The 72,089-nt window shown below is 39.0% G+C and overlaps 3 protein-coding genes across 6 annotated transcripts; 1 reads left to right on the top strand and 2 right to left on the bottom strand.

Annotated features, from left to right (window-relative positions):
* Positions 1–13,644: 13,644 nt before the first annotated feature.
* LOC144709799 (mitotic-spindle organizing protein 1A-like) lies at positions 13,645–15,451 on the top strand. 2 transcript variants are annotated; one of them, XM_078583446.1, is made up of 2 exons: positions 13,645–13,999; positions 14,092–14,227. In XM_078583446.1, exon 1 carries the CDS (start codon positions 13,696–13,698, stop codon positions 13,942–13,944), a length of 249 nt encoding a protein of 82 aa, XP_078439572.1. In that variant the 5' UTR covers positions 13,645–13,695; the 3' UTR covers positions 13,945–13,999; positions 14,092–14,227. The 2 variants fall into 2 exon arrangements, with proteins under 2 accessions (XP_078439572.1, XP_078439571.1); XM_078583445.1 differs by lacking the exon at positions 14,092–14,227 and adding an exon at positions 15,266–15,451 and having other exon boundaries at positions 13,646–13,999.
* A 23,433-nt stretch (positions 15,452–38,884) lies between these two features.
* On the bottom strand, positions 38,885–42,575 carry LOC144709147 (protein TIC 55, chloroplastic-like). Its single transcript, XM_078582570.1, has 4 exons — positions 42,136–42,575; positions 41,936–42,038; positions 39,710–40,209; positions 38,885–39,623 (listed from the first exon to the last, which is right to left on the bottom strand). Exons 1-4 carry the CDS (start codon positions 42,558–42,560, stop codon positions 39,005–39,007), a joined length of 1,647 nt encoding a protein of 548 aa, XP_078438696.1. The 5' UTR covers positions 42,561–42,575; the 3' UTR covers positions 38,885–39,004.
* A 9,759-nt stretch (positions 42,576–52,334) lies between these two features.
* LOC144709343 (ubiquitin receptor RAD23b-like) lies at positions 52,335–58,617 on the bottom strand. Of its 3 annotated transcripts, none has more exons than XM_078582879.1 (13): positions 58,355–58,617; positions 57,089–57,250; positions 56,972–57,010; positions 56,815–56,891; positions 55,987–56,028; positions 55,627–55,804; positions 55,396–55,533; positions 55,253–55,318; positions 54,548–54,595; positions 54,346–54,458; positions 53,959–54,031; positions 52,629–52,747; positions 52,335–52,549 (listed from the first exon to the last, which is right to left on the bottom strand). In XM_078582879.1, exons 1-12 carry the CDS (start codon positions 58,418–58,420, stop codon positions 52,634–52,636), a joined length of 1,116 nt encoding a protein of 371 aa, XP_078439005.1. In that variant the 5' UTR covers positions 58,421–58,617; the 3' UTR covers positions 52,335–52,549; positions 52,629–52,633. The 3 variants fall into 3 exon arrangements, with proteins under 3 accessions (XP_078439005.1, XP_078439004.1, XP_078439006.1); XM_078582878.1 differs by having other exon boundaries at positions 52,335–52,539; positions 58,355–58,616; XM_078582880.1 differs by lacking the exon at positions 55,987–56,028 and having other exon boundaries at positions 52,335–52,539.
* Positions 58,618–72,089: the final 13,472 nt, after the last annotated feature.

Raw genomic sequence — 72,089 nt, 5'->3', positions numbered from 1 at the left:
ACAACCAGATCTTGAATCAGACTCAAATTTCAATGCTAATTTTATTCAAAACAACTTCTAGAGCATGTACATTTCGCCCATGCCAAGGCGTTTTAGAATCTCTCAAGAAGAAGTCTAAAATAAAAAACAGAAACTTCCAAATTTGAGTGCAGAATCAAGAACTGTCGACTTCCAAAGCAACTCATGTGTCCTTCTTGGCCAAATCCTTGGGGAGAGCTTACAAAAGTGATTTTTGCCCTTTTCCAAAACTCTATTTAAAGATCCAACCATAGGGATTGTAGAGGGAGAAAAGGCAAACATGTCCTTAAAATTTCAGCCCAATCCGACGGCTAGATCTCAAGATATCATCGTTTTACTGAGGATTAATCCTAGCCGTTGGAATTGTGCCTTACACATTTCATATCATTGTGTCATCACCATCTTATTGCTACTTTGCAATCATATTTCTAACATTACTCCCTTCTATGGCTCACTAGTGGTGTTCGCCCGTCCCGATACCGGTACCGGATGCCGGTATCGGGACGGATGCTGTACCGGATACCGGAAAGGCAATTTCCAGTATCTGGTTTTTTGATATGCGGATACCGGATATTGGTATCGGATATCGGCTGCTGCAGTGTCGATATCCGATACCGATATCCATCCCGATGTCGGCATCCGTCTCTGTCTCAAGGGGACGGATGCCGGTATTGGATATCAGATGTGGATATCGAAAACCGATATCCACATCGGATCTAACGTATTTCGTAATTTTCGTTAGGTTGATCGTGTCTTTTTTATTCAAAATTTTTGAATAAAAAATACACGTTCATTCGGTCAGAGGCTCAGCGCTTAGACGAAGGTGGACGGGGGAGGACGGTGGAGGACGGTGGAGGCGGACGGCGGACGGCGGAGGCGGGCAGTGGCAACTGATGGCGGTGGCTACAGAGGTATGTCTTCTTATCTCTCTGATTTTTAATTCTATCTTTTGATTTTCTTACTTTTCTTGTCTCTCAGATGTCGCTTTTATGGCAAATGCATGCCAATCTCTCTGATTCTTCTTCACTGTTGAGTGTTGAGTGTTGATCTTCGAAGTCTCTCTCTCTCTCTTCTCATTCTCTCGTACTCTCCACTCTCCAGTCTTCACTCTCCAGTTTCCAATTCTCCCTCGCCCCTCTCTTCTCTCTCGATCATTCTCACTTACTGGATAATTCTCCCTTTCCTTCCCCCAGTCGATGTTACAATCTAATTCTCCTCTATCCCTCATTCCTTATTTTTCTCAGTGTTATCTCGTTCACCCTCTCTCTCACTCTGTCACTCTCTCTTTCTCTCATTCCATTCCAATGGAATTCTTTCTCTAATTCTCCATCTCTGAGTTCCTTTTATCTTTTTATCTCTAATTCTGAGTCTCTCTCAGTCTCTCTTACGCTCTGATTGTTTCTCTAATTCCTTCTCTCATTTTTATCTCGTTCACCCTCTCTCTCACTCTGTCACTCTCCTAGTCTCCCATTCTCTCATTCCATTTCAGTGGAATTCTTTTTTTAGTTCTCCCTTTCTCCTTTAATTCTAAGTCAGTCTCTGATTCTTTTTATATTTTTATTTCAAACTCTTCCTTTTCTTTCCTTATTCTCTCTTACTCTCTCATTCTTTCTCTCATTTTTTCTCTCATTCACCCTCTCACTCACTCTGTCACCCTCCCTTCTCATATTCCATTTCGCTGGAATTCTTTCTCTAACTCTCCTTCTCTTCTCTCATTCTATCTCACTCTCTGTTTCTTTTTATCTTCTAATCTCTAACTCCTCCTCTCTTCTCTCATTCTCTCCTACTCCCTGATTAATTCTTTAATTCTTTCTCTCAATTTTCTTTCTTTCTCCCTTTCTCTCACTCTGTCACTCTCCCTTTCTCTCATCCCATTCCAGTGTAATTATTTCTCTAATTCTCCCTTTCTTCTCTCATTCTATCTCATTCTCTATTCCTCTTTATATTTCTATCTCTATAAGTCTCCCTCCCTTCTCTCATTCTCTCTTACTCCCTAATTATTTCTCTCAATTTTCTCTCTTCCATCCTCTCTCTCACTCTGTCATTCACCTTTTCTCTCATTCCATTCAAGTGGAATTCTTTCTCTATTTCTCCCTCTGTCCCCTAATTCTATCTCACTCTCTGATTCTTTCCATGTTTTTATCTCTAACTGTCCCTCTCTTCTCTCATTCTCTCTTACTCCCTAATTCTGTCTCTCATTTTTTACTCGTTCACCCTCTCTCTCATTCTGTCACTCTCCCTTTATCTCATTCCATTCCAGTGGAATGCTTTCTCTAATTCTCCCTCTCTACCGCGTTCGATCTCACTCTCCGGTTCTTATCTTTTTTTCTCTGACTCTCACTTTCTTCTCTCATTCTCTCTTATTCTCTGATTGTTTCCTTAATTCTTTCTCTCATTTTTCTCTGGTTCACCCTCTCGCACCAACTCTCTCACTCAACCTTTCTCTCATTCCACTTCATTTGAACTCTTTCTTTTATTCACCCTTTCCTCTCTCATTCTATCTCACACTCTTATGCTTCTATATTTTTATCTCTTACTCTCCCTATCTTCTCTCATTCTCTCTTACTCATGCATTCCTTCTCTCATTTTTATCTCGTTCACCCTCTCTCTCACTTTGTCCCTCTTCCTTTCTCTTATTCCATTTTAATGGAATTCTTTCTCTAATTCTCTCTCTTTCCTCTCATTCTCTCTCGCTCTTTGATTCTTTTTATTTTTTGTATCTGTAACTCTCCCTTTCTTCTCTCATTCTATCTTACTCTCTCATTGTTTCACCTATTCTTTCTCTCATTTCTCTCTCGTTCACCCTTTCACTCATTCTGTCTCTCTACCTTTCTCTCATCCCATTCATGTGGAATTCTTCCTCTAATTCTTCCTTCTTCATCTCATTCTATCTCACTCTCTGTTCCTCTTTATCTTTTTGTCTCTAAGTCTCCCTCCCTTGCTCTCATTCCCTCTTGCTCCCTAATTATTTCTCTAGGTTTGCTGTCAATTTTCACCCTACATCTATCTCGCTCTCTAATTAGTGGTTCTAACATATAACTCTCCCTCTCTCTTTTCTCACCCTCTATAACTCTCTACCTCTCCATTTCCCCTCTCATTCTAATTTACAGTATGATTCTCACCCTCCCTCTCTCAGCACCTCTTACATTCTGAATTTCTGATTGCCGCTTTTTATTTCCAGCACCTCTTACGTGCAACCGGCACCTGCGACAATGAGGTCGGCGTGGGATGAATTCAACCAATTCTTTACGGAGATTGTGCCTAATGAGGGTGTGTTCACTCTACTATCTTGGTGGGCCAGCATGGGGGCGAAGCGTTTCCCCTTACTTGCGGCCGTTGCGAGGGACCTATTATCCGTATGTGCGACGAGCGCCCCTGTTGAGCGCATGTTCTCGGTTGGCAATGCTATTGTCACGTACAAGCGATCGCGCTTGTCGCCAATAAGTGTCGAAACACTAATCACTGTGAAGTGTTGGCTCCGTGCAGACAACAAACGGTGGTACAATGACGTTGAGCTAGATTCCGATGGTGACGACGGAGAAGATGGTGTGGTCGCATGTGCTCGAGGTACACATCACATAAATGAACTATATTTTCTTATTTTTACGTAATGATCGTTACTTGTTTCTTATCTTCTGCAACGCAGGTGATGATCGAGTAAGCACAAATCTCTGACAGAGCCATTGGGAGATTTCTACGGGTATTGCGTGTTTTTGACAGAGCCACAGTCATATGTAGTTAGTGGATTTTTCTACAAATCTCGAGTTAATGCCGTGTATATATTCTTTTGAATATCCCTAAATTTTGATACATTTTCCAAAAATTCCTTTGAATATCCCTAAATTACTACGAAGATTCAAATGAAAGTAAAATATAAAAATTTATATCAAATTAAATAGACCCTTTCAATTCTTGTTATATATTTATATCTGTCATTACTATATTCCTCCAACTATCCAATAAATAATCTTAATATCAATCAAAAAAATTAATCCCTATAATTAAATATCATGCCAAGAAGTATACTTACTCCTCTATTACTCCTATTACTTATCCCTATAATTGAGTATATATAGCAAATATAAATTATATCATGCACCTTTATTCTCCTATACATTTGCCATGGTATGCATTTCATCCTCTCTTGTATTTTTAATTCTATACATACCTTACATTACTATAAAGATTCAGATTAAAAATTCCACTAGTATCTTACACTCTGCCCTTATTATTAAATAAGCAGTTTTATTATTCCTCTTACTAACTGTTTCACTTATCTATTAAAGATGTTCAATATATTATGTAAATTTATTTTCTTAAAATTACGTTATATTAACTTCGGTCAAAAATTATTTGTAAGTCTAAAATAACGATTCCACCAATATCGTATACTCTACCCTTACTATTAAACCCTCATCTTTATTATTCCTCTTATTAACTATTTCACTTATCTATTAAAGGTGTTAAATATATTATGTAATTTTATTTTCTTTAAATTACATTATATTAAATTCGTTCAAAATTTTTTTGTAAGTCTAAAATCACCATCCCACTAATATCTTATGCTCTACCCTTATTATTAAACCATCATATTCATTATTCCTCTTACTAACTGTTTCACTTATCTATTAAAGGTGTTCAATATATTATGTATATTTATTTTCTTAAAAATAAGTTATATTAACTTCGTTCAAAAATTATTTGTAGTTCTAAAATAACCATTCCACTAATATCTTACACTCTACCCTTATTATTAAATCGTCAGTTTTGCTATTCCTCTTTCTAACTATTTCACTTACCTATTAAAGGTGTTAAATATATTAAGTAATTTTATTTTCTTCAAATTACATTATATTAAATTCGTACAAAATTTTTTTGTAAGTCTGAAATAACCATTCCACTAATATCTTACGCTCTACCCTTATTATTAAACCCTCATATTTATTATTCCTCTTACTAACTATTTCACTTATCTATTAAAGGTGTTAAATATATTATGTAATTTTATTTTCTTAAAATTACATTATAATAAATTCGTTCAAAAATTCGTTGTCAGTCTAAAATCACCATCCCACTAATATCTTACGCTCTACCCTTATTATTAAACCATCATATTCATTATTCCTCTTACTAACTACTACTACTATCTAGTAAAGGTATTACATATTTTCTGCAATTATATTCACATAAAAATACAGTGTACTTATTTCGTTAAAACATTAGTTGTCACTTGTCAGTCATTCTCATAATCATTCCACTAATATATTACACTCTACCCTAGTACACTTATTACCCTCATATTTATTATTAAATTTATTAACTATATTACGCAATTTTATTTTCTTAAAATAACAATATATTAATTTCGTTATAACATTAGTTGTAAGTTAAAAAAAACAACTCCACAATATGCAATTGTACCCTCATTATGAAGTTTTAGAATTTTCAGATTCCATTAAATTAATTTCGGTCCAACAACAGTTCAGGCCCACAGAACTGTTGCATTTTTCACATATGAAATTCGACATAGGACAACATTATGTGAAAAGGCCAAACTTAAATTTTCATTACGTAGCATCTGTGGGCGGCGAGCCGGTGACGATGAGATTCAACTATAAGATGGCTGCGGCAAATGTAAACCCCCAAAAAAATTAGAATTTTTCCATATGGGATTTCCGAGGACTGAAAAAAATATCCAGACACCAGTTTTCGATATCCGGATATCAAAAATCGATATCCGGATATCGAAACCAGTATCCGGCATCCGATATCCGCCTCGTCCCTTCCCCTTCAATATCTGGTACCGATATCTGTCGAACCCCTGATAGACGGATATTGCCCGATATCCGATATCCGATATTCGGAAACGTCCCATTTTTTCCGGATATCGGATATCGGTTGTCTGATACCGGATATCGGATGGATATCGGGACGAGCGAACCCTACTCACTAGTTCTTATAATTGGGCTCATATAACTCTCCTATCTCCAATAATTTATAACGATCATCTTAATCTCATCACCTCCATGCCTTACATTTCCTTGTCTATCAATCCCATATTTTGTACATATCTCCCATCATCTTGTTACTCACTATTTTAAGAATTCTCATCACTAGCATTCCATGTGTAAACAATACATATTCATCACTAGCTATATTTATTTATGCTAGTGTAGGTTTAAACTCAAAAGTGCCAAGTGTAAATTAAAATCCCAATTTTTGAGTTTGACAGTCCACCTCCATCTTCCACGCCTCTAATGACGATAAAATCTGCATCAGTCACTCTGCTGTACCGCTTTTTAGAGTGTATCTGAAGCCATATGTGCCATAATCCACAACATTAAAATTCAATTCCCCTCAATCCACTCAACCCAATTCTCAATGCTTGGCGCTACAAAGATGCCAGTCAAGATAACTTAATTAGTTTTTGTTATTATTTATCATAGCATAATCCTTATTATTTATCACAAAAGCCTAATTATTTTATAAATTAGGTTAATAAGGAAAATTATTTTCTCATAATTGTACAACCTTTTTGAATAACTTTGTACTATTGGTTTAAAATTCCCTTATTCAATGGTTGCTCCTAGTGGATTCGACCCTTATTTGCTCTGTGCTTGTAAGGAAAATTATAAATATAGTTTGTATGAATCAAACGCCTTTAAAACATACATTAACTCTATTTTCTGGTTTATCAGTGGATAAGAGCCATCCATTTGGAATCCGATGATGAACCCCACACCCCCCTCTATCTATTTTAAAAGTAAAAATTCTAGTTATTCAGACCAGCTAAAATTGTACTTGGTGACACAGTTTTTATAGGCTTCTTGGTGTTTATTCCTACTAATCAGCATATTCCAAATCTTAAAATGGACCTTTCCTTATATGAGTACTAAATTTTCAATTACCTGTTATGATACATAACTTTTTGATACCAAGCAATATGTAAGTTTTTCAATCAAAACTAGAGTGATATCAGTACTAGGGTTAGCCACATTCCAGACAGATGGGATATGATGGGATGGATGATCAGCGGTACGAGACAAGGTGCAATGATTAAATCTGTCATGTATTCTAACTAGTAGAGCTGGAGGACGAAAATGAATGACACTTTTGAATGAACCGAACTGAACAGACTTCCATTCCGGTATCCGTCCGGCAGAAAATTTCTCGTCATTTTTGTCATTCGTCACCATTTCGTCATCTTTAGGAGTCCGTCCGTCATTTGTCCGTTACATCAATCGTCCATTGAAGTAAACGGAATGGAACGGACATCCCGGTGATGTAAAATACGTCCGTGACCCCTCCCCCCCCACTTCTCATGAAGACTCTTCGTTTGCGTCACTGCTCTCCCCCCCCCCCCCTCGTCTGTCTCTGCTCTCCCCCTCTTCGGCTGTCCGTTGTCGCCTCTTGCCCCCTCTTCATTTGTCGACTCTCTCCCCCTCTCTATATCTCGCATCTCTCCCTCTTTCCATTTGTCCCTTCTCTCCCCCTGTGCGGTCGTCGCCTCTCTCCCTCTCTCTGTCTCTTGGCTCTCTACCTCTTCTTGGGCCTGCGGATCTCTTCCTCTTCTTGTAAGTAATTTTTGAAGAGAAAAAATTCACTGCTTTCTAATTCTGCTTTTTCATTTTAAAGACAAACACATTGTTAAAATATTTGCTGTGATTATCCTAGAATTTCCTTTTTTTCTGAGACGCGTTGCGCTTCAGGCAAAAGGGTCCTCTTAATTTGTAGTGTGAGATTGGCACCCAGGGGGATAATTTAGATAATTCTTTGGCCAAATAATGGTTGGAGATAGTCCTCGGTTTTCGTAAGAGAAACAAGGCTTTCAATATAGTGAGAGCCCCATCATACCAACATTGGAGGGTTCAGTATGATTTTGCACTACTGTATGTCGAATCATCTGTGATGAAACCAAGATTGGACATTCTTTTAGTTTGTATGCCTTCTGGGGACCATATGATTTTAGGGCTACTATTTATCATTCTAGAAAGCATCCAACTGTGCTTCCTCTCTCCCCATTGTTCCAAAGTTAATTCTCATTAATTAACATTGAGTAGAGAAGTTAGATTTATTTAAGTAGAATTTTATTAAACCCAAGATGCATGAATTTTCTTGATGAACAGGAACATTATGACTGACTTTTTCATTCATGTTATGCGTTGACTCCAATTCTTAGGCACAACTAGTGCATATATTGCCCCATCATACATCCAATCCTATGAAAGGAACAAGGCAGACTATGATTTCTTTTTTATCAGTTCAGGCCATCCAGGCCCTCTTCCCTGTTAATAGGGAAAAAAAACCCTTGGAAACCAAACTGAAGGTTGAACACAAAGGATATTTTCCTTCTTAGCATCCAAACTGCTTTCTAAATTGGTTTATCTTCGCTTGTTGTTACTAATTTTGCTGAAATTTCTATAGAAGGTACATTGATTAAGAGATTAATTTTATGCAGGTGATTGCTGGATATTTGCTTGCTGGATCTTTGCTTGGGCCTGGAGATTTGAGATTCTATCAATTTACAAATATGTTTGACATTTTGAATACACATCGAACTATCTATCTGGTCTATCGATTTAGCAATCTGTTTCTAATTTTAAATACATGGCAAATAATTTATCTAGTCGATCAAATTATTAATCTGTTTGTCATTTTAAATACACAACAGGGTGTTTATCTGTCCTATCAATTTAACAATATGTTTGTCATTTTACATACACATCAAATATTTTATCTGGTCGATCAATTGAGAAATATGTTTGTCATTTTAAATACACAACAAGGTGTTTTATTTGGTCGATCAATTTAGAAATCTGTTTGTCATTTTAAATACACAGCAGGGTGTTTATCTGTCCTATCAACTTAACGATGTGTTTGTCATTTTAAATATAGCGCAAATATTTTATCTGGTCAATCAATTTATTAATCTGTTTGTCTTTTTAAATATATAGCAGAGTGTTTATTTGTCCTACCAATTAGAAAATCTGTTTGTCATTTTAAATACACAACATAGTGTTTATTTTCTATCAATTTACAAATCTGTTTGTCATTTTAAATACACATCAGGGCTTTTTGTTATTTTTCAGAGAAATTTGGACATTTTCCCAAGAAAAAGTATATCTTGAGTAATTTAAGAGTAGTATGGAGTCTAACGCAGACAATGTGCCACCACATACCAATGACTTTGTGCCAACGGTGGGGGTAGAGGGTGAGGTTAGGACGACCGTTAGGGTCAGAGTCAAAATTTGAGGAAGCCACCTAGAGCAAAAATCTTCGAGTACTTCACGACAGTGGATGACTTGAAGTATATATGTGAACTGTACTATGCTATCAACCCTGTAGTTAAACGCTATTTACAACGGCCTAAAGATGGGAGCACAAATGTTTTTTGGTGACATTTTCTAACTGTTCATCGAAAGGTACACGATGAACTGAAAGGTATACCTACTTCACAACGTTCTGTTGCAAAAGTGTTTTCCAATTTGTCATCGACAAAGTAGTACTTCACCGGGGCCACTCTGGAGGGGGAGAGGCAAGAAATTCTACAGCTTATTACTCGTAGTGCATTGTCTTGGTTCTTTGCCGATACTGATCAATTTCATCAAGCATGGAGATTCAGAGCATAGTCCAACATAAAGATGTATGGGCGATGGGCTATTAAGGAGATTGGTAGCGCAGTGTACAGCCATAACGAATAGGTTTAATGACGTCCACAGTGTGGCCCTCACGTTAGATGCATGGACTACTTCAAATGGCTATTTGCTATTAGGCGTAACCAGCCATTGGGTCAATGCAGAATGGAAACGTCAAGAGCAGGTGCTTGGCCTACAACATATCAAAGACAAGCACGATAGGGAGACGATGAGCGGACTCGTCGTTGAGGTCGTAGAAGCAGATGTATCTCAATAGCAACTTGGTAAACATTCTAATAGCGACTTGTATCTCATTGGGTTGATGATAAACATTCTAATAGCAACTTGGTATTACTGATAATTATTTTAGCATATGTATCTCAATGTTGAATAACATACATGTCTCTACTGTCACCACCGACAACGATGTGAACAACATGACTATGATGCACTTTCTGCCGATAAGCTTGCATTCTACAAATCCAGCTTTCAGTAGTGATCGACATGTGCCATGTGTCGCACACGTCTTGAACCTGATTGTGCAGGTGGGTTTAAAAAGCCTTTGTGCGACACTCAAGGAAACAAAGATGTCTGTGTTTGACGAAGTTAGAGATCCCATCGATACATCGTATGGGCGCACCTGGACCTCCCTAGGGGAGCATGTGGCCTGAGTTCGTAAACTAGTGAAGGCTATTTCTTGCTCCTCCCAAAGAAGGGCAGATTACAAGGAGTTATGCAAGAATTTTGTGATGCCAAACGACACTAAGGTGCTGCTGGACTGTCCGACAAGGTGGAACTCGATGTACACTATGCTATGAGGTGTCATAGATAAGCGAGGCATTCTTGATCACATGGCGCATGTGCTCATTTTGATGAGCACGAAGAATTATAGCTTAGAGGTAGAGGAGTGGCTGATGTTGGAAGATTTTTGCAACATCTTAGAAGTCTTTCTCGAAGTAACAAACTTTATAAGTAGTTCCAAGGTTGTCACTACAACGATGGTGCTTGTCGTGATCAAGACTGTATCAAACCACCTCAACGATGTCATGGACCGATTTGACGGGGATGGTACTTTTGCCGTGATGGACATGTTACCAAGCTTATAGAGGGAATCCTTCTGAGACGCATGCATGGCCATGAAGTTTAAGTTTGAAAAATATTAGAGTATCATACGCCGCAATAAACGCATCACAACACCAGCTGCTTCTTGAACCATTAATGAAAATGGCTCTCATCGATCCTCGAACCCTTGAAGACTCCATTGCGTGACTGCGATCTTGTCTCCATACTTCAGTAAGTACTAATGAGCATCCCGATTGAATTGATGTGCACGAGGCTGGAGGTGGTCTGCAGCTTACTCCTGCAATTGTGAAGATGATAAAAGAGGCTAAAGCTAGCTTTAAATCCAAGCCAAAAGCAAGACCTGAGAAGGAGTTGGATGCCTACCTCAGCGAGCCCCTTATTCCAGAAGATGAAAGCCCTCTTAAATGGTGGATGGTCACCGGTGCACGTGCTTATCCACATCTCATTAAGTTGGCCATGGAATACCTCTCCGTGCCAGCGACAAGTACACCATCAGAACAACTCTTTTCATTGGGCGGTCAGGTTGTCACGCCCCAACGATCGAGCCTAGAGGTCGAGAGCATTGAGATGTTGTGTGCATTACACTATTGGATGCGCCCGACAACCCAATTTGGCAATGACAACGATGTTTCTCCATCCAAAAACACGGGCGAGGTAATTAGTTCTTTAATTAACTTTGAAATTTTTATTTTAAATGTAATGCTACTTACGACCGTTACTGCAGCATCATTCCACGAACGAGGCCTGAGTTTCGACTATCTTTGAGCAGTTATATAAGTTTTGCTCCACGGACATTTCACTCTGATACAGTTTGAACACGATTCCCTCTTTACCTCTCTATCTCTGAATTGCTTTCTGTTACAATTTCACTCATCGCAAACAACCCCCACCAATATGCCAAACTAAGTTTACTTTCAAATGCTCTCTTCACTCCTCTCGGCCGTTTCTCCCCCCCAAACTTATCACTCTCATGGCTTGTTCATTTTTTTCCTAGCTTCCTTTCTAGCTCTTGCACCCATATGGATGACTTACCTATCTCTTCTCTTAAACTGTATGTCCTCTTAGCTCTTATCTTTCTAACTGTTGATGTTGGATGCCCCCCCTCCCCCCATTCTCTTGACCCTGCCCTTTGAGCTCGCCTACAACATCTTGCTCATCAACTCTAGAGCTGATTGGCGACCTGCTAATTCATCCACAACATAAATTAAATTCATTTTTGTGCCCGCTCTTTAACTATAAACTTTTCTTCATGGTGCAGATAATAATGACGATGAAGGTGATGATATTGAAGGATGATGATGATAATGACGTAAGATGTACAAAATCACCCGTGTGTGACTCATCCGTTGGGCCACTAGTGTTTTCCTTCTATGGAAGTAGAAATTTGTTGGCATATTTTGGGAGATGTACTTGTGGTGGTCTGTTCATGACAAAAGGCTGTCTATGTACTATAAATGTGAGCAAAAACTTATGAAGATTACCCTTCTTTTTATGTATGATATCTTTGAATGTGACATCTTCTTATTTTTTAAGAGCACATTAGTTTTTTCTATGTTGTGATTGGTTTTTTGTAAATGCATAACAATAAATAATAATAAAAGTATGATGCTATTCGAATTGTTCTTTGGGGTTTCTCATTTCTCTTAAAACCTAATTTTAAATGTTATAAGTACACTATGTTTTGTTCTTACTCTTATATTTTTACTTGACTTTTAGATTTTTAACTTTTATTATTATTCTCAATTATTTAAGTTTAATTTAAACATGATACTTTCTGATGAACAAGAAGTATAGCCATTAGTACTTTGTACAACTGTTTCAAACATTTTGAAACAAAGCAACTGAAGTAGCATTTGAGTTTCATATATGTCACTTCAGTTTGTCGATCTATTCATGCATGATAATATAAACTCTTTTCAGGGAGGTGCTTTCAGCACGTGGGATTCTCACAAGAAGGAACTGGTAAAATCACTTACATGTGTAAAAAATAGATACAGATGCAAGGGTTCCATGTAATATCTATCGTTTTGAAAAAAATATAATTAAGGATTTGAACTGAAACGGATGCTTATGCAACATGTAATGATTGTATTTACCCAATTTAACAACCACCACCATGTAATCTCTATCTTTGTTGAGAAAAATATGAGTAATGGTTTCAAATGAGAAGGGTGTTTAACCCCCATGCAACAAATATGTTTACCCTCATGTGGATAGCCCCTCAATAAAATACATATAATGTGGACATACACAATCCACATATCAAATTGATCCATTATATCAATATAAGATTATGAAAGCAAGTATGGATATTAATTTAAATACACATTTGAATCAGTAAAAGTTTAGACACATTTTTAAGTTTTCTAAGAAATACATTGAAAAATTCATCACCGTTAAAAGTCATCCGTCAGTACCGTCGTTTCGTCAGTCATTTTCGTCATCCGTCATTCATCACGGATGACAGATGACTACTGGCGAATGACGGAAATCCGACCGTTCAGTCATCCGTCCGTCGCTACAGACGATGACGGATGATGAAATTTAAAAGGACAGATGATGAAATGTCTTTCGTCCTCCAGCTCTACTAACTGGTCACATGTCCCTGAACTTTAAAAAACCCATCACGGTCCGTCACCCATCACCTCATGTCACGGTTACCGAGCAAAACGTAAGCTATGACAGTTACTCAATGTCAAGGTTCAGTAAATGTCAACGTCAACATCAACATCAACATCAATGTCATCGACCCAAACTAAATTTAACTTTGGGACAATGAAAAAAAACCCAAAGTATGACTTTAGGGGCAAAATTACGAGCGGACTTTAGGAGCGAAGACGCGACAGAGCAAATTTAATTTATCCCTGGGACTTAGAGTTTCATATAAAATGTGTAAAGTTAGTCTAAATTTGAAGATTTACAACTGTTCTTGCTAGAGCGGGAAGAAGGGGGAAGAGGGATGGATCGGCAAGGGGAGGCAGCGAGGAACGCGAAGGAATCGCTAGATCTGGTTCTCCAAATCTCCAATATTCTCGATACAGGGCTCGATCGGCACACGCTTTCGATCCTCATCGCCCTGTGCGAGCGTGGCGTTAATCCCGAGTCCCTCGCCGCTCTGATCCGAGAGTTTTCCCCAAATCGAAGCTCATCGGCGGCGTCTTCCACATCAGTGCATCGAGACAGCTTCGTCCGTCGTTCCCAATCGTGATCGTGGATTCTTTGATTTGATCATCAGTATCTGCGTTTTTCGGAAATGTTACCAGGTAATTTGCTTTCTTCTCGGGCTTCTTTTTCATCGTTTTTTTCATTGGTTTGATGCCTTACCCTAATTTCCGTGGCTCGCATTCGGCTCTAGAATGGCACCAAAGATGGACAATTTAATTTTCTGATTCACGTTTTGAGATCGATTATCAACTACAAAATACTGTAACACCCTTAAGAAACATCGATGTAATTTCATCTAAAAGTACATTGTCTGAAAGATCAGTCCAGCTACTGTACTTCTTCTCCCAGAAAACTACCATAAATATGATTTTGATGGACTTGGGAATTGATCGAAAACATTGTTTCGATCGTAAATTTGAATGATGTGTTGGATGGCTTAAAGATTGACTAGATTTTCGTATAAGTTTCGGTAAGCTGATGAATCTCCATATGCTGAATCTTATCTCCAATCACCAAGTGGTTGCGTTTCTCCACTCGATGTTTCGTCATCGAGTCTCTAGATTAAACTTAAACCCGTTTCTTTTTTTAGTGGAATTCGTCGTTGAATTTATGTAAAGAAGAAACGTCTTGGAGGGGTGATTTTTATTGAGGAAGATCACACAAAATCTTTTTTGCGTGATACGCAAGATGAGATTTTGGGGTGAAAACTTGCTGAATGTAACGTTTTAATTGAAAATTAATAGAAAAAGAGAACGCATAAAGGAGAAAAATATCGATGGTCTGGGCATGTAAATTTGGACGATTACATGTATCTTGGTTCGGTGATTGAGCGGTGGATTTCGGTTTTTGGATGTTAAAAAATTGTGCCGAATGTCTCCTTGTATCATGAAAGACAATATGGTCAATTATTGTCAAATAATTTAGATGATATTTTTTATTAGCGTAGTGCGATTTTCCAGTGCAGTGTGCAGTTCGATTTGAATTTTGAACTGCACATTGTACCCCTGCCAGGAAAAATCGCCAGTGCATTGCACAGATGCCTGTGCAGTGCGAATTTGAGATTATGTGCGAATGTTTTTAAAAATAAAAAAATAAGTTCTTCTTCCACTCGCTCTTCTCTCTCTCTCTCTCTCTCTCTCTCTCTCTCTATATATATATATATATATATATATATATATCTTCTCTCGCTCTCTAACGGCCTCACTCTTCTCTCCCTCTCTTCTCTCCTCTCCCAGTATCCCTCTGACTCTCTCTCTCTCTCTTATTATATTAAACTACTAATGGGTTATGAATATATCTGTTAATATTCAGTAAAATATTTAACAAAATAACCTGCTTCTTCTGTTTTATGTAATTAAGCACAGATTTTCCACGTTGTGAGGCCTCGTCATTTGTTAAAACAGTCACCTTCTCTGGCTTGCAAATGAGGAAACAACAACACTCTATCATGACTGTTTTTTTTGCATTTATTTGAGTTTGATAGATTCCTGTAAAATACTATTAAATATGATGTACTCTTCCAATAAAATATTTCCTCAAATGCTTCAAAATAGTGTCTATACAGATCTTGGGGAAGACTCTTGGTGAAATGTCATGGCAGAATGTGTGTGAGAGAGAGAGGTCACAACTTAATTCTTTACTCCCCCTCTAGGGCTCATGTATTAGTGCCTTGGGAAATAATGGGCTATAGGCTTCCTCATTGGTCCAATGTCTCTCGCAAATCTGATCTGTTTGACCATCAAACACTTCCCCCTATTCGATTGGCTTGTCCCCCTAGAAGTTTGGAAACTTCTAGAAAAAAAAAGAAGTGAGTTCTGATGTAGCATCGTGCGCAAGGAGAGTTTTCCACCAGATGAGAACTCATAAGCCCATTGAGGGTTGTAATACCGCATCGTCACAAGTGTGACCAACTATTCGTTTTCGTTCGACAAGGATGCCAATAATGGTTAGGATGTTCAGTTTATCCCATGATACATTGAATGCTAGATGTATTCATATCTCTGGGGGAAGCTCTAGGTGCTATGCTACTATCCATGCGGTTGATGGCACAAACCCAAATAATTTCAGACCAAGTTTTGTGTTTGGTCAACATGCTTGAGATTTCATGATGATGAGGTATCCCCTTCATGAAGAGTCATTATCATCATGAAACTCCATATCCCACTGCTTCTTGTCAGCTTGAAGCTTCATTTATGCATGTAGCTTGAAGCTTCATTTATCACACTATTTTAGCGTATTGTCCAACTCGTTGACTGGAGACAACATGGTACAAGGAACACATCCAGGCACAACTTTAAAATGTGATGGCTTAATCCATGCATTATAAGATATAGTAAAAATCGATTCCACGCAAGGGAGAAAGACTCTTCTCTCATGAGATTGCTACCTAATAAAACATTGTAAATACAATTCCAACCCCTTGGTTTACTACCTTGGTTTAATCTTTCCTGTTCATGTGATTTGCCAAACTCTTTTTGAGAACAGCCAGTTGGATGGTATGAAGTTAAGTACAGAAGGTGCTCATGAAAATACCCCCCCTGATAATCTAAAAATTAGGGTTTAAAATTGTCATTTGAATTATTTTTTTGAGATTATTTGGTCAAAATATGAACTTGTACACAGTAATTTTAGCTAGTGACGAGTACGGATCATCTCCACGGGGAATGGAATGGATTTAATAGTCTTACTATATTGATTATTGAGATGAGAAGAGATAGTTACTAAGTAGGAAATCAATTGACAAGAAAATACAAGGCGAAATAGTGATATTCAGTCAAGGAGAGTAGTTAGTAGATGGTGATAATTCGGGCATTAGAAAAGTGAATGAACACAATAATGAAATAACAATGACATGGAGAGTGATCAGAATGATGTTAAGGTGGTAAGATGTGATGTGGAGAACATATGGTGGTGATGAAATGTCGAGATGTGTAGTGAAAGTGAAGTAATCTACCGACGATATTAAGAAAGAATATTTTAAGGCGAAGATTCTTACCATAGATTCTTACATTCTGTCAGGATCACGACGATTTGGGAGTGCAGGTAAGCTCCCCCTCTTTTCTATTGCTTTTTCCCACACACAAAGGACACTGAGAACACACTTGATGGATTTCAACAACTTAATATCTTTAAATTAGCCCACAGTAGTAGGAGGCAAGTTTAAGGATGATTTTAACAGTGATTCACACCTCAATTAGGAATACAGTAATGGATAAATGGGGGAAGCTAGTGGTTTTAGTTTTCTTAAATAAACATCGATTGGACACATGACAAGATTGTGATGGTGTAGGTGATACTTGAGGTGATGATAGATGACCATAGATAAGGGGGATGATGGATGATCTACCTGCATGTGTTGAAGAATAACCAATGTAAGGGAAGAGACTAACATTATATCCCTATGTTCTGACGGGATTAAGGTGTCTTCCTGATGCAGGTCAGCATCCCCACTTCTATGTCGATCCTCTCCAATCACTCAGAATACCTACACACTTGATGGACCTTCAAAACTTTACTTTCTTTCAATCTGCATCTCTAGGATAAAGTTAACTTAAAGATGTTTTTTTTACAAATATCGGGAGCTCAAGTATAGATCCAACCAAACGTATGGATATAGGTATAAAGACAAAGCTACCCTTAAAATTTCAGGTGAATCAAAGTTCTGGATCGTTAGATATCAAGCATGGAAGTTAGACAATTCCTAGCTGTTGATTTTATCCAAAGATTTCTCTCTCGTGATCCTCATTAGCACTCTCATGTTGTTTGTAGGGTTTTGTCTTGTTATGGCATCTAATGCGATCACTAGCCCATATTTGTCCTCATTATTTGTGGTGAATGCATCCCATTGTGCGAGTTGTCACATGTTGAAAAAAAGACCAAAAAAGAGAGTATATATAAGGTCTATGGCTTCTGACATAGTGGCCCGTCATCGCATGGCACATCAGCTTGCTTCCTTTAAAGTCCAATGAAAGAAAGACATGTGCACACCACGTGTACACATGCGCACCACGTCTGACTTTCACAAGTCAAGGATCTCCTAACACATTGGACGACGGCGTTGACTTTGACCATTCAAGGAGTTTAAAAATCATTATTTTAAATGATCAGGCATCACCTTCCGTGTCACATTTATTGCAAAAAGAAGCTCGTCTTTTTTTTCATTGGGCTATGTCATCTTGAGAAAAGAAAAAGGAGAGATAAACAGTTAGTCTTAAATGCCATTGTGGCATCATTAATCTCAATGCCATAACATATTTTGTTAATGATTGCATGACACCAACCATTAACGAAGTTTAATGATTAACCTTAATTTCTGGTTCATCACCGTTCGATGAATCCAATGGCTGACACATGGTGTGGCAGAAATGAAACCCAAAAATGCATTAAAATTTTTATAAATTAAATATAAAACCAAAAATATATAAATGAAAATATGTATTTGACCTTAGAAAAATGATGTATTTATGAATCTAATGTCAAAAAATTCAAATCATATTGTGACTCAAAAAATATTTTCCTTCAGAATATGTTGTCAGAAATTTTTGGTTTCGGTTCAATGAATGGATCTCATTCCAAATTTGTGGTTGCAATGATTTCAGCGAATTATTTATCTCATTCGAATAACACATTACATATCTTTTTCAAGTTCATTAATACAATGTATTTTTTATAGTGCATGTGTGACGCTTATAATGAAGTCCATAAATATATGGTCAGACGTGGTGAATTATGATGACATTATAATACACAGGTTTCTAGTCTTTAAGCATGTGTTCTAAATATTCATATTCAAATGGTATTAGAGAAGGACATTCAAGTGTTCGGATAGAATAATACAATCTAGTCTCACTCATATGAAAAGTATGGTTGGTCTTGTAGCCATTAGTATGGAGACACTAAGGATAGATAATGGGTCTTTAGAAAAAGCACACTGAATTGATTCATGAGAATCCATAAATGTTATTATACCATACTGTCAATCAGGTTGATTAATACTATTATTGTGAAAGTGTTCCTTAGACCTGAGACACCAAAGATGTCTTGTGGACAGAAGATTGTATTTTGATTATGACCTATGAGTTCTTAATCATGAAGTTCTAAACAGTCTACATCGGGTGCATGTCACCTATACACATCATCATGTGATTAAAGTAATAGGACAGAGAGGGTCATCAGCATTAAATGCCATAATGACATCACTAATCGTGATGCTATAATGATTTATGTTAAATGATTGGATGACGTCAATCATTAACCAAAATTTCTGGTTGGCAGATACATGGCATGGCATAAATGAAGGCAAAAAATTGATATAAAATTAAATTTAAAACCAATATATATATATATAAACTTAGAAAAATGATATATTTATGAATATAATGTCAAAAAATTCAAATCATATTGTGTCAAAAAATTATTTTTTTCCAGAATTTGTTGTAAAAAATCCCTAAAAAGATGTAAAATGTACAAAATTCATGACATCATTTAAAAAATGGGTTTAATCATTTTTGGGCTTGATAAAACTTATATGTAACCAATTTAATGTGAATAAATATGGAAATAACATCATATTAGCCTATTAATATTGCGTGTTATCACTAATCTGACAAGTTTCCTTCTATTAATGTCTTCATAGTCACCTCTAACACACGTGTAATAGTTGAGTGCAAGCTTGATGTGACTTAATGTCATCATAAGCTGTTGTAATAATTATCATTTTTGTCATCTCTATCCTGCACGTCTACCATAGTTGTATAACATCTTGGCATGATCGAGGGTACTCTTTCAATCGTGTTGATCTTACCTCCCTAGCCATCGCTTGAGTTGATGTGGGTTGATGAGTTGTAGAGGTCATCCATGAGGTTGGTGATTTTCACACAGCTTGGGATAGGGCTCTCAATGGGAAATTTATAATCCAAGTACTTTTCCCCTGCTGAAAAATATTTGGGGTCCAAGGCGTTCCCTAAAATAGATATGGGTTGCCAAAAGGATGCACTTTATGTTATGCAAACCAATTACACTACTGTGTATTGTTTGGGTTCATTAAGATCAATCATGGACATTATTAGGAATCATATCACTGTAACTGCTTAATTTAAACATGAATCCTAAAAATAAAGGTTTTCTTCGGTGGATCCCTCTTCGTCCTGTTTAGTTTCTTTTGGTTCCGAAGTTATTTCTATGTCGCTTTCTTGCTCATTTTCCTCGCTTTCCTCTGTTTCTGAGGTTTCCTTCAGTTTTTTAGTAATAATTGGTAAAGGCATTCTGCCTAAATTGTATACACAAGTAATAAAAAAGAGAATACTAAAGATTCGAGCCAGAGAATTTCTCAATTCTGAAAGAAGGTACTTATTAGATTGAATGGAATTATTTTGCCGCATCCAGAATATTACTAATCCAACGCACTTAAAAAAAAAAATTTGACCAATTAACCAACCAATAAAATTAGTTGTTACAAATAACATCTTGTTGTTGGATCGTAATGTTTGCAATTGTAACATCTTGTTACAAATAAAATTATTTTTATCTTGTTCATTCATACAATTGTATCGTAACGTTCATTCCTAATGTTTAATTTACCAATGTTTGCAATTGTAATTACAAATAAAATTATTTTTATCTTGTTACAAATAAAATTATTTTTATCTTGTTACAAATAAAATTATTTTTATCTTCACGTGATATTGGACAAATACATCAAACTATTTTTGATAAATAGAACTATCTACTAATCACATGATGAGGATGGCTAATCTCGTAAGCATTTTTATGTAGACTCTAATAAGAGATAACAGATGCTCTTTAGGGAAAAAGTTCTGTAAATTGATTGATGAAAATTCGTAGATATTTTTATACTTTTTCATGAAGTTGATTCAAATCATGGTTGTGTAAGTGGTATTAAGACTTGAGAGACCAAGGACATATTGTGGATGAACATTTATTTTGTGTAAATGACCTTCTACCCCTAACCATAAGATATCAAACAATTATGTTTGATGCATCAACAAGACTAGAGAGGTAGGCGATTATGCGGTAAATATAGATTGGTCATCCCTTGGTATGAGAGGAATAAAACTTAAGGAAGAGGATGATATAAAGTCCTTGTCCAAAGTAATAAAAATGAAAAGTCAATTTTTCTAGTGATTACCCAATTTATTAGTTATAATTAGAGTGACTGCTTAGGAATTCCTAGAAAAACATTCAAGGTGTGTTCCATGGATAAGGGATTCAAGGAGTGTTCCGACTCAATGAAAGGGTTGATTAAACTTATGTACATTGTGTAACATGTTGTGTAGCTTGACACCTCACGTGGTAGTGACTCAACCCATTGATTGGGTCAAAATGATTCATGATCAATTAATCTGTATGTTAGTTATATTTAATTATTTGGTTAACAAATAAAGAGTTAGTTAGCTAGTTTGATTCGTTAATTTGTCTGGTCCATGCAAAAAGAAAGGGCCACATCAAAAAGATTTTTTGGACGTATCAAACATACTCTTAAGTTCAAGGGTTTTTATAAAAAGATCTTAACTCCTAAGTTTGACACATCCATGTGAGTTTTTTTCTGAGATGCATCACTTATTTTGCATGTTTTTAGAGCTCACCCTCTTGATCTTAATGAATAGTGAGAAGATCCATGTGGTTGTTCATCATCTTTAATTGGGAAAAAGATGAGGATATTCAATAAGTTAAGGACTATTTTAATAAATTTGAAGAATGAGAATCTGTGTAGCCTCATACAGATCATTTGAGGAATCAAACAGTAATGAATTTTACCCAGAGCTAGGTGACTGAATCATTGTGTATCTTGGTTTTGATTTTATTTATAAAGTTATTTTTCTTGTTTTGTAAATCTCATATGGGATAAAAGCTATTAAAGATATGAATACTCAATAAAAAGATATGAAACATCAACATTTTTCATATCTGCCACCTAGAATTCCACATCTTTTTGGTGTTCTTACTCTATCCTCGTAATCCTAAACTTGGAGAGTTTTTCCTTGAGGGATTATTCAAATTCATCTCCTTGAAATATTCCCTTCAATTCACCTGCTTTTACAAGAAATTTTTTTATTAAGAAGTATTATTTGAAATTTTCAGTTCAAAAAATATTCAATTCACTTTTATTCTGTATATGGGTTTACTTTATGTCTAATATCACCATCCCTGACAATTCACATGATCTCCGTATTTGTCCAAGATGCTAAAGTATCTCAACATTGATCCAATATTTCTATGTATAAATATAATACCAAATTCAATGCATTCAACCATATTAAATTCAAGTAAATTTGACTAATCTGATAGTTTTATTTTTATTTAAAGAATATTTCTACTAATAACATTTCAGTTCATCACATATGCTTGACTCACTAAAAATTAGTTACTTTTTAATGACGCAATTATGATTCAGATATGATTTTTTTAAAACACATATTCTATTGAATTAAGTATGATTTTTTTATATTAAAATGGTACCTATGTTTATATTTTACAATTCAAAGTTTGAGTAAATTAGAGAAGGACACGATCTGACTGAAACTCGACGGACCAAACCAGACCATCAGTCAGCCATTTTAGGGCTGACCGAACCTTCTGGTCTTGGTCCGGTTCGCACGTTGAACCAAACCAAAGACTGGCCCTCTCTCTCTCTCTCTCTTCCTCTTTCCTTCTCATTCTCTCTCTCTCCCTCTCTCCCTCTCTCTCTCTCGTCCTCTCTCGCCCTCTCCTGCTCGTTCTCTCTCCCTCACTCTCTCTCATCCTCTCTCCCCCTCTCCTGCTTGTTCTCTCTCCCTCTCTCCTGATCATTCTCTCTCCCATTCTCTCTCTCTACCTCTCTCCCGCTTGTTCTCTCCCCCTCTCTCTTTCTCCTTCTCTCTGTCTCTCGCCTCTTCTCTCCCCCTCTCTCTTTCTCCTTCTCTCTGTCTCTCACCCCCTCTCTACCCCTCTCCCTTTCTCCTCTCTGTCTCTCTCCCCCTCTCTCCCCTATCTCTTTCTCATTCTCTGTCTTGTTCGCTCCCCCTCCCTCCCTCTCGCCCTCTCCCCTGCTCACACTCTCTCCCTCTCATTTTCTTTTCCTCAATCTCTCTCTCCCTCTCTCTGTATCTTTTGTCCTCTCTCCCTCTTGTTAAATATCAAAGAGGAAATTGATCACAGAAATGTCAAAGAGAGATAGATGAGGAGAAGAGAGACTGAAGAACATAATAACAATAAGAATAAATATCAAGTTTATTGTGTTACAAGCGGCTAACAGTACTATTTATAGGGTTTTCTAAAATGCTCATTGGCGTTAACCGTGGTTGAGTTAGGGTTGGGTTTAGCCAACTCTGTCTTGGAACACTGCGTGGTCTCAATCTCCATGACATGTGGGTGCGACGTGGGTTAATCCACAAGATCTGCTTTAACATGCCCCGTCAAGTTCATGATCGGAATGACTTTGAGCTTGGGTCTGATTCGTAAGAATGGCTGCTTCAGTAGATTTTTAGTTAACATATCAGCTAACTTGTTCTTGCTGGAGGTAAATGCAATTTGAAGTTTCTTAGCTGAAACACGTTCTCTAACATAGAGTTACTCAATTTCGATGTGTTTTGCACGTGCGTGGAAGACTGGATTTTTAGCGAGGTATGTGGCCCCAATGTTGTCACACCAAAGTATAGGCATGCCAGTTGGTGATAATTGAAGCAAGAGGGACTGAACCAAAAGTAGTTCTGACATGGCATTCGCGAGGGATTTGTACTCAGCCTCTGTGCTAGACTGAAATACTGTGGCTTGTTTCTTGGAATTCCATAAAATGAGGTTTAAGCCAAGGTAGATCCAATAGCTGCCAATTGAACGACGATCCTGACTATCTTGTGCCCAGTCAGCGTCACTTAAAACACTTAACCGAGAATTATAATTTCAATAGAACATAAGAACAAAATTAATAGTGCCTTGTAAAAATCTTAGAAGATGTTTTACCGCCTTCCAACTGATGAGGGATGGATTATGCATGTGTTGACAGGCGCGATTCACAGCATACAAAATATCAGATTCAAAGTTATTGTGAGATATTGTAAAGAGCCGACAGTTTGGCGGTACAAAGAGACATCACATGATTCATTAACATCCTTAGAAAGAAGGGATGTGGATGCAGGTGTAACAGTAGGATTACAGTTGCTCATGTTTGCGCAATGCAAAATAGTAGACAAATAATGTGATTGAGAGAGAAGAAGTCCATTAGGATGTGGAGCGATTTGAATACCTAAAAAATGTCGAGCAGGTCCAAGATCCCGAATGGCGAACACTTCAATGAAGCAAGGAAAGAGGATACCCCCGTGCGATTCGAGCTGATAACCAGAAAATCATCCACGTAAATAAGAAGGTAGAGGCGAGAGGTCGGAGTGATTTTAAAAAACAACAAAGAATCGGTGTGAGAACCACGAAAACCAATCTGCAGAAGATAAGTAGATAGTTTGTGGAACCAGGCAAAAGGGGTGTGCTTAAGGCCATAGAGAGACTTGCGGAGAAGGCAAACGTGAGAGGGAAAATGAGGATGTTGAAAGCTGGGCAGTTGACACATATAGATAGTCTCATGCAGGTCACCATGGAGAAATGTGTTGGAAACATCAAGCTGGTGAATGTGCCAATTTTTGAAACCGCAATAGAAAGAAGGAGAAGAATGGAGGTTACCTTGACAACTGGACTGAACGAATTGGTGAAGTCAAGACCGGCAGTTTGCCAATAACCTTGAGCGACGGGGTAAGCCTTATGACGATTAATAGTGCCATCAGAATTAAGTTTGAGGGATGAAAGGGGACAAGTGTCCAGGTGCCATTTTGAAGAAGAGCTTGAAATTCAGAGTGCATGGCTCGATGCCAAGCAGGATCCTTCGCGGCCACCACGTACGAGCTGGGTTCAATCGTAGAACTAGTGACCTGATAGCAGTGCGGAGGAGCAGTGGTGGTGGCCAGGTGATCTGTACTTCTATACACATCCATAAGAGAACGAAGCAGTCTAGCAAAGGAAGGGGATGAATTGGGGGAAGTCAAACTGGGCAGGGATGACAGTGCGGACAGCGCAGAGGCAGGAGGGGATTGATTGGGCATTGTGGGGAGAGAAGGGAGAGCGGAAGGTGTGATAGTTGGTGAAGGGGTAGTTGGAGATGGAGTTGGGTTTAAAAATGGAGAAGAAAAGGAAGAGGCTGAGACAGATTTAGGAAGGGACGCAACTGGTAATGGCATAGTAGCGGGTGGAGAAGAGCCAAGGATACCAGTGGAAGAAATGGGAGATGGAGACTTTGCAATGCTCATGTAAGGAAATATGTGTTCATGAAAAACAATGCCACAAGAGATCTATAATTTATCGGAGGCGAGGGAGAGACACCGGTAATCACGATGATGATATCTGTAGCCTAGAAAGACACAACGATCTGATCTGTTCGTTAACTTGTTAGAAACAATAGCATGAGCAAATTTTCAACAATGTTCGTTAGAAACAATAGCATGTAAATTTGGAACGCATAGGCAACCACATATTTTGAGGGAAGTAAGATCAGGTGTACCGTTGTGAAGAAGTTCATACAGAGATTTGTGTGATAAAAGAGGAGAATACATACAGTTGATTAGATAGGTAGCCTTTGCTTCTGCCTCATCCCAGTAGCATGGCGGTAGTGCGGCCTGATTGAGGAGAGTGAGAACAGTTTCGATGGTATGGCTGTGCTTGCGTTCTGCAGTACCATTTGTTGGTGAGTATAGGGGCAGGACACTCGATGCTGGATCTCACTATCTTGAAGATGTTTTTGTAGGGCCTGAAACTCACTTCCCCATTTGATTGAAAGGCAAGTATTTTTGTGGAAAATTGACTCTCCACAAGTGTTTGAAATTGAAAAAACATAGACAGAACACCACTCTTCATTTTGAGCGGATAGAACCAGGTAAACCGACTGTAATTGTCGATAAAAATTACGTTGTAAGAAAAGCTTAAGTGAGACTTAACAGGGGTAGGACCCCATAAGTCAGAATGAACCAATTGAAGAGCTCGAATGGACTTGATATGCAAAGAAGTAAATGGGAGTTTGTGTGCTTTTATTAGAGCACACAAAGTGCAAAGATAATGTTTTGGAAGTTGAGTAGAAGGCAAACCAAACCGACGAATGGTTTGTTGCAAAACGCAGAATGGCAGATGGCCTAGATGTTGGTGCCACATCGATGGAGATCCTCGTTCTCCAACGTAGACCTTTGGCTGAGAAGGGGAATTAAGTCGATACATCCCAGCATCAATGTTGACCATAAGTAGTACCTGTTCAATAGAACTATCCTTAACCAAGCATCGATTAGAGTGAAATTCAAAGAAAATGTTGTTGTCAGTAGTAAACTGGCATACCAAGAGAAGATTACGTGTAATAGAAGGAACATGAAGAACATTTTTAAGAGTTAGAGGATGAGAATGCGTGGGTAGGAGAGTGTTTCCTACAGAAGAAATTGACAAACCTGATCCATTGCCCATGTATAGCTTGTCTGGTCCCGAGTAGACTTGAGGATCAATTAGTAGATTGGAGTCAGTGGCGACGTGGTGAGTAGCTCCACTATCAGGGTACTGTTAAACAAGGCCCATTAGGCCTAATCCACTATCCCTTTCTCTCTCTCTCTCTTTTGTCCCACATGGATTAATTCTCTAATCCTATCATCATTAGCCTATATAAAGGCATGTAATCCTCTCTTATTAATATAGAAATCAATAAAATCATTATCTCTTTTAAACATGGTATAAGAGCTTGATTGATCCTAAAATTAAAATTTTTCCAGTAAAATCGGGTGTTGGCTCCTCCGCTCTTCAAGTGCCGACATCTCTCTCAGGTGATGCATGTCCTTCTGCCGCCAGCCGTCCTCCTCAATGATCGTCATCCTCACCGGCCTCTCCTCATCAACCCAATCAGGTGACCGTGTCTCCTCACCGTCCGCCTCCTCCTCCTCGCCGACTATAGGATCACCCTGCGGCCGCTCTTCAATTGCGCCCAGCTTCTCTTGCGGCCCCGCCGCGGCCTCCGCTGCAGCCTCTTGTGGCCCCCATCACGGCTCCACCGCGGCCCCGACTGCGGGCTCAACTGCGGTCGCCGCCGCGGATCCATCACGGCCGTCGCAGGCTCGACCGCGCCCCCCCCTCCCCCCATCTAGGGCTTGACCGCGGCCCCACCACAACATCGACAAGGGTTCTATCACGGCACCACCAAGGGCTCTGCCGCAACCGTCGTCAAGGGCTCCACCGCGGCAGCCTTTGAGAGCTCCACTGCGCCCTGCGCAGTCTCCACCGCGAACCAGTTGTGGCCTCCGTCGTGGCCCCACTACAGCCTCCACTACAGCTTCTCTGCAAACTCCAGGCCGCCCCAGCGATCACCCGCAACCGCTTGAGTCACTCCCATAAGCACACATCTTGCTGCTGTATTGCCGAACTCTATGACGCTGCCACATCTTGCTTTGCCACCCCTCCAGTCCAAGTCAGCTGGTCTTCCTAGTGCTTTTGTGGCTTTCTTCCAACGCCCTCATTGTCAATTCCAATGATCTTCCTAAGCAGCAATCATCTCTAAGCCATGATCCTTCACCAAGTCTTGAGATATGGATCATCTAAATGATTCAAACCCATTGAGAGGGGTTCTTTCTCCACTCGGACAAGCTGCTCCATGACATTTTATCACAGTGCAACTCACTCGGCCGGCGTATATCTTCAATGGACACAATTAAGGGTCATGGGCATCGGGATTTGAGCATTTCCTGATGTCCCACAACATGGGTCATCATCTAATGGAGGAACCTCCCAGCGTGACATCACCGGCAAATGTAGATTGGAATCAGCTCGATTCGGCCATATTAACATGGATAATCAAGAGCATTAAACAGCCAATCGCCGAGCCCCTAGCTCATGCCGACCGACTAAGTGACTGTGGACGTCATTGGAGAACATGTGCGCTAATCAAAGCAACATTGGTCACACAGTGGAAATCTTCAAAGCACTTCTCTCATGTAAGCAAGGAGAATCTATACTCCTAGCTCACTTTGGGAAAATCCAGGCAATAATTCAAGAATTGGCCATCTACCAGCCAACTACGACAGATTTGCAGACGTTGGAGTGTTATCACTAGGAGTTGGTAGTTGGCGCCTATCTTGGCGGACTACATCCGTCTATCTCCTCAGAGATTAGGGGTCCTCTTCTCTTTGGAGATCTTGTTCCTGACATCACTCAGATCTTCTCCACTACCCTTTGAGTAACCACAAGAGTGTCACACGTCTCATAGGGGGCCTCTCCTACTCTGTCAGCAATGGCAGTATCGGCACCATCTATTTCGAGGACTGAAAGCAGTTGACCACCTCGCGGGAAGGGACAAAATTCTTTTCCCCCATACTCCTTCTGCGGTAAGCAAAATCACCCTTCTAAAAAATGTTGGAAGAAATTTAGTAAACCTCAATCTGCCCAACCAGCGGTGGAAACTTTGGCTAATCAAATTCCACCTTTGCCATCAAATGTCCCATTACTGGCGTTTCAGGTAACACTCACAACAACAGAGTTGGATGCATTCCAAAAATTCAGAGGCCTATCTAGATCTTCTCATCCATCACTGACATCTGCCTTGTCCACATCAGCTACGCACACCTTTCTTGCTTATTCATCTTCGTTATGGATTATTAACTCAAGGGCCTCCAAGAATATGAGCGTCACATCCTCCATCCTCTCATCATCCAAACCTACCTCCCTACCACCTTCTATCACCATTGCCAATGGTCGGATGATAACACCCTAAATTCTGTCTTTATTTCATGTTATTTGTACAATTTCATGCATTTAAAGAGCTTAAAATGGGGTTATTATCATATATTTACCTGAAAATAGTGTTTTCAAGTGATTTCTGATTTTTCCCTAATTTTCTGTTAATTCTATGAAATTTAAAGGATTTATTGAAGCTCGAAATAACTATTTTTGAATGAAAATGGCAAGTTTAATATTTAATTTTTGACGAATTTTTAGGATTTTTCTGAGATTTATTTGAAGAGGAAATGTATTTATTCTAAGGAAAAAAGGTATATTTATAAGAGAAAAAAAGTATTTATATCATTTTCAAACTTTGAAGGGCCTTTTTGCAAAGTTTCGTTGCAAAAGACCCTGAAAACAGCTCTCGGTCGCCACTACAGGCGTAAAGATGTAATTTAAAATCTTCCAGGGTTTTATTGCAAGTATTTAATATATTTTTTAATGTTTTTAGGAGAAACCAGAGGAGAGAGCGGTAGGGGCATATACACAATTACTTTTGGGCGGCGTCCAACAGCAATGCTAGGCTTTTTAAGGACTTTTCTGCAAAAAGAAGGATTCAAAATGTGCCAGCCAATGAGAGAGCGACACGTCATGGTGTGTTTAAAAATGAAATGAATAAATAAATCAATTTTAAATCCAATGGATTAAATTGGTTTAAAATTGATTTATTAATAACTTTTGATCCTAAAGTGATTGAGGAGATTTTTTTATGGATCTGTTTGTCTTGATCCCCTCTTGCTATCTGTACAGTTGGATCATTCAGATCCAGCCTAAATTGATGGAGAAATATTAATTACTAAACGGGGGTAAAATGGTGATTTTTACCATATAACCTAAGTATAAAAGCTAAATTTTGAGAGGGGGAGCTCATTCTTGATGGTGCGCTATCACAGCTGCAAGATAGAGAGGAGCTCTAGCTTGGATCAACCTATCTAGTACCTTTTTCTTGTTTGTATTTGAACTTTTAGTGTATTTTGGATGATGTTTTAGTGAAATTTCTTCTTCATTCTTCTTGATCTTGGTCTGAACTTCTAAATCGCTAGGCTTAAGCGAAAGGTACAAGCCCTTACTGAGATTGAGAGGAGAGAATGAGAGATTTACCTAGCTATTCCAAGTGCACATTAAAAAACTATAAAAAACACATCAATTTCTAGGAGAGTAAATTTCCGTTTGTATTATCTAATTGTGTAGTTATTTCTGAATTATAAGACCTACAAAACCAACCAACTCAAATCAAAATTTCCCTCTCAACTCTCTAATTGACCCCTTGGACCCTTTCCTTTGGATCAAAGAAGCCAATTTAGAGCTCCCTATTTCTTCTATTCATCCCATCTCTTCTACCTCCCTTTCTAAATTTCTCATCTAATTAGGGTGATTCGATCTTCATTGAAGATCAAATTAACTCTAATTTGGGTTGAAGTACTAGGAAAACCATCAAATTGAATTCCTTACTAGCTTCCCTTGGACGACACTCGTACTTATCACTACACATCTTAAGTAGAGTTTTTATAAATTTTATTATATAAGCTAAAATTGACAACGACAAGGGTTAAAATTGCATAAAATTTACCCCTATTTTTGGCTTATCATCGGACATGTCCAATCAAAGGCCTTGGTGATACCACAGTCTCATCACACCTACATCTCACCCAAGTCCTCCATGTTCCCTAGATTTCCAGCCAATCTTCTCTCATTCAGCACCATCACCCGTACCCTCCAATGCTCTGTAACATTTTTTCCTACTTATTGGACCTTCCAGGATCTGCATACCAGGCGGAAGATTGGTTTGGGTCCTAAGAATGGACGGGAGATCTACAAACTCGTCTCTGATGACATTCCTTCTAGCTCTCGAGCCCTTTCATCTTCTCCTACTTCAAAATTATCTTCCTTTTTGTGGCATCCATCTTTTGAAAAATTACAGAAAATATTTCCTTCCCTCACTGCTTTTTTGTGCGAGTCATGTCAATTAGGGAAACATCATCGCTCCTCCGTTTTTTTGTGCGAGTCCATTTTGATGTTTGGGGTCCTTCGCACATGCCTTCTATTACTGGCCATCAATACTTCATAGTCTTTATTGATGACCATACCAGAGTCAGATGGACCTGTCTTCTCCACGATTGCGCCGAAGTTTCATCTATAATCATCCAGTTCATCAATGAGGTATAGAATCAATGCTCCACTACCCCAAAAGTCTTTCTTAGCGATAATGCCTTGGAAATAATTCAAACCTCACTTCAAACATTCTATAGTGATCGTGGTATAATTCACCAAACCTCGTGTCCTCACACCTCACAACAAAATGGCATCGCCAAATGAAAACATTGCTCCCTACTTGACATAGCTCTCACACTTCTTATTGAAATGCATGTCCCTCAATGACATACCTCCAAAATTCCCTCCCCTCCACGGCCCTCAACGACGACATTCTACTTCATCGTCTTCATCCAAATACCACTCTTTTTTCTTTACCTCCAAAAGTACTTGGATGTAGTGCCTTCGTCCAAGATCACTCCCCATCTCTTTTAAAACTAGCCCCTCGTGCTCAAAAAGGAGTCTTCATTGGCTACATACCCGGACTTACGTCATCTCAGCCAACGTTACATTCCATGAGGAATCTCTCTTCTTCTCTCCAAAAATGACTCCTCGTATCCCCGTAACACCTCCATCGGGCTTCTCTCTTCTGCTCGATGTTATGGATTCCCCTCTTCTCATCTATCCAGGATTTGATTCATCGGCTCCCACTAGATCCTTCACGGCTCAGTCTCCTTCACCAACGCCAGATGCAGATCTGAAAGTCTCTGATGGTGCTTCGACACCTGCCTCTCCAACCTCTTCACCTTCACTTGTGCCAGATGTAGATTTGCCAGCCCCTGATAGTGCCTCAATACCCGCCTCTTCACCACCCCCATAGATGATCTTCACCTTCCCATTGCCCTACGCAAAGGTACACATATGTGCACTCAACATCCTATCTCTAACTTTGTCTCCTATGATTGTCTATCTCTTTCCCTCCGCATCGTGGCCTCTGACTCATTACCCAGGACGTATGATGAGGTAGACAGGTACCTGCTTGGAAAGCCGCTATGGATCTTGAAGTAAATGCACTTGTCTCACGGGGCACATGGACATTAGTCTCTCGTCCGTGGGATGCCAATATTGTAACATGTAGATGGGTGTTCATAGTCAAACACAACCCCGATGGGTCAATTGCCAACATAAAGCTCGATCGGTTGCTCGCGGCTTCACACAAGTATATGGGATTGACTACACGTAGACTTTCTCACCTGTAGTTTATCTCAATTCCATCTGAGTGATTCTCTCTTTGGCGGTTAATCATGCATGGAGTATGCATCAGCTTGATTTGTCTAATGTGTTTCTTTATGGCGATTTAGAGGAGCAAGTCTTCATGGAGCAACCTCCAGGGTATGTTGCTCAGAAGGAGTCATCCAAGGTATGTCATTTGAAAAAGGCTATCTATGGCCTAAAGCAGATTCCTCGCGAGTGGTTTGCCAAATTTGGCAGACTTCTCAAGAATTTTGGCTTCACCCCGCATCAGGCCGATCCTATGATGCTCACAAAGAGCACTAATGTAGGTATTATCATACTTGCAGTCTATGTGGATGATATGCTGATTGCCGGCAGCACCAACGAGGGTATTCAGGCCACCAAGGCCTATCTCATTCAGCATCTTAGTTTGCGTGACTTGAGGACTCCTTTATACTTCCTCGGCATTGAGTTTGCTTATCAGGGTGACAAACTCTCTATCTCTCTCAAAGAAAGTATGCCCTAGATCTACTCTAGGAAACGGGACTTTTGGGATGCAAGCCTGCCCCATGGAGGCTCGTCCATCATTTTGGGATACTTTATCGCCACTTCTGGCTCATGCTGACCAGTATCAACGATTGGTTGGGAAACTCATCTATCTCATAGTGACGCCTCAACATTTCATATGTGGTTATTGTCCTTAGCCAATTCATGCAAGAGCCATGTCAAGTTCATAGGGCAGGAGCTTTACGAGTACTTGCGTATATCAAAAGTTCGCCTAGGAGAGGACTTCTTTATCAACGCCATCATCATCATCTTCGAGTTGAAGCCTATTCAGATGCGTCATATGCGGCTGACCCAGGGGATCGCAAATCCACTACTGGCTATTGTACTTATGTCGGAGGTAATTAGATCAGATGGCACTATCGAAAGTAGAAGGTGGTCGCATGTTCCAGTGCAGAATCTGAATATTGTGCCATCGCTTCCACAGCTTGAGAGATGGTATGGCTTCAACTTCTATTACAGGGGCTTGGTGTAGAGTCTCCAGCACCTACGCCTATGCACTACGACAATCAAGCCGCGATATTCATCGCCAAAAAATGAAGTGTTCCATGGGCGGACGAAGCATATTGAAGGGGACTGCCATTACATTCGCGACAAAGTAATGACAGGGATCATTTCGACTCCATTTGTCGTATCATCCCAACAGCTTGTGGACGTCTTCACCAAGAATCTGTCAGGAATCTCCTATGATGGAATTAGTACCAAGATGGGCATGATTGATCTATATGCTCCAGCTTGCGGGGGAGTGTTAAACAAGGCCCATTAGGCCTAATCCACTATCCCTTTCTCTCTCTCTCTCTTTTGTCCCACACGGATTAATTATCTAATCTTACCGTCATTAGCCTATATAAAGGCATGTAATCCTCTCATATTAATATAGAAAGGAATACAATCATTCTCTCTTTTACACAAACACAAATGTGAAGACTGTGGTGCTGAGGAGGTAGCATTGTAGGCTTGTGGCATAGTCTACCATGGTAGATCGAATTGTGAAGGTGAGCGATTGTACGTGCTTCGTGTATCGGAAAATTTTCCTTGGTTTGCTTGATTTGCTCGAGGATTGTGCGGAACATAAGTCATGGTAAACCTCTCATAACATTCAAGTGTGTGGTGTCCAGTGCGGGAACATATCTGACATCGAGGTGGTGGTCAGCCATTTTCATTTGAGCATCCTCCACTATGATAGTTTCACCTGCCTAATCCACTACGACCGCAATTATTGGATTTGGATTTACCTTTCCCTTGACCTGAATTGTTGTTAACGGGGATTGCTTGAGCTTGATTCGCCATTGGTGGAAAATCGTTATCCTTGACAACTTGTTGGCAAGTCAACATTGCATCATGGTCTCTTAAGTGAGATAGAACCGTTTCAAAAGACATCAAGTTCACCTAGGTTTGAACCATGGTGATTACTGGGGCGTACTGTAGTCCTAAGCCTCGAAGTAATGCATGGATGAGCGTGCGTTGGTCTGCTTTTTCGCCAGAAGCTGCTAGTTCACTGCTTATGCTCCGAAACTAGGCCACATACTATTCGAAGGTTTGACTACCTTTCATCTAAGTGTGAAGCTTGCCCAAGAGCTCTTGTACCCTTGCTTCTGTTGAAGAGGCAAAGTCCTCAGCCAAAATATCCCAGACAAACTTAGCTGTGATGGCTTCGGTCACACACTCGATAACTTCTTCGGTCATGGATGCTAATAGAAATGCCAGAACATGTTGGTCAAAGTACCACCACTCACTATCGACCTCACTTGCTTCAGTCGGTGGATCATCTATGATGTGAGAAATAAGAAGATGAGATCTGAGTGTAAGGAGTACCTATGTCTTCCAGACAACATAGTTGTCTTTTATGAGTTTGATTGGAGGGATCATGGTTGCTGGTATTTTTGAGGGAGCCTTCAACATAGCGGCTCTGCTTTGAAGAAACCCCTGGGAAGATATCTCTGATTCTTCATCTTCTGGACGGACTTCTTCAGTATCATCTTCTCGCTTCAGCTCTGATACCATGTTAAATATCGAAGAGGAAATTGATCTCAGCAGTGTCGAAGAGAGATAGATGAGGAATAAGGAAGAGAAGAAGAGAGATTGAATAATAGAATAACAATAAGAATGAATATCAAGTTCACTGCATTACAAGCAGCCGACAATACTATTTATAGGATTTTGTAAAAGCCTCATTGGTGGTCACTATGGTTGAGTTAGGGTTGGGTTTAGCCAACCTGTCTTGGAACACTGTGTAGTCCCGATCTCCGTGACACGTGGGTGCGACGTGGGTTGATCCACAAGACCTGCTTTAACACCTCTCTCCGCTACTTCTCTAGCCCTCTCTCCCCCTCGTTCCCTCCCCCTCTCTCCCTAACTTTCTCCATGTCCCCTGCTACTTCTCTAGCCCTCTATCCCACCCGTTCGCTCCCCCTCTCTCCCTGTCTGTCTCTCCCTCATTTGCTCTCCCTCCCTCCTTCCCTATCGCCCTCTCTCCCACTCTCCGTCTCTTCCTCTCGTTTTCTTTCCATGTATCACTTCCACTCTCCCATTCCTCCTCTCTCCCTCTCTCTCTCACCGGCTCTCCCTCTCCTTTTTCAAGGCTCTTTCTCTCTCTCACCCTCTTGTCCTCTCTCTTACCCTCTCTCCCGTTCTCCCTCTCCTCCTCTCTCACTTTCACTTTCTCTCTCCCTCTCTCTGTCAATCTCTCTCTTGCTTTCACTCTCCTCTCTTTCTCTCGTTCTCTGCTCGCTCGCCCTCTCTTTCGCTCTCCTTCTCTCCCTCCCTCATTCTCTCTCTCATACTCTCCCCCTCTAGCCTTCTCCCTCTCCCTTGCGCACTCTCTCCCTACTGAACTCTCTCCCTCTCCCTCTCACTTTCCCTCTCCTGCTCTCACTCTCTTGCTCTCTCCCTCTTGTACTCTCCTTCTTTACTACTCCCTCTCTCTCTCCATAACTCTCTCTCACACACACATTCTCGCCCTCTCACTGTCTCACACTGTCTTACTCTCTCCCTCTAGTATTCTCTCTGTCTTGCACTATCTCAGTCTCACTCTCACTCTCTCCCTCTCGCATTCTCACACTCTCACTCTCTAATTATATTCCTCTCCCTCTCTCTCTCTCATTATCCTATAATGCTTCAGCTCCAGAGGTGACATTAGATGCAGCGAGACAGCCAAGTCAACTTAACGTGGACTTGCACATTGACTAAGTCAATTTGACCAACTGAAGACCAGATCGGATCAAGACCAGACCAAACTTCAGGTCTAGATTTAGGTTTTTGGTAAAACCAGGCCGAGACCAGACCGTGTCCTTCCATAAATGTCATAAGAATAATGAAAAAATGTTATAATCAAAATTTTAGGTAAATATTACAAGAAGTAATAGAAATTTTAGTTGGATTAAAAGGGATCCACCAATGAATGGTAAATATATACTCTTTTTTATCCAGCAAAATCTTTCCATACTTTGGAAACTTTTGAAGAATGGTAATCTCTCTCCCTGACTAATTTTTGAAGAACTCTCATGATAAGCCGAAAAATCACGTAAAATTACGTGGTCGTTGCGCTTTTTAGACTTATGCAATAAATTTATAATTCCCTTAATTACTAAATAAGAATATAGAGCAAGCAAGGGGTCGATCCGCAAGGAGGCAACAATTCAGAATTTTCAAACAATTTTTATGAATCAAGTCAAGTAATTTTGAATTTTGCAATATTTAATTCAATTAATATTAAATAATATTCTTAAAATAATCAAAATTAAGTAAAACTTAATTTTGATTTCGGTCAGATAATTCCAGATAAGAATATTATTATTATTTTAAGCTCATAAAAATATAAATTATTAATTTCCCAATTTAATAAAATTTATAATAATTTTCAGAATTAAAATTGGGAATTTAATAATCAAGAAAGTGATTTTTGAATTGGAGTTCAAAATGGATGAATTTTCGGTTCAAATTTTATTTTTGGGTTTTTTATATATTAAATTAAATTCCTAAACAATAAAAACCGAAATCTAGAGAGAGAAACAAATCAAATTAACCTAGAGAGAGAAAGTGAAGAAATTGGGGAAAGCCCCAATTTCGACCCTAAATTAAAAATGTAATGAAGCAGAAATGTCCTAAAATGATTAAGAATTAATTATCAAAAGTCAGATCTTGAATCCAAATCAAAAAGAAGTGCTGATGCATTCAAAACATGAATCTAGGGCATGTACATTTCGCCCATGCCAAGGCGTTTTCGAATCGTTCTAGAAGATGATCAAATACAATTCAGAAACTTACAAATTTGATAAAGAGATCCAGATCTGACGACTTCCAGAATGCCTCCTGTGTCCTTCCTGGCCAATTGCTTGGGGAGAGCCTCCAAAAGTGATTTTCGCCCTTTTCCAGACCTCCATTTAAAGATCCAACCGTCTGGATTGTAGAGGGGGAAAAGACGAACCTACCCTCAAAATTTCAGCCCAATCGGACATGTAGATCTCAAGATATCAAGGTTTTAGTGAGAAAAAATCTGAGCCATTGGATTTATTTATCTCTCCTCCAATAAACTTTGAAATGGCGCGTTTTGATTGGCTAGCATGATTATTTCTCGTTTTCCGCTTTCTCGGATCACGCCCTGACACGTTGTTGTGCGCGTCGTCCGCCCGCAATCATTGGCAAGTGATTTCGTCATTTGAACGGCTAGGAATTCTCCACGTCACCCTGAAATAATAAAAACAAAATAAAAGGACAAAAGGTCTTTTTAAAAAATATATATATAATTTTTTATTCTCTTAGCCGTAATCTTTGACCATTCTTCTCTCTTTTATTTTAAATCATAAGCCGCTATTCTTCTCTCTCTTCTCTCTTTAAATATTTTAAATCATAGCCACTTATGTTGACTATTCTTCTCTCTCTCTTCTCTCTTTTATATATTTTAAATCATAGCCGCTTATGTTGACTATTCTTCTCTCTATTTATTATATAATAATAACCACTCATTCTCTCTCTCTCTTTATTCTTATTTAAATAAATATATCCATTTATTCGCCCGGGCGAATGACGTGGATACTCCTTAGTAAATATTTAAATATATTATAAATGCCAAATAAATAATATATGTGTTATTTAAATATGTAAAAATCATTTCTTGGCTATATAATGGTCAAAAAATTATATAAAAATATGGAAAATTCCAGAAAAATCATGGAAACACTTACCAACTTTTAGCCAAGTATTTAAAACCCTGTAAAAAATATTTCTTCACCGAAATGAAGTTAAATTCCATAAAAAATGATAAAAAATCAGAATTAATAATAAAATGAAAGGTTAAATGATCTATCTTTATTTTAATATGATAACATGGAAATATAGTCATTAAAACACATAAATATAATATAAAATTCATTAATTAATCATGTTAATTTGCAAGTTATCAGGGCACAAATGGCTTGAAGATGCTTAATCAAGGAACTAAGAAATCATGGATGTAATCCATGCAAAGGTGATGGTTTTGGTTTTTTTATGAGTTTGGTTTTCAGATCCACCTTTAATTCAATATTCTATTGTGTAATAAGTTTCAGATTATGTTGATCAAGGCCCAAATTTTCCAGAAATTTTTACCTGAAATAGCCCAAAATACTTCCTGAGTAGAAGTAGTAGTAGGATAGGACTTTGAGTCATAAATCAATTAAGATTTAATTATACTAATGAAGCCTATAATTATGTAAATTATGGAATCCTATTTTTCCCAAATATTTTGTAGAGGATTCTAAAAAAAATATTTTTTATCAAATGAATGGCTACTGCATCACATGTTGATAATATTCTCAGACTGTTTCATTCTCTGAAAACAATATCTTCCACTTTTATTAGTTAGATTTTAAGATATTTCATACAAGGCTATGATTATTTATTCAACATCTATACCAGAGATTTACTTTAATATCTGATAGTTACTTCATTGGTTTATTTATGTATTGTCTTGTACTTGAAGGGGAAAAAATTCATTAGGACAAAGTTAGTATGAGTGAGTGCATTCATAAAAATGAATCTACACTCTCACAAAATAGCAATTATCTTAGACCTTTTATTTTATAGTGATCTATCAAAAGAAAAGAGAACAGTTTCAAATACAAATCATTGACAGTTTGCTCTTCCATTATTAAAGAATATTTTATTTTTATTGTTCCAAATCATTCTCCACAATATCCTATGGGATTGTATTATACTATCTTCTATTTTTTCTATGTTTTTGAGCCATGGAAGATTAAGTCTCAGGAGGTTGCAGATTGGGGATGAGCGTATTCACCATTCCGAACACAGATTTTTTCTCACATCGATCTATACATATTGGCTCCTAAAAACCTGTTTTAATAATTACCACTTCCCTCACATTCAGTGTACTTGCATCATAAACAAATCCCAGATCAATCAATACTATTTTCTGTCATGGGTTTCTGCAGGGGGATATGGGTGAGATATACATACTGGAAGAAAGAGAGAGGGAGAAGGGTTGCCCCTAACTTTCTCTCTCACAGCCTCCTATGAACCCTGACAAAGTTGGTGGTGATCATCCCAAGAGCTGCAGCACAACCCCAGGCAGACGCCGAGCACAGCGCCACAACACCCAAGAACACGGCCTTCCACCGCCGTGTCTCCACCATCACAGCTGCCACCGCTGCCGCCACTGCTGCCGCTGCCAGCACCTTCTTCCACGCCTCGAACCTCTTCACCACAGTTCTACAGCTCTTACAGTGCACTATGTGACGAAGGTATCGGTTCACCGGGTTGGCTGCATAAATATCCCCCACGCCTCCCTTCGCCGGTGCTCCAGCCGCTGCCGCTGCTGCAGCCCCCGCAGGCATCTGCTCCACCACTGCCGCCTCCTTAGGTAGTGAAAGGCTCTGATGCCCAAAATAATACGGCATGCCATGGCCAACCCGGTCCATCCACCGCCGGTACTCAGCCACCCAAGTGTCCGAGGACCGGAGATTCAGGTACAGATCCTTGGTGGGTTTCCTCTCCCTCATGAGAATCTCATTCTGGGAGGACAGGAAGCCCATGTCCTGCTCAAAAACCTTGCCAGCATTTTGGTGCATGTACCACTTTGGAAGGATCTTTAAGAGGGGAGACTGGAGGGAGTTGCCAAACCTGCCCATTGAGGAACACCAAATCACTCAGAAACAGGATTAAGAAGTAGCCTGAACTTATAAAATGAAATGAATTACAAACCTTACCTGACGATGAGCATGGACCGGCCCTGGCCAGTGGGGCGGCAGAGGAAGAGGGCAGAGAAGAACTGTTCTTTGCCCTTAGCATCAACAAACTGGAGGTTGTTCTGGAGCACGCAGGGAGCAGAGAAGCGGAGGTTGTTGACCATGGTGGGACGGTCATTGCGGCGCCAGGTACCAGCGAAGCCGCGTAGGGAACGCTCAGTGACGGAGAAGACAAGGGGCTGGGCGTGCTCACGCTTGGCGGTCCAATCGGTTCGGTCATGGGATATGGGGACATGGGCTGGGTCCATGAGATTTTCCAGGAGGATGGAGTGGTCGTAGGGGAGGTCGTGGATAGTGGAGACATCGGAGAAGCCGGGTCGAGCATAGTGCTCGAACCAGGGGAGCTTGTCCTCAGCCGGGGGGGTTGAAGGGGACATCCACACCCAGAGCACCCCCTGCGAGTCCCTCACCTCATACGGTTTCGCACATGCAGCACGAGGGATCTTTGCGCCCTCAGGGAGCTGCCATGAAAGATGGAAGGACGAACTCAGTCGGCCAATAAAAGGATAAGGATGTGGACAAGAAGTTTTATTGGAAGGCAGATCTAGATATGAAAATAGACAGAAGATGGAACAGTGGCATCGATCAGCAGACAGAATAACTCAAATTCCCGATGTGGAGACGGAGAATCAGTCGTTGAGCATAAGAATAACTTGAATTCTCGATGGAGAATCAGTCATTGCGCATAAGGGAGCAGAAGTGATGTGTGAATTTATGAGCAAAAGCGCCTTTTGGAGCGGTTTACATAAATAAAACAAAGTATCGGGGAAACTAAAGAGGTAGGATTAGCCCTCCGGCTTCGGGTTCATCGGCAAAGGGTAGCAAGGATACTACTTGTATAGTAGGAGGCCAGTCAGGTAGCGTAGATCCGGGAAATGAAATTCATTCAATCTGAACCTCCCTGTCAGTCAGTCCGGAAATCCTCTTCGTTCTTTACAAGAATTGACAGACAAAACAGTGGGCAAGAAGATGGAATGGACACCAGATATAAAAAGCAGACAATAAGCAGAAGATGGAACTATGGCGTTGGTCAGCAGATTGAATAATTCTGATGCTCGATCTTGGAATAGCGAATTACTCGGTGATCATGGACAAGAAGACGGTTTTTTTTTAAGAAGAAGATGGATCAGAAGCCAGATATAGAGATAACCAGAGAGAAAAACAGAGGATATAGACATTTGAAAGCCAGATCTCAAGACGGGGAATCCCTTATCTGCAACGGACAAGAAGATAGAATGGAAGATAGATCTAGAGATGTCAGTGAGCAGATCTGAAGTTTATCATCTGCCATTGACAAGATTGAATTACTCCGGAATTGATCATCTGTCTGTCAGTAGATTGAATAATTCCGATGCTGAATCTTGGAATGGAGAATGACTCGGTGATCATGGACAAAGAAGATGGATTGGAAGCCAGATCTAGAGATGACAATTTGACACAAATAGAGGATAGAATCTCCCATCAAACATCACTGCCGAGAAGACAAACTACGGAAGCTAATTGAGAATAATCAAGAGGCTAGAATCGAAAAAAAGATTCAGATATGAAAAACCGATAATCCACAAAAATCAAAACCCAGATCAAGATAGATCTAGAGAAGACAGTGAGCAGATCTGAAGTTCTGGAATCGATTGGCTGCCATGGACAAGAAAATGGATTGGAAGCCAGATCTAGAGATGACAATTAAACACAAACAGAGGATAGAATCTCTCATCAGCCACCACCAAGAAGATGAACTACGGAAGCTAACCAAGATCAATCAATGAGCTAGAATTGAAAACAAGATTCAGAGATGAAAAACTGATAATCCACAAAAATCAAAACCCAGATCCGGAAACCAACCCGAGGGATTGGAAGCTAGATCTAGGGGTGACAATTGACACAAACAGAGTATAGAATCTCTCATCAGCCACCACCAAGAATAAGAATCAAAACTAGGAATCTAGGAATGAAATTAAGAATCAAGAATCTAGGAATGAAAATCCACAAAAATCAAAACCCAGATCCGGCGACCAACCTGAGGAGGGATTATAAGCCAGATCAAGAGATGACAATTGACACAAACAGAGGATAGAATCTCTCATCAGCCACAACCAAGAATAAGAACTAAGGACGCTAACCCAGATCAATCAAGAAGCTAGAGAACGGACAATCCACAAGAATCAAAACCCCAATTCGGAAACCAACCTGAGGGATCTTGACGCACTCCCCACTGCCTTGGAACTGCCAGCCATGGTACAAACACTCCAACTTCCCATCCACAATCTGCCCCTCCGAAAGTTTCGCCAATCTACCCACCACCGCAAAAAACCCACAAAATCAATCAATTCAAAAAAAAAAAAAAAAACCCAAAATCCCCCAAAACCCGATAGCTGCAATCTTCTCACCGGTGAGGGCAACGATCCTCGTAGCATCGGATGACTCCTCCACCATCTTTATAAACGACGAGCTGCTTGTCGAAGACGGTGAGCCCTAGAGGGGCATCGTCGGGAAGATTGGCGGTGAGATAGAGAGGATACCACTCCTGAGTCCAATCGTACTGAATCTCCGCCGTCGGATCAGGATCGGCGGCCGATTCCTCGCTGGGGATCAGGATCTCGGCCGGGGAAACGCGCCGCCGCCAATCCCGCCGCCGCCGCCGATCGCCGCCGATCGGCGATTGCCGAAGAGGGAACGCGCGAAGAACAGGCAACCGCGACGATGAAGAAGAAGAATAAGAAGTTAGGAAGATCGCCGCCGTCCCCGCCGCCGCCGTCCCCACCGCCGCCGTCCCCACCGCCGCCGCCGCCGCCGCCGCCGTCGCCGCCGCCATAGGCCGAGATGAAGAGGAGAGTTTCTCCGCCGCGGGAGATAGAAGGCGGGGGAAGTAAATGTCTGGAGTGGGACACGTGGCGAGATCTTATTCGTGGGTTCAATATATTTATTTTATGCAGTTTAGTTGAAGGAATTTGGCTGTGTGTGGTCCCAGATTGACACGTGGCGCGATCTTACTCCCGGGGGGAAGAAATAAATTTTACTGTAGATAGTTTAGTTCGAAGAAGGAATTTGAAGTGATACGTGGCGAGGTATAACTCGTGGATAGAGTAAATTTATTTTAGATCGATTAATCTAAGGTGGAAATTGGCAGTTCGGCACTTGTGTATGGTGGGCCCCCGAATTAACACGTGGCGAGATCCTACTCGCGGAGTTTAATACATTTTACCATAGGTAATTGAAGGTAATTTGGCACGTGTGTGGTGGGCCCATCGAATTTTGAATTGACGTGGTACATTTTTTTTCTTGGAATTGAATACTTTATTTTAGATAGATTATTCGAAGGAATTTGGCACGTGTGTATGGTGGGGCCTGCTGACCTAATTTGGCGCGTGGTTGGATCATCGACTGGCACGTGGCGAGATCTTAGTCTCGGGTTTGAATAAAATTATTAGTTATAATTTAATCATAAAAGGAATTTGGCTCAATGCCTTGACACGTGGCGAGATATTTAGGAGACCAAGTCGAGATATGGCCAGGTGGTTTGCTGCACGGATGGAGTACCGTCATCGTCCCGAGTATAGGGATCTCTCTCTCTCTCTCTCTCTCTCTCTCTCTCTCTCTCTCTCTCTCTCTCTCTCTCTCTCTCTCTCTCTCTCTCTCTCTCTCTCTCTCTCTCTCTCTCTCCCTCTCCCTCTCTCTCTCTCTCTCTCTCTCTCTCTCTCTCTCTCTCTCTCTCTCTCTCTCTCTCTCTCTCTCTCTCTCTCTCTCTCTCTCTCTCTCTCTCTCTCTCTCTCTCTCTCTCTCTCTCTCTCTCTCTCTCTCTCCTCTCTCTCTCTCTCTCTCTCTCTCTCTCCTCTCTCTCTCCTCCTCTCTCTCTCCCTCTCTCTGTCTCCCTCTCTCTCTCTCTCTCTCTCTTTCTCTCTGTCTCTCTCTCTCTCTCACTTTCTGTCTGTATATCTCTCTCTCTTTCTCTTTATGTCTCTCTCTCCCTGCCCCTCTCCCTCCCTCTGTCTCTGTCTCTCTATATGTCTCTCTCTCTCTCTGTCTGTCTCTCTCTCTCTGTATCTCTCTCTCTTTCTCTCTGTCTGTCTCTCTCTCTTTATCTCTCTCTCTCGCTTTCTGTCTGTCTATCTCTCTCTCTCTCTTTCTCTTTCTGTCTCTCTCTCTCCCTCCCCCTCTCTCTCGCTCTCTCCCTCCCTCTCTGTCTCTGCCTCTCTATATGTCTCTCTTTCTCTCTCTCTCTAATTCTTTGTGTGTGTCTCTCTCTCCCCCTCTCCCTCTCTCCCCCTCTCCCTCTCTCTCCCTCACACTCTCTCTCTATCTCTCTCTCACTCTCTCTCTATCTCTCTGTCTCTGTCACCCTATTTGTCTCCCTCTCTCTGTTTATGTCTCTCTATCTCTCTCTGTCTCTGTCTCTCTTAGGGATCGGGGAACGGATCGGATCGGATCATTCGAATCTTGATCGAAAGATTCAAACGAACAAATGCAGATTCGAACAGATCTGTTCGAATCTTTCAATCGAGTTGATCTATTTGTGTTCGATCGAAAGTTTAGAACCATTTGGTTCGTTCGTGTTTGATCGGCCATTTTTTCGAACTGTTCGAACAAGTTTGAACTAATGGCCAACGGCCGCCAGCGACTGACAGCAGCAACCAGCTACTTTCTCTATGGCGGTCACTGGTCGCCACTGGCAGTCGCTGGCGAATTCAAACATTTGATCCAAACAGCCATCTTGTTTGAACAAGCCGATCCAAACTCGATGCGCAGATCGGGTTCTGATCGGATCAGAACTGTACAGACCAGTGTTCAGATACGATTGTTCAAATGCCCGATCCGATTGAACATTCGAACGATCTGTCCGAATCCCCAATCTCTAGTCTCTCTTTATGTCTCTCTTTATGTCTCTCTTTCTAATTCTCTCTCTCTAATTCTCCCTCTATAATTCTCTCTCTCTGTCTATCTATCTCTCTTTCTCTATCTCTCTATCTCTCTCCCCCCTCCCACTCTCTCTCCTCCTTTCTCTCTATTTGTCTGTCTCTGTCTCTCTATTTCTCTGTGTGTGTTTGTGCCTCTCTCTCTATGTATATGCCTCTCTCTATCTCTCTCTCTTTTATCTGTCTCTCTCTCTGTCTCAATCTCTGTCTCTCTATGTCTCTCTCTCCCTCTCTTGCTCTCTTGTTTGCTCCCTCTCTATCTCTCTCTCTCCCTCTCTCTCTCTCTTTATCTCTATCTCTCTCTCGTTTTCCCTGTCTCTCTCTGTCTCAATCTCTGTCTCTCTATGTCCCTGTCTCTCCCTCTCTCCCTCTCTTGTTTGCTCTCTTGTTTGCTCTTTCTCTCTCTATCCCTCTCTCTCTCTCTCTTTGTCGCTTTCTCTTTCTCTTACTTGTTCTCTCTCACTCTCTTGCTTGCTCTCTCTCTCTCTCTCTTTATCTCTATCTCTCTCTCTCTCTTTCTCTGTCTCTCTCTGTCTCAATCTTTGTCTCTCAATGTCTATCTCTCCCTATCTTGCTCTCTTGTTTGCTCTCTCTCTCTCTCCCTCTCTCTCTCTTTATCTCTCTCTCTTTATCGCTTTCTCTTTCTCTTACTTGTTCTCTCTCACTCTCTTGCTTGCTCTCTCTCTCTCCCTCTCTCTCTCTCTTTATCTCTCTCTCTTTATCGCTTTCTCTTCCTCTTACTTGTTCTCTCTCACTCTCTTGCTTGCTCTCTCTCTCTTACTCATTGTCTCTCTCTCTTTCTTGATCTCCCTCTTTATTTCTCTCTCTCTATCTCTCCCTTACTCATTCTCTCTTGCTCTCTTGCTTGCTCTCTCTTTCTCTCTCTCTTACCCGTTCTCTTTCACTCTCTTGCTTGCTCGCTCCCTCTCTTATTCATTCTCTCTCACTCTTCTGCTTGCTCTCTCTATTTATCTCTCTCTCTCTCTTACGCATTCTCTCTCGCTCTCTTTCTTGCTCTCTCTCCCTCTCTTTCGTTTCAACTATATCTCTCTCATTCCAACACTCTATGTATCTATCTGTCTCTCTCAACCTCTCTCTATTTCATTCCAGCTATCAGTCTCGTATTCCAATAATCTATGTATCTACCTATATCTCTCTGTCTCTCCCTCTCATTTCAAGAATCTATATATCTGTCTATATCCTCTACCTCTCTCTCTTTCCAACTTTCTATGTATCTATCTCTCTTTACCTTTCTCTCTCATTCCAACTATCTATGTATCTATATGTCTCTCTTTACCTCTCTCTCTCATTTAAACTATCTATGTATGTATTTATCTATCATCTTCCTCTCTCTCTCTCGCATCCCAACTATCTATGTATCCATCTATCTCTACCTGTCATGCAGTCAAATCCCGAGCTATGTCAATAGCTTGAATCTGGCGAGCGCCGGCCTCAGTGCTTGGAGCAGAACACTGAGCAGCCTTGATCTCTTGCAGCGAGAGTCTTTTGCAATAGCTTAAGATTGCATAGAAGGGGTTAAAGGAAAGTGTGGGGACGCAGCCCCGTTGAGGAATAGGGCCATTGCATCGATATCATAAAAGGTTACATCGTAGTCATGATCATTACACGGGGGAAGACCAGGGATGATACATAGTAGCGAGACGAGGCGCTTCGCGCCAGGGTAGTGTTGCCTCGCCGCCTCAAGGCCCGTCGCTCCACGCACGCACCCGCCAGCCTTGCCTCTACACATGTGCCCCCAGGCTGGGCACCGCGTGCCCACGGGTGTGGCGATCACACACGCCACCCCTGCCTTGACGATCACACACACCACCAGCACCCACGTTTACACCTATCGCGCGCAGACTGCGCAATGCCGCCGAATTCAGTGCCTCAAGCCAGGCACTGCGCACCCGGCACTACCCGCAGGGGTGCTACGCCCCAATGCCGCCTCGGCTCTCACTGTGTGCCACTACCTTAGTCTCCTGGCGGGATGTCTCCCGCCCCGTGCCCCACACACACAATGTGTGCAAGGGCCGTGCGGCGACTGTCAGCTTCCCGCACAACTCAGCGCGCTGCCCCGCGGCACTACCGCTCGGCTTATGCGTCCCGCACCCGCGCGCGGCACTTGATGCTCCCGTGCAAAGCGTTGCGCCCGAGCGTGGAGCTTGGCGCTGACATGCAGCGCTTGGCGGATGCACGCACACACCTGTTGGCCCCCACACCCAACACGCGCTGACTTCACCTGATCCGTCCTGCCTAGGCGTGAATGGGCACAAGCACCATCCGTAGTGTATCAGCACTACAGGGGAGATGGCTGAAAGATCAGATTGGGCATCACCACCCTTATTGCATTGTAGCACTAAATAGGACCCAGTCGTTACGGATCGTGAGTCTCACGCGAACACACCCGACCAATAAGCACGCAGGCCTCTGGGTAGGGAGTGTCGCCTAGTTCGGGGCCTAAAACTACCTCCCTCTCCCATTCCAACCATATATCTATCTCTATCTCTCCCTCTCTCCTAACTCTATCTCTCCCTCTCTCCCAACTCTATCTCTCTCTCTTTCTCTCTCTAGCTCATTTTCTCTCGCATTCCATATATTATACATTTTTGTTAACTAATTCTAACAATTCAATATGATCCGATCGTTGGGCAATTCAATCTGATCATTGGCACAAATAGTTTAATAAGATCTGACCCAATGGGTCAAATCAGGCTGAATTGATTTTCTGACGTGACTGATTGAGATTGAGATTTGATAGATCTTTTGAATCCCTGGTCCTTGATCTGACTGATTAACAAATGACTGATCAGAATCATTTCCATCATCAGTCGTTTGTCAGCAATGACAAATTACTGATGATGGAAATGACAGATGATAGAAGTATTTAGAAAAATTACAAATTATGTTATTTTGCATTATATTCAATGTACAAAATAATAAAACTTACGTACTCTACAATTAATGTCTTACTACTAAAGCTAGACATTAGGGAGAGGGGATTTGATTTGTTCGATCAGATTAAAATTCAGTCGATTGAACCAGGACCTCTTACATTCAGGCGATAAAATTGATTTCGACTTAATCCAACCCCTTGGATTGGATGGAAGTAAATGATCCAAAATTGATTCCAACTTAATCCAACCCATTGGATTGGATTGAAGTTAATGATCTATCCCAATGTTCAGATCCCACAACATGAACTGATTTGATCCGAATCTCCTGGTTCAGCTTGCATGGAATTGTTCGAATTAAAAAATAAATATGTAGAGATAGTGAGACATATAAGAGAGAGAATGAGAAAGAGAGAGAGAACAAGCGACAGAGATAACATGTGAGGGAGCCTATGAGAAAGAGACAGAGTGAGAATGAGCAAGAGAGAGATAGGGAGCCTACGAAAAAGAGACAGAGAGACAATGAGCAAGAGAGAGAGGGAGCCTACGAGAAAGAGAGAGAAAGAGACAGAGAGAGAATGAGCAAGAGAGAGAGGGAGCCTACGAAAAAGAGATAGAGAGACAATGAGCAAGAGAGAGAGAGAGGGAGGCTACAAGAAAGAGACAGAGAGAAAGGGAGCCTACAAAAAAGAGATAGAGAGAAAATGAGCAAGAGAGAGAGAGGGAGGCTACGAGAAAGAGACAGAGAGAGAATGAGCAAGAGAGAGAGGGGCCTACGAAAAAGAGATAGAGAGACAATGAGCAAGAGAGAGAGAGGGAGGCTATGAGAAAGAGACAGAGAGAGAATGAGCAAGAGAGAGAGAGAGGGAGCCTACGAGAAAGAGACAGACATATACGGAGAGAGAGGGAGCTTACGAGAAAGAGAGAGAAAGATAAAAAGACAGAGAAAGAGGGAGCATACGAGAAAGAGAGAGAGAGAGAGAGGGAGAGAGGGAGAGAGGGAGCCTACATGAAAGAGAGAGAAAGAGAGAAAGAGAGAGAGAGAGAGAGAGAGGGAGCCTATGAGAAAAAGAGAGAGAGCCTACAAGAAATAGAGAAACAGATACAGAGAGAGGAGCCTACGAGAAAGAGAGAGACAGACACAGAGAGGGAGCCTACAAGTAAGAGAGAGACAGAGATATAGAGAGGGAGCCTACGAGAAAGAGAGAGAAATAGAGAGAGAGAGAGAGAGAGAGAGAGAGAGTTTGGGCGATAGCGAGCAAGAGAGAGAGGGAGCCTACGAGAAAGAGAGATACAGAGATTGGGAGAGAATAACAGAGAGAGGAAGTGATAACATTGAATTAGACCAATAAAATTATGTCTTTGTACATCTTTTTTACCACTTACTTTTATATTTGTATTTGCATTATTCACCATTTAACGATAAAATGAGAAATTTATGATGTATTTTCCTAGGCCCAAGCTCTATTTTTATTTACACTATTTAGACCAATCCCACTTGACTCCAAGGAGTCAAGTGGATTCCTCGCATCCTCTTGAAGTTTTATTTGAAATAAAAAACTCAGGTAAATAAATGGCGATTTGGGATACAAATAGGAAGAATGGAGAAACCCAAGCCATCTCCTAGATAATAAGAAGAGTCTCAATACACAAGAAGCCTGCTCTAGAAGCCCCTTCAAACCTCTCTAGGAGAGTTAGGGCAACTCTATTTAATATAGTTTCCCCTCTCTTTATATCTCATCTTTGATTTGTATGATCTATTCTTCTTCCAAAAGATTGTGAGAGAGAGTTCAAGATTCTTAGAGAAAAAGCACCACTTTTCCTTGGAGGAAGTGACAATAAGTTTTGTATGATCTTCAGAAAGTTTGATCTGAACTTTCTCACCATTTTCTATAAGCAAACATTCCAAAGGATACCCTAAATTTTGAGCTTTCCAACGCATCAAACCACACTATTCTTCATGTAGGAAAAGTTACTGTGTTTTCAGCCCCAACCTGTTTCTGTCCAATTTCTGGTGCCCAACGGTCAGGCACTGCCCACAAGTTTTGCCACTGGAAGGGCGCCCTAAGGTTCTATTTATCCTCTACTTTTATTTATTTCTGTAAAATACCAAAATTTTAAAAAATCATAATAAATTATTAGAACTTAAGAGAAACAACATAAATATTGAACTCATTTGTTTAAAATAGTTTGACTAGTTTTCCTTCAATTTGATGATTTGTACTTTAAAAATAGTAAAAATCTAGGAAAATATAAAATCACCTAAAACAATTATTTTAAAATAAATTTATATTGAAATTTACTCTATCATTACTTGATCCTTGTGGGTTCAATCCTTATTAACCTTATTCTAAGTGAGGAAACTTTTACAAATTCTGTTGTATAAATCAGACAACGTATTTAGCCAAAATTCTTGTTTATCAGGGAACCCACAAGAGAGGGGGGGGGGGGGGGCCTACGAGAAAGAGAGAGGAAGAGAGAGAGAGAGTGAGTGAGCAGGAGATATAGCGAGAGCTGACAAGAAAGAGAGGGACAAAGACAGAGAGAGAATAAGCAAGTGAGAGGGAGCCAGAGGTGGAAAGAACTAGAGAGAGGGAGAGCAAGTGAGATATTTCTCATTTTTCTTTCCATTGGATTAACTTGCCTACCAATTTTGATTACTGAATTTTAATCAGTCAAATTTGTAAATCAAACTGGAACAAAATCCTTGTTAGACTGAAATATTAAATTCCCTTTTGTACAAATTGAATCATTCAATCAACTTCCAATTGCTCTGACTTGATTCAAATCCCAATGATGGCGAGGACGCCAACGCATCGACATTGGACGCGTCACCACCGTCAACTGAAGTCAACGCCACCGCTATGGACACTTCGCCGCAGTCAACCGAAGTCAATGCCCTACACATATAGACTGAAATATTAAACGCGTCACCACCGTCATCGGACAAAGTCAACACACCGACATCACGCACGTCTCCACGCACGCACGCTCCTTCACGCATCATGACACGTCGCCAACGGCAGATCAACAACTGCCCCTTGACGTGACACGAATCACGTCTCTCGTCTTTAATTTCTCGTCGTTAAGTTGTATTTTCTCTTTCCTCCAAGGCCTATATGTATAGGCCATTGTTTCCAGAAACAATTAGGCAGTCATTATTCAAGAATTGAGTTTATTGTTAACTCTTCTTGGAGGACTGCCCAGCCTCCCTATCCCTCCTTCAACCCTACCACCGCCGCCTCCGCTGCCGCTGCCACCACCGCCTCGCGTCACTGGTCGCCGTCTTCCCCTTCCTCTCCATCTCTCTTATCTCTTCCCCTTCTCTTCCCCTCGCTCAGGAGTGCCAAGGCTGCCGTTCTAGGTCGCCCAGGGCTGCCACCCAGGTTCGCCCTAGGCTGCCGCCCAAGGCAGCCCAAGGCCACCGCCCAGGGTCGCCCCAGGTTGCCTCCCAAGGCAACCCAAGACCGCCGCCCCAGGCCTCCCCAGGCTACCGCCCAAGGCAGCCCAAGGGCGCCGCCCCAGGCTACCGCCCAAGGCAGCCCTAGGCCGCCGCCCAGGCCGCCCTAGGCTACCGCCCAAGGCAGCCCAAGGCCGCCGCCCCAGGCTGCCGCCCAAGGCCGCCGCCCCAAGTTGCCCCAGGCTGCCGCCCAAGGCAGCCCACGACCGCCGCCCAAGGCCATCCCTGGCTGCCGCCCAAGGCCACCGCCTTTGGCCGCCGAGGCTGCCGCCCCCAAGCCGCCCAAGGCTGCCCGCCCAAGGCCGCCGCCTTTGGCCGCCGAGGCTGCCGCCCCCAAGCCGCCCAAGGCTACCGCCCAAGGCTGCCCGCCCAAGGCAGTCCCAGGTCACCCTTCTAGGGTCGTCCCAAGGCGCCGTCCACCCCAGCGCCACTCGCCCCGGTCCGCGTCTACACTCGTCCGTCACGCTTTTTGCTAGGGCCGTACAACGCCCAAAACGCCCAGACTCTATCGTCATGTGGGCCATTCAACGCCCGGATTCGCCCAGTCTCGTCACGATCAGAATTCCCCGCAGCCTCTTCACGCACTATGATATCTAGGTACGCCTGAACTCTTTGGTGCCAACGTATTCTTCGTCCAGTATTCCGCGAGACTTCCCCACCGCCAACAGATTTGATTTGATTTTGGAATTCTCAAAATCTCTCTTTCGTGAGTTTCCCTCGTGACGTGAATTCGAGTATTTAATTTGGTGCTTCGGCATCGTCGCGGTGGTTAAAGACAGTACTGCCCTCGACGAGGAACGGGCTGCACCATCAGCATTTCATTTTTTTAAGTTCTGAATCCGATCGTGTGGATTTCTGTGGTCTGTTTTATCCATCCAACCATACCCGTCAACACCTTTCCATCGTTGTCCTATCCATCTCCTCAGTCGCCTTTCTCCCTAACTGTCCTACATCACCCAATCCCTACCTGGGATATTCCTTTAAGTGCCAAAGTGGAGTTTTGCTGTGAAAATCTTCGAAAACCACGCATCACACCCTTGTAACATCTTTCAAAGCCACACAACACATGCCTTCATCCATTGTCGTTGAAGGATTATGTACAATCGTTTTCCAAAGTTGAAATTGATCTTTTCATAAATTGACATGCTTGTCATTCCTCATATACCTCCCATACATGGATGACGAAATAGTTGACAATGATGAATTGGGTCGGCTGAATAAATGGCCATTCAGTCACATCCTGTTCATCCAAAAACATCATCTGTCATCCACCCAACAAGCCTACAAAGGATACACTACAGATTTGTCATTGGGGCCTCATATAATCGCACTACTTGGCAAAATCTTATTCGCACATCACGAGTCGGCCCACTTGGCAATGAGGCCCAAGAATTTCCCCAGAACATTAACCGAGTTTAATAAGCAATTACACAAGGTTTTAATCGATAAGCAGAAAGAAAATGTGAACTACAAAAAAAAAACTACTGAAAACTTGACAATAGTCCATGTGTGGGTCCTGCAAACGACCTGCAGCACGCTTTGAATTTGTGAGAAAGCTATACGAGGAAGAGAGGGGAGACATCATTTTAATAATTAACAAAAAGGGAGGAATTTACGAGAATTAGTCGTCGTCGGCAGCGTGTTCCAGAAGATAATTAGCTGCCAATTCCTCGTTCCTGTCGCAGGCGAAGAACGCCTCGATCACCCGGGCTCGGTCAAACCCCATGGCTTCAATCTTGATAAGTAAATTGAAATAATTATCAGTGCAATTGATATTCGCCAGACAGGCGTAATTAAAAAGAATAATTGGACGCTGTCGTAAGATTTCCCGCAACCATCAGGCAATGAATATTGACCAAAAAAGTATAATTATAGAGAAATAATTGGAGCCCAACGTTGGATTTTTCTGCAATTATCCAGGCAACTAATCTAAGCCAAAAAGGAATAATTATAAGGAAATAATAAGACTCCATCATTAGATTTTTCCCCAATTATCAGGGCAATTAATTTTGGCCAAAAATAAACAATTGAAAAGTAATACAAGACTGCCATCGTTAGACTTCTCCCTAGTTATCAGGGCAATTAATATTGGCCAAAAATAAACTATTGAAAAGAAATAAAAGAATGCCATCGTTAGATTTCTCCCCAATTATCAGGGCAATTAATATTGGCGAAAAAGGAGTAATAAAAAGAAATAATTGGGCGCCATCATTCAATTTTTCCCCAATTATGAGGGCGATTAATATTGGCCAATAAGGAGATATAAAAAAGAAATATTAGGACGCCATCGAAAGATTTTTCTGTAATTATCAAGGCAATTAATATTGGACAAAAAGGAGTAATAAAAAGAAACAATAGGACGACATCGTTAGTTTCCTAATTATCAGGGAAGATTAATATTGGGGAAGGATGATACAACCCTTCTCGTCTTCTCCCGATACGAACCAACCAGGTTCGTATCAAAGGAGTACTAAATAAGAAATAATAAGCCATCATCGTTTGATTTTTCTCCCAACTATCAGGGCAACAAATTATGGTAAAAAATGAGTAATTAAAAAATTAAAAAGAAATGAGGGGACGCCACCATTCACTTTTTCACCAATTACCAGGCCATTTAATATTGGCGACAATTAGACATGGTTGTTCTGTTCTGTTTGTTTCAAATGAACAAAAATTCGCACAAAAGAATCGCACAGGGCATTATTCTTTGTTCTGTTCTTTTTTTTTCAAAAACGAACAAAATTCACACATTCGCACAAAACTAGAACAAAATTTTCACAAAGCAAACCGCACACAGTCCTGGGCGATGCTCTGTTCGAGTTCGTTTTTGTTCTGTTTGGAAAATTGAACAGAACGAACAATTCGCACAAATTCACACAAAAAGAACAGAACAACCACGTCTAGCAGCAAACAAGTGATTAAAAAGAAATAATAGAACGTGTGTACCCGCTCAATGGCCTCCTGCTCATCACGAGTGACGCTGATTGTCTCTTGCTCCGTCTGATCCTCGAACATGTCCCTGAAATTCGAAAAATATTGCATGATGAAGAACGCGAGTTTCCTTATATTTTTTATTGATGAAATTGGTCGCCTAATTAATCACATTGGAACCTGAATAATTAAAAATAAGAAAATTTGACTATTTTACTAAAAGGATGCAATTGAACGAGGAAAAAATATATTTATTTTCCTATCAAAGGATGAAATTGAGTTAACGTCAAAGAAGATCAGATAAAAATCATTTGAGGAACATACATAATTATAAGCTAGAGAAGATATTATTTTAGTTCAAATTAATGAAATTATCTGACTATTTCATAGTCGGGAGCTTACCCTTCATCGCCTTCCTCAGAAGGCTCGTTAATCAGCTGGAGGAACTCAGCGTTATGCTCCTGAATAAGTCTAAGTAGCTCCGGATTCTGCTTGCTCAGCTCCTGGAGCATTGGCTGAAAAAATGTGTGTAAGAAATTTTGTGAAAATAACTAGTCAAATACAAGGATTGTGAACGAATAAAAACCCTAAAATCTGACGATACCTGTAGAATCTGGGGGTTTGCTTGCACCATCGAACGCAGTATTTGGAACTGTATAAATTAAAACATGGCCAAAACCTTCACATAATCGATTACAAATGACATTATATAACTGCCTATAAATGAATAGTAAACACTTTTTGCTATTTCATATTTGAGATAATTCAGATAGGTTTAGGCTTTATAATTTCTAAATTTCAAAGAGATATTTATCATCTCTAAATGCAGTATATTATTTTTTTGAAATAAAAAATTTTTCAATTCATTTTCCTACGCATACAAATACGACCATCATTTAATACTGGACTAGAACTTAATCTAACTGTAAGACACTGAAAAAAAGAATCATCTTTTTACCTGGATTATTTGAAAAGGTGATAAATAATTTCAACTTATATGTCTATGTTATACATTGTTTTCTTTTGAACTTTTCTATGTTATACATTGTACGTAATGACTTGACTCAACCAATGCATGAAAATTCTTAAATTTCTTTTATATTTTTCTATCAGTTTTATTTCACCTTTTAATGATGAATTTTAAAATGCGAAGGAAGAAAATCAAATGTTTCATTGAGTAAAAATTTGACGTTGTTTTTTTTTTTGAAAGAAAAAAATTTGACGTTGTGTAAAACTAAAAAAGGATAAAAAATGACAAAAACACTAACAGAAAAAGAAACTTGACAGAGAGTTGAAAAGAAAAATGAACCTGCTCATTATTTCTGAGGAAATCAAGAGTTCCACTGCCAATCGCAGCAGAAAGCCCCGGTGCCCCCTGCTCATCATTTATGAACATTGGTACCAAAAATTATGTAATTATCAAAGAACCGCAAACCAAGATCAGGGATTGACCTGGGGAAACATGTTTAGAGGAGCAGAATTGGGTAAGCTAGTCAATGGTACGTCATCTGGTATAACTTCTTCATCCATCGTCTCATCTGTTGCCACATGCTCCACTGGCACTGCTGCTTCCACAGATGCAGGAATTCCCTGAATCAACAAACATAAAATAAAATTAATTTATTTTAAAAAACTAGTATTAAATAATTTTCCAAAAATCTCAAAAACATGTAAAATACTAACAGAATATAAATACTCCACGGCACGCTCTGGATTGTTGTATGCGGCGCGAAGTGCACGGATAACTTTTTCTTTCTCCCAGTTGCCTCCACCCATGTCCATCAGCTGCTGAACTAATTGTTCCTGATTCGAGCCCGAGACAAGAGTCGACGCAGCCTGATCATAGGTATTAGCAGTATTCCTGAAAATTAATAACCCACTGAAGTTTTAAAACTATTATCGGACTTCCCGAAGAGACAGACAGAAAATTTAAGGAAACCCGAAGAAATAGATAGTAATAACATATTTCACTCGCAAATATAATCTTTTTTGTAAAAGGATAGTCTTTGGTCTATTACGAACATATCATATGAGATAACATACTCTGTGGGTGGCCTGACGGGGGGCACTGAGCTTGTTGCAGCACTGAAAGAAGTATTTTAAAAATTAGGAAAGAAATAGGGTTTTCAAGATTGTATCGCAGATAAGGGGCTTGGACGCGGACAGCGCTTTTGTCCCGGGAAGAAATTATCGTCCTGTCCCAGACTCCAGGCTTGTATTTGCTGACGATGAAACAAATTGACATCATCATCCAAAAACCGGTCACTGCTATCATCATCAACTGCAGCTTGAACGACGATGATGACTTTGTATTCATCATTGTCAACGTTTCTTGTTATCTGAGTGAGGTTAACAGCAGGAGAGTAACAAGGTACAGTGACAAGACAAAATGGTCGTCCTCATCTTTATCCTGAAGAGGGAGAATGAAGGGGACGATGACAACTTGTCATCGTCATCAGTGATGACAAACACTGCACCAAACAAAGGATGAGAGATTTTTCATCCCAAGAAATGATGGCAACTCGTCGTCATCATCATCATCAGTGATGGCAAAAACTGCACCAGACAAAGGATTAGACAATTTTTTCATCCCTGGGTGAAAACAGCACCCAGTCCCACTGATTCGGACGCAGGCCTGGACGAAGGGGACCCCATGCAAGACAACGGCAATGCTTTGCACCAGTAATGGGTCTCGTGCCAGTTTACGCCAGGACAAGGGGCCGGTCAGGAATGACCCAGATGGGACGGTCTGCTGATGGTGCAAAAATACCAATCTATTAACGAGGAAGATAGATGTCCCATCTCGTCCTATCATCCCGATTTATTACCAAGAACCTCAATTGTAAATAACAATGACTTGCGGGTATTTACTTGGGCTCAGAAGGCGTGTCTGCAGGAGATGGTTGGGCAGCCTGAACAGGAGAGGAAACTGGCGCAGGGGAGGAAACCTGCTTGATTGAAGTTATATAATGGTTCAAGGTTAATCCACAAAAAGACAGGATGTTCAGAAAGATAAATCACAAATAACCTGAGCAGGAGCAGCGGCCGAAGTACCAGTGGCTTTGCTCTGAAGGACAATAGCATGATTAGATTGAAATTAATAGAAAATGTGATGCAATAAATATCTGCCATTTGGGACGAGGACCTTGCTCAGCATAACAACGAGAAAGCTGTCCTCTGTAATGTTGTTCTCTGACAAGGTACTTTCGTCTTTCAAAACTCTTCCATTGTGTATAAGCAATTGTTGTCCCCAAGGGTAGCTATCTTTCCCTTGCACCTCTTCAATGTTCTTCTTCACTGCCATAACCTGGAAACGGGTCGAATGAAATAGTGATTAAAACACCTGAAACCACAAGATCGGCTGCCAAACATTGGAGTAAATTGCAATAGCGGATACAGCCTCAATATCTGAGGAGTTTTTTAAACACAGTTACTACTGTTCAATGCATGAAAATAGTTGGCACTTTAATCATGTGTTGTGACCTCTAACACAAGAACTGAAATCCCGGATTAATTCTAATCTATATAAAACTATGGTAATTAATTCATCAACAGCAAAGAAACAGTACCGCGACAAGCAAGGGCACTTCGCAATTTGGAATCTGATAAACGGAGATATAGATAGAACTTGAACATCGTTCCACAAGGATCTTATCCAAGGTGATTCGTAAAAATAGCTCTAATTATAAATAATATATATGCCCGTTTTAATAAGTAAGAACAGTTTGTTTAAAGCAAAGAAATAGGATGAATGCGAAAAAATGATAGATACATTTCGAGTAACTAAGCATTATACAGCTCAATTATGCAACATAAACTATGGCAGTGAATTAATAGGCGACAGAGAATCAACATAAAACAAATGCCACAGACCATCTTTTGACAAAAAAAGGGTTTTCAGACATCAGCACTATTAGAGCTGGCGCATTCCCAATTTTCATATTGGACCATTAAATCATACACCATAAGTAAATACGCCGCAGAACGAATTAAATAGAGCGTTAATTTATTAAATTGTTCAACTTATTTACTTCCTTAATTTGAAAAAGGCTTCCCTCCCCCATTGCTTAAGCGTAGAATTCAGATCAACAAGAAAATTTAATACACAAAAAATATCCAAAAGTAAATTCAACCCATAAAAAGAGGCAGTCCCAAAGTAAAAATTCAATAAAAGGAAACGAAAATGACAGCAGAATGGAAACAAGCGATGCCAGACAGATGTGATCGCCGACTACTGACACTATTAGAAAATTCCTAGCCTGAAACCCGTGAAAACGGAATCCACATAAGAACATCCAATGAAATGTGAACAAAAAACTCACAAGATAAACGTGTTGATACGGAACCGACAGAGACCCACAACGCAAAAACAAAAACCCAAATCAAATGGGGTAAGTTATGGGAGATTCACCGTGTCGCTTGGTTCCACAACGACTTCGAAGCGGCTGCCCTTCAAAGTTTTCACGGACAGCTTCATGGCGGCCGACGGAATGGAAGAACGCGGACGATTAGAGTCACGGACGAAGATAAAGTCGTGATCTTTCCGATGAAGAAAGCGAAACCCTAGATCTCGCGATCGTCGATTAGAGCCGAAGGGGTTCGGGCGGGAGGAAGACGGAGATTTCAGTTTTCTTGAGCTCTCCTGCGCCGCTTCTCAAAAATCTAAATTTAGTCATTGAGTGATTTAATATAGTTAGTCCCCTTTTAAATATTATGAGATTCTAGTTCTTATTAGGCTCAACATTTCATGTACTAATTGCTTCAATTGAAGATATTATAAATGTGGTTGTGAGTCAAACATATGATACAACATTTTCATTTTTTGTATGATTGCGAGTTGAAATTTTACACTATTTAAAACTGTGTCATTGGCTGATTTCCGACAATTAAATCTCCCTTTACATTGTTAGTAGACTCTAGTTCTTATTGGGCTCAACATTTCATGTATTAATTGCTTCAATTGCATATATCAAAGTGGTAGTGACTCATAAACATACGATACAACATTTTCATCATTGTATGGTTGTCAGTAAAAAATTTCCACTATTTAAAACTGTGGCACTGGCTGATTTCTTATAGTTAATCCCCTTTTATATGTTATTAGACTCTAGTTCTTTTTGGGCTCAACATTTCATGTGTTGTTTCCTTCAATTGAAAGATATTATCATAAACATATGATGCAACATTTTCATCATTGTATGGTTGTCAGTATAAAATTTCCACTCTTTAAAACTGTGTCATTGACTGATTTCATTTAATTAAATATCTCATTATATGTTAATAGACTCTACTAGAGTCACGGCTGTCCGATGTCCATCTGATATCCAGTATCGGACATCTGATATCCAAAAAAAATCAGGACAATTTCTGATACCGGATATTGGACCGAATGGATATCGACATTCATGTGTAAAATGGATATCGAATAGGTAAGGACGAGTTGTATGTTGGATACCGGATATCGGCTTTCGATATCAAGATATCAGAACCGGTATCCGGATATCAAAATCTGATATCTAGATATGTTGTGGTAGGAATCCTGTAATCCCAGATGGAAGAAAATCAAAATTATGAAGGGTATACACGATACGAGGTAATAAACCAAATTGAGATCTTCAAAATGCAGTGTTATGTTTATCACAGAGTTTCTACTAAAATATGAATTAAAATGAGAGATAATTACATTTATTATATTAAGTATTAATATTTTCTAAATTTCAAATTTTGTAAAATTTCTATGCTTAGAATTATCATGCAGGAAAAATTCGAGATACTAATATATACCATGATAATAATTCATGATACTCAGAACCAAAATTTGGATATCGATATCTGGTATCAAGAGAAAAAATCATTATTGAACATGATTTTAGATGTATAATGTTAACAACGCCCAAATCTTTCAAGAACATTATTACATCATTTAATAAATACGCTTCAAAATTTCTGTTCTCTTCCATGTGGGATAACAGGACTCGGAGTTAAAAATTCTCATTGGCCTCTGAATCCTATTCTCCCATATGGAAGAAAACAAAATTTTTTACGCATATTCATTAAACGAGGTATTAATATACTTAAAAATTTCTCTTCTTACCTGTTGGTCGACGGTTTTCCTCTACAACTCATTGCAAGATGACAGCTTGAACCAATAATTGTATTTTTACAACCATTCCATGTTGGATATCACAGTCTGATATCCAACTTTGATATCCGATATCGTCATCCTTCCTGAGAATGGAGGCGCATGACGACATCAATACGTATAACGATATCGGATATTGGTACTGTAGCAACTGATATCGGTAAAAACAGATATCAGAAATGTGATTTCTGATATCTGATTCAGCATCCGTCCTGATACCGTAATCCGATGTCGGTATCAAAATGAGTGAACACTAAACTCTAGTTTTATTGGACTCAAAATTTCATGTACTAATTGATTCAATTGCATGTATTATCAAAGAGGTAGTGGCTCGTAAACAAATGATACAACATTTTCATTATCGTATGGTTATCGGTATAAAATTTCCACTATTTAAAACTGTGTCATTGGCTGATTTCTTTCAATTAAATATCCCGTCATATGTTAGTAGACTCTAGTTCTTATTGGGATCAACATTTCATGCACTAATTTCTTCAATTGCATATATTGTCAAAGTGGAAGTGACTCATAAACATATGATAAAACATTTTCATTATTGTATGGTTATCGGTATAAATTTTCCACTATTTAAAACTGTGTCATTGGCTGATTTCCTTGAATTAAATCTCCCCTTATATGTGAGTAGACTCTAGTTCTTATTGGGCTCAACATTTCATGTATTAATTTCTTCAATTGCATATATTATCAAAGTGGTAGTGACTCATAAACATATGGTAGAACATTTTCATTACTGTATGATTGTCAATATAAAATTTCTACTGCTTAAAACTGTGTCATTAGCTGATTTCCTTCAATTAAATCTCCCTTTACATTGTTAATAGACTCTAGATCCTATTGGGCTCAACATTTTATGTATTAATTGCTTCAATTGCATATAGTATCAAAGTGGTGGTGACTCATAAACATATGATACAACATTTTCATTACTATATGATTATCAATTTAAATTTTACATTATTTAAAACAGTATCATTAACTGATTTCTTTTAATTAAATATCCCGTTATATGTTAATAGACTCTAGTTCTTATTGGGCTCATGATAACATGCATTTTTAGTACTTTAATCTGATTATATTTACATGATTATTTGCATTAAATCACTCATATTTACATGTTATCAAGCGTAAAATGATTAAATATATTTTTTAAATGGTATTCTGAATTTTCTGTATTTTTTAGGAATTTTTTGACAATAGATTCTAAAATAAGATAATTTTATGAGACAGAAAATGATTTTTCTGGAATTTTTGACATTAAATTTGGAAAGATATGAATTATCTAAGTTGAAATATACATCTATTTATATGTAGTTTTGGGTTTTTATTTTATTTAATATAATTTTTTAAAACATTTTTATGCCTTTATCTCGCGCTGCCACGTGTCACTGTTTGATTCGTCGAATGACGATGAATCACATCTAGCGCGGCTGATTGCCAACAACATTTCGTCACACAATCATGGCTTCGCGATTCGTGAAGCGATGATTGCAGTTATGAGTGACAAATCAAAATTTTGAATTTTCAGACACAGGGGCGGCGTGGCAAATTAAAAAAAGAAGCCATTTTTTTGCAATAAATGTGCACGTGAGCCGAGGGAGAAAAGACAAAATCTAACTTTTTCACTTTTGTTTTTTTCTTTGAAATAGCAGCGGGCGACGTGGGCGACGCGGCACCACACGTGGCCTGTGCGTGTACACGTGGCACGCGCGTGTCCACCACTAACTGAATAAAAACAAAAAATGGCATGGTGCACGCTGATGTGTTGCCACATCAGCCTCGAGAAGAATAAAGTAAACCTTTTTTAAAAAATAGAATGATTCTTTTGTCTTTTTCCAAATGCAGGAACACGTGGCACAGAAAACGAGAAGTCTCAGTGCGGAAGACGAGAAGTCCAAGCGCGAAAGATGAGAAGATAGAAATTTTGAACAATGTGGCTGTTTAATAAAAAATGGAAAATGAGGAAGCAGATGACAAGAAGAGAAAAAAATTAAGGGCTAAGATTGCTCCAACTTCAAACGACCATATCTTATGATCTTAAACTTCGATTGAGCTGAAATTTTCAGCACTACTTCGCCCTCCCCTCATCTTTCCATCCATGCCCTCTTATTTATAAATAGAGGTCTAGATCACTGAATTTCATCTTGAACTTGCTTCCTACTTGTGTGGGATGATTGAAAGATAGTGAGTTTTGAGATCCATCAATTGTGTTCTTAGTGTCTTGGGTGTGTGGGAAGAAGCATTAGAGAACGGGGGGAGCTTACCTGCACTCATAAATCACCATATTTCTATTTCAAAACTTGCCCTTGTAAAATAAGGGTTTTGCTTAACCACGAGTAAACGAGGTGTTCTCAGTCGGCGAAGCCTCTAAAGCCTGAGGTAATCTCAATCGGCGATGCCTCTAGGTGTTCTCAATCGGTGAAGCCTCCATTGCCTTTGGGCTGAGGTGTCCTCAATCAGCGAAGCCTCCTTGGACTGAGCTGAGGAGTTCTCAATCGGCGAAGCCTCCAAGTATTGAGCTTAGGATTTCTCAATCGGCGAAGCCTCACAGCCAATCCTTGCTCTCTCATTTATAATTTAAACATTTCTAATATAATATATTAAACTTATTGCCTGTAACTCTAACTCCTATACACCATTTTAGAAAAAATGGCTAATTTCTTACGAATTTCTTCGTAAAAAAGGCTAATTTTAGACTGTCGTTATTACTATGTCTAAAATCCTGGTTCTAAGGGTTGTTTTGTTCTTACAGAACTTTTCTTACCTACCTATGATACATGGGGGTACCTGGGTTGATAACACACTACAGAACATAAGGATCTAAGGCAAATGTCCTCGCCTTACGTTGTTTCTCCCCCGACATCATCGTTATCATAAGTATAGTTGTTATCATATTTTCGTTTATCATTTCACTTACTTACGTCCCTGTTATTTTTACTATCATACTGATCGTGCGTTCGATCACTATCGTATCCGCCGTGCCCTCTACCTTATTCTCGTAACAGTTCGCATAATTCTACTTATATTTCCTCGATATCATTATCTCGCCTACTCTATTCTCGTATTTATCTCTTCTTGTGCCGATAATCTCTATAGTAAGAAAATTAAATTCTCAATCATCGTTCCATGTGGAGACAATCCGTACTCATCACTAACTAAATATTCTTAAGTAAGTAAAGTTAAATATATTTTTATTGAATAATCTTAATTACTAATGACAAATTATAACCCTCTGGATTTGAGATTATCAGCTCAAAATTTTATGTAATAATTTCTTCAACTGCATTTATTATCAAAGTGGTAGTGACTCATAAACATATGATACGACATTTTCATTTATGTATGGTTGTCAGTATAAAATTTCCACTATTTAAAACTGTGTTATTGGCTGTTTTCTTTGAATTAAATATCCTGTTATATGTTAGTAGACTCTAGTTCTCATTGGACTCAACATTTCATGTGTTAATTGCTTAAATTGTATATATGACAAAAGTGGTAGTAGCTCATAATCATATGATACAACACTTTCATTATTGTATGGGTGTCAGTATTAAATTTCCATTATTTGAAACTGTGTGATATCAAAATGATACACATTGCCTTTATTTCTACTCTAGTGTATGGGTGATTGCTCATGAATTGGGTGAACGAGGTAATATAAGTGGTTTATTATATTGTCACATAATTCATGTTGACTGAAAAAACTCTTTGTTTCTGTCTAGAAAAAGATGTAGGAGATGAGGAATTGACTCAAAGAACTCCTTACAGAGTTGAGAATATTCCTATGTCAGGTCACAATCTACCCGTGTACTCTCCATCTACTCAAAATTGTTTGACTATGCATCATCAGATTTGAGAGTTTATACTCTCCACTATTATATTACCAAGGTTCTCTAAATAATTATAATCCCTCCGTCAACTACGCCCAATGGGGAGAGTTAGCATCTCCCTCGTAGAACCCAGTTCTACATATTTGATTTTCAAAATTATATGTCGTCTTCGCCTGCACCACTCAGGCCTCCATGGTTAACTTTTCCATATACATAGCGATGAGTTGTATCCTTGTTTACTCACATTGGCAATGTTGTTTGTGAACTATAATATCTTTTCATGCCCTTGATTTTGTATTTGTCCCTTCTCTTCACCTGCAGGTCAGTCTCAATGATAACACTAATTCTCACTAATATTCATTTTTGGATTTCAACTGATATACAGTTATTCAAAAATCACTTCGCAGGTTAGTTTGATGCTTTAAACAATTGAAATTTAAAATACATAATCAAGACAAGTCACAACATTACAAGTGGATGGGCATGATGCAAATGAGAACTACTGGCCAATAATTTAACGCATGCTTATATCCATTTATAATAGCCCACTGATGGATAATTATGTTTTATCACCAAGTAGGTCTCAATCCAAATAGTGATATTTCGTCTATAGTTTCAGTCAAGTTAAATTCTATTAAATCCAAACCCAGATTAGAATATGATAAATACGATACATATTATTTTATGAAGAGAACCAATTATCGAATTCATTTTTGTGTTAAAACATACTTTTGAGAAAACGATATTTTCAGGTGTTTGACTTTTAAATGTGGTATAAGTATTTTATATTTTGAATGAATGAGATCAAAAATTGTGTGGCTTAAATCTTAAATTTTTGGAATAAATTATGCACATGGATATCGTGGCAATCATGAGTTTGTACCTTTTCATGCATGTTACTGTAATAATATATAATTCCATTCTCCTCATCGTCCAGAATAGAGAAAAAAAATTCACACTCCCTTTTTCTGCATCAGGAAGTGCACGAGGTAATTAATCTTAGATTTGGTTTCAACACAATAAACATAATATGTTATTATTATTTACGTGATAAATAAATCACACATCAATTTATTGGAACTGTTCTACTAATAGATGAGCAATGAAATTTTCACTTTATTATTTCCAACTGAGAATAGCACATCAGCATCGATTGTGTTTCTTATGATAAATCATGAACATGTAATTTGGCCCAATATAATCATACTCTGTTGACATTATGTTGGTGTATTTCAAATGAATAAATAAAGAAGTGTTTCAGAATTTTGGAATGTTATGAATTCATGCCTTAGCAGCTGTTACTGTGATGGGCAGATTGCGAGAGGCTTGACCTTTTATCTAAAATTATGAAACTATCAATAGTATAGCGGTAATGGCAAGATAAAGGATGGCACCATATTTTAAGAAAACACAAGTCAAGGCTTACCCAACCAACACTTGGACCCCTTCCTATAAAAATAAATGCTTAATTTCAGTTAGATGTTAAATTCATCAAAAGACGCACTGATATATGAAAATATAATTAAATCTAATATTCATCAAAAAACAAATTAAAGTATTACTCTAAAATTATTAGTCGTTAATTCAATCAATACATTATTAAAAAAACTATACACAATTTAATTTAATTAATTTTAATTCATGAATGTTTATATACCCATACTTTTCAGTTGTTATAAATATACACGATAAGTTTTAATTTAATTTTTTAAATAATATATTAATTATTATTATAAATTTTATACAAATTGAAATCTATCTTGTTCAAAAGATATTAGTTGTATCCCTTAATTTTCCATACTTAAATTAAGCTGATACTATGATGTGGAATGTACAGGTGAATTCTTAAAAGTATCAAATTATATTGTTATACCAATCTTAATTTGAAGTCAAATCCCTTTTGGACACCTTAAAAAAGTACAGCTGTTTTTGGAATGGGATTATTCCAAAAAAAAAAATTGGTATCGCTTAGTGACCAAAAAAGGAAGTAGATACTCAAATGATTCCAAGTTAATATGAAATAGCGTATGTTGGTTTTGCCAATTGACACTCATTAAAAAAGCTATCCACTATCTTAATCGATCACTTAATAGCAAATGTATATTTTGCATACATGGAACTTGAGCAGTAAATTATTTGAATATCCCTGAATGTCTTATGAATATCATTTAATACTTTTAAGCGATTAGTTGTCCATTCTACCACTTTCTCTCTCCACGATCCACCATTTTCATATCTTTAAATCCCACATTTTATCTCTTATAATTTTTTATCAAAACTCCTATATATTTCCCTCCCAATGTGATTTTTACTTGATAAACCAGACTTAAGTTTTATGCAATAATATTTATTAAGTTTTTCAGTACTTAATAAAGGGTAAGTAAAGGTCAAATCCACAAGGAGAATGTAATGAGATACTAAATTGCCATTCAAATATTTTCTAAAATAAAATTTTAAGGTAATTAAATTTTTTGGACTTTTAAATATATTCTAAATATCAAAATCACTAAAATAAAGGACAACTAATCAAAAGTGTTTAAAATAAATGAGATATATATGGATAAATTAAAATAAATCATTATGATTTTTAGGATTTCTTGGGATTTTTTAGGGAAAGAAATAAAATTTAAGGCATAGTAGATCTTTTGGGCACCCTTCCCACTGTAAAAGTGAAGGCAACAATTGTGGAACTAACCCACAATTTGAATTTGAAAGATATATTTTCTCATTTTGACTCGTTCTCGAATATGTTTGAATGGGCTTCAGTTATGGCCTTCTTGTGCATCAGGCCTCTTATTATCATCTAGGATATGTCTTGGGTTTCTCCTTTCCTCCCATTTGTATCTTGAATTCATATCTTTTAACCTAAGTCATGCACCTCAAATAAAACTCCAAAAATGTGTGAGAAACACATTTGACTGACTCAAAGGAGGCCAGTGGGGTTAGTTTCAAATATCAATAAAACAATAAAAATAGAGCTTAGAAAAATATAAAAATAAATGGTAAAATGAATTATAAAATCCCAGTTTTACAAATCTAAAGTGATTGTATCACTACCATTTATTGTCGTACCTCTACATTGACCGCACACAAAACATGCAAGGGAGCCCATCCCTCTGACCCATCACCACTAATCATGCTCCCACGCACACCACAACACTCGTTGAAGTGGACCATTGTAGACACCACTCCAGAGAGGTATTATATTGTTAAAAAAATATAAATATTATAAATCACTTAAAATATTTTTAAATATTATAATCCCAGGGGTTCATTTGTATTTCAAATACAAGTAATAGAATTAAACACGTACTCTTAAATATAAAAAAATATATTTATAAATTTATTGTAAAACTATAAAATTATGCATAATAATTTATTTAAAATATCAAGTAAGCTATTGAAAATAAAATGAATTATACCGTACAAATAATCTGTTCAAATATAAATCTCAAAATGCTTATGAGAGCATAGGGAGGGTGATTGATATTATGTGGCTGTCATGTAAATCACACCACCATGTTTATTTAAGTTCATTGAATGAAATATTATTTTCATTATTATTCCAATGTGATGTTTATAATGAAGTTCATGAATATGTGCGATGACCAAGTGAATTATGACGATATCATAATACAATGATCACTAGTCTTTAAACATGTATTCTAAATATTCCTATTCGATGGATAGTCGACATGGACATCAAATTATCCGGATAGAATAACACTAACTAATCCTACTTATACGATAAGTATAGTTGATCTTGTGGCTATTAGTGTGGCGACACTAAGGACAAATAGTGGGTGCTCTTTAGAGAAAGAGTTCATTGAATCGATCCATATGAATCCCTGAATGGTATTATACCTAAATATCAATCAGGTTGATTCATGTCACGGTTCTATAAGTGATCCACTGACTTGAGAATTGACAATTATATTTTGACTTTGACTTACAAGCCTCTAATCATGGGATTCAAACAAGTCATAGTTCGGATGTAGTAAGAAGGTCACGGAGATGATTGAGTGGTCATGATGGGGTCATCGGCCCTCAGTACAAAAGGAGATTGACTCAAGGAAGACGATGTAGAAAAATTCCTAGCCAAGGTATTGAGGATATTGGAGGAGTTCTCCAATGATCCCCGTTACATATCAGAACTAATTGAAAGAGGGATTAGGGTTTTACAATAAACCATACCCTAAGTCATTAGAGAGTCTCACGCGGATGATGGATTATACATATACGATAATCGATGATGGTAAAGGTTCCATGAGAGAGTTCAAACACTACTCGGTATCTTCTAGAGCATGAGGTGTAGCTTGGCACCCCATGGACTGGAAACCTAACTTATTGATTGGGTTGAATCAATCATTAATTAATCTATCTATATATCAATATAGTTAATTAATAAGGTTGGTCAATAATTATTATTGGGCCACTAAAATTATTAACTAGAATGATACATGGGCCTTGAGGTTCACATGCATAAGGTCATAAGAGAAATTGGTAGATATATTTTACATTGTAGGGTTTTTTAAGAAAAACTTATGTAAAATATAAATAGGGACGGGGCATTCATTTCAAGCACCCAGGCCAGCCATGTTTGAGAGCCCCCCCCCCCCCCACTCAACCAAGGAGAGTGTCTTCGTGGTGAGAAGATCTTCAATATTTTCAAGAAGCTCTGAAGAAGATGAGGTGGAAATCCAAGCGCCAAGTGATCGCATGGATACTTCTAGAGACCGAACATGTGAATGGCTTCAGAAAGATCTCAAAGCGACAAAGTCAAGGGCGGAACAAGTTCCTCACAAGGTACACTCGATGTATGTTTAAAGATCAATTACGAATCGATTACACGCTTCCGCATCCATGGAATCATGTTTTCCATGGATGAACCAAGGCACAAAGCCCAACAGAGGGCACCTAAGTTGGTACGCTCCCCTATTTATACTATCCATAAAAAAACATAAAAGTCAGTGGACATTTTTTCCAGAATTTACCATCCCCAAACTCCCAGATTTAAATTTTGTACTACAAATGTTCTGAAATCTCATGCACGTGGCTCTTCATGCATGTGTATCATTCTACTTAACAAAACTAGTTCTCTAATAAATTTTATTTTCATAGTTTAAAATTTAATTAATAAACATATAAGTTAGTTAATCTATGATCAATTTAACCAAATTGATTAGTTAAGTTTCAGAGGAATACGACAACTCTTGCGTAGAGCCTTAGCATTAACAGTTATATTTTACGCATGAAATATCAAACCTAGTAGTTCATCACAGCTAGTACTGGTGTGTTTGGAAAATAATCAAATAACTATTTCTATAACATCGTATTACTCAGACAAGGACTTCATTACATCATATTCATCGAGCTTTCTCCTATTATACTGAGGGTAGGAGATCTCGTTCGATCACACAATCACCTTTGTGTACTTGTCGCTCCATCTGAATTAAGACTGTTTTCAATTTTGTGATCGAGAACTGATGGGTCATAGTTAAGACGTGATTGTTAATCCATAAAATATCTTTGGTGTCTCAGGTAAAAGGACCGCTTACATGATCATAACATGAATCTAGTTGATTGACATCTAAGTATGATATCACTCAGAGATCAACATGTATATGTCACATGAACTCTTTCCCCAACGATCTCTCATTATTTTCCCATAGTACCTTGACTATAATGGTTACAATATCACCCGTACTCATCATACAAGTGAACCTAAATAATTAATAAGTCAAATTTAATGTTTTATATCAATTTTTAGTTTGACTTAGCCAAAAATAGTTATAAAAGCTTTCCACTTAAATACTGTAGAATGCAAATAATAGGTCAATCCACGTGGAGGTATAAAATTTATTTGAATTTTTTTTATTAAACTTGGAAATTAAATAAACGAGCGTAGAAGTTAAATTTTTTTCAGGAATATTTATACAATTCTATCAGGTTTACTTTTAAGTATGAATTAAATAAAAACTACTAAACAAATTTATATTATTTTCTTAATTTTATTTAAGACGACAATGATACTTATAAAATTTATATTTTTATTAATTTATGATATAAATTTCAAGTAAAAAAACTAGAAATACTAACCATGATTTTTATTTTTTTGAATTTATTTCGAGACTATAATAACTATAAATGGATAATATGATTTTTAGGATTTCCTGTTTATAAAAGGTTTTAAATGGAAAAATATCTAATATCTACTCTACGGCGATCAATGGCGGTAGTGGCATGTAGGGTTGGGGGAAGGAGACACAGTTTTGGGTACCTGGGTTAGTTGGCCTGGTCTAACATGATTCACTCGATTCAACCTGGTTCTCCTTGATTTGGACTTGGCAAAAAAAATCTCAAGTCTGGAAGGGAGCCCCCTTTGGACCAGTGGGCATGCCATTGACCCCCGTATTGATTGGCGAGAAAAAGGGTGTCTCGACCATTGGTTTGGTATCTATGTAGCCCACACCAGCATGGGCTGCAAAGACTGAAGGATAAATCATAATTTGGAGGGTTACATGGTGGAATGTATTTTTGATTTTCTAGAGAGAAACTGGAGGTGCAGGGGGATCTAGAGAGGGAAGGGGACATGTTATAGAGAGATAAAATAACTAATGCGAGAAGATAGTGAGAGAAAGTGAAAAAATGGTGTAAGAGATGATGATAATATAATTAATAACTGAAAATTTTTGGAGAGATAAAAATGATTCTAGAGAGAGAAATAGGAGAAAATAGGCATCTAAAAGATAGAAAGTAGCAAATGAAGGGGGGAAATGAGTAGGAAATAACAAAAAAATTTAGATCTAATTTCCTATGACCTTAATGTTAATCTATTGAGCCCTTAATGCTTAACCTCAAGTATGGATCCTTATATTTCATTAGGATCGGACATTTTTCAATGTACACACAATAAGTCATTGAAAGAGGACTTGAAAAACTTACATTACGAATGTTAAGCAATGCCTTGTTTTGCTGGCCGAACACTTGCTAGAGCACATCTAACGTGAGGGAAAATAGAGACAAATAAAATATTTTGTTGCATAGGGATAATTACTAAAACATCCCATTGTGATTTTCTATTCTCATTTTTTGCCACCCTTACCTGTTTTTTCATCAGTTGACAGCCTTATTTCTAAATTTCAGATGTATTCTTTTATGAATAATTTGAGGGATAAATGACAGGTCAGGTCACGGCCAAAAAAGTGTTTGGCCATTTCAACCCCATTTACACAATTAATTAGCTCCGTCAAATGCTCATGCTCATTTGTACGTGCCCCTTTGAATTCCTAAAACTTTTTGCGCAAATTAACCTAAAGTATTCATTGACAGGGGGACGATAAAACTATCCATAACATGGAGAAACTTAAAATGATAAGTAATGCACGAATTTTCTGTTACTTTATATACAAACATTATAAATTCAAGTTCAATAATTTTAAAACAATACAACATTTATGAAAATAACTATGCATTTATCTAGTTGTCAACAGTGCAATTCTTTTTGGTTAATTGATGTTTATGAGCATCATTTAATAATAATACTTCGAACACACATTTGGAGACTAATATCATGGTATTGTCATAATTTACTTAGTCATTGTATATATTATTATACTTATTTTATAGGCACCACAGGTTTGTTACAATAAAAATATAGCATTAATCAATATTGAACAACATATGGAGTTGGCTTGCAAGCCACATATATTTCTGATGATAACACCTATAAAATTCAATTTACTAGACTGTTTCCATACAGATGATCGACTATATTTCTTTGGTCTCTCCATACAAATGGTTACCATATCAACCATTCTTGTCTTACAAAACAGAGTAAATAATGCTACTTTTGAATTTTTTATGTCCTCATTTAATCCACAAATGGGAATTTTATGATGCACATTTAAAGATATTTTTCATCATAGCATGACCTCATCGAAATACTCATAATTGTGCATGTCCTTATGCCCCATTGTATACATAAAAATGGATAATAGGACCATGATTTGTATTGCTGAATTCTAAATGAGCTTTGGATTGTGAGATTGGCTTGAGTGGCATATAACTCCATAAATGAAACCATAAGTGCAACACCATTTGTTCATAATTAATCCTTTTTACATTCAATAAAGTCATACACATTTTAATCACAT

Source organism: Wolffia australiana, chromosome 11 (genome assembly GCF_029677425.1).
Source record: "Wolffia australiana isolate 7733 chromosome 11, ASM2967742v1".
Lineage (NCBI taxonomy): Eukaryota > Viridiplantae > Streptophyta > Magnoliopsida > Alismatales > Araceae > Wolffia > Wolffia australiana.
Note: the sequence above shows the minus strand (reverse complement) of the source record. Positions and strands in the feature narration are given on the sequence as shown.

What these genes read in the sequence shown, in the direction of transcription:
- LOC144709343 (XM_078582879.1), bottom strand. Translation starts at nt 58,420, where the DNA reads ATGAAGCTGTCCGTGAAAACTTTGAAGGGCAGCCGCTTCGAAGTCGTT. An exon ending in TTGTGGAACCAAGCGACACG is followed by an intron (nt 57,251 to 58,354) that starts GTGAATCTCCCA and finishes ACCCGTTTCCAG; the next exon opens with GTTATGGCAGTGAAGAAGAA. An exon ending in AGCAGGAGGCCATTGAGCGG is followed by an intron (nt 52,748 to 53,958) that starts GTACACACGTTC and finishes TTACTTATCAAG; the next exon opens with ATTGAAGCCATGGGGTTTGA.
- LOC144709799 (XM_078583445.1), top strand. Translation starts at nt 13,696, where the DNA reads ATGGATCGGCAAGGGGAGGCAGCGAGGAACGCGAAGGAATCGCTAGAT.
- LOC144709147 (XM_078582570.1), bottom strand. Translation starts at nt 42,560, where the DNA reads ATGGCGGCGGCGACGGCGGCGGCGGCGGCGGCGGCGGTGGGGACGGCG. An exon ending in GAGGATCGTTGCCCTCACCG is followed by an intron (nt 42,039 to 42,135) that starts GTGAGAAGATTG and finishes GGTGGTGGGTAG; the next exon opens with ATTGGCGAAACTTTCGGAGG. An exon ending in CGGTCCATGCTCATCGTCAG is followed by an intron (nt 39,624 to 39,709) that starts GTAAGGTTTGTA and finishes CTCAATGGGCAG; the next exon opens with GTTTGGCAACTCCCTCCAGT.